General features: G+C 48.6%; 1 protein-coding gene across 1 annotated transcript; it reads left to right on the top strand.

The window, feature by feature from the left end:
• Positions 1-55,272: 55,272 nt before the first annotated feature.
• Positions 55,273-64,127, top strand: LOC144093776 (uncharacterized). Its single transcript, XM_077627477.1, has 4 exons — positions 55,273-55,386; positions 56,122-56,162; positions 61,338-61,615; positions 63,755-64,127. Exons 2-4 carry the CDS (start codon positions 56,126-56,128, stop codon positions 64,061-64,063), a joined length of 624 nt encoding a protein of 207 aa, XP_077483603.1. The 5' UTR covers positions 55,273-55,386; positions 56,122-56,125; the 3' UTR covers positions 64,064-64,127.
• Positions 64,128-72,089: the final 7,962 nt, after the last annotated feature.

Raw genomic sequence — 72,089 nt, 5'->3', positions numbered from 1 at the left:
AAATTTATTACATTTGCTTACATTACAATGTTATTTTGGATTGGGTTTTCAGAACATGTCACAACAAAATCAAGGTGCAGGTGATGCTCAATACGACAAGGAGCTCTTCACTACAAAGGTCGGTTTAACAGCGTCCCTTCCTGTGATATCATAACCTGAGGTTTTGCTGCAGTTTTTTTTTGTGTGTGTGTGGCGATGCCAATCGCTAATTTGCCCCATGGAAATACTGAGGCTTTCCGCACATGGGAAAAAAAGTGTTCGCGTCGGTGCGTAAATGCAACGGAGCTGTAACTTCGTTCCCACCGTAGTTCCTATAAGCAACGCAGTTGCTGCCAACTTTCCTTCGTTGCTGCGCTAAGCGCAGCTCCAGCTCACACTGGCCGAGCCTGGGATCATAGTAATGTGCAACCGCAGTAGCGCGACAGAGGCAGTCGCGCAATAGATAACCCCGGCAGTCTTTCTGCTTTGCATTTAATATCTTTAAAAACCAGGGTACAGGCTGGTGTTACGCGTGTGGCAACTCACACTACGCGCTGGTCGGGAGAGTCACGCCGCAAATCTTCCAGAAACGTGCCCTCCGCGTGCTTTCCGGTGCAGCCCGTATATTGGCCACGAATTGCATAAACTCTACTTACTGCAGTAGTTCGAGGCCACGCTACTAGACAGGCGCAAGCTCACACTCTCTCTCACACACAGATACACACACGCATGATATGTTAAAAGAAAGAAATAAAATGAAAGAACTCGCAACAGCGAACCGTACAGGAAGGATGGAAGGAAAAAGCGGAAAAACAACGAAAAGCGAAAAAGTTCTAATTTTTTTTTCTTCTCGCAGCTTCCTTTTCTGTTTCGCTTTTCCCGAAGTTGTTTTCTTCATCTTCGGCCGGGCACTCATGACAGGGCGCCTCTTCCCGTACATTCTCGCGCGAGCGGGCGCGCACTGCGTGACCGACGAGTTTCAGCAAAGCGTGTCCGGCTTTGAGCACACCTTGGGCTTCACTCGCGCGGCAGGGAAAACGAAACAGCAGCAGCGGCAGCGGCATCGACCACACGGAACCCGCAAGCCAGCCAACACTACCGCATATACCGCAGCAGACGCGCATCCGCGCGCTGTTTCGCTTCAGTCAGGCGCGCGCCGCCTCGAATCGGCGGCGGCAGCACCCAAGCCAAAGCAAGCAGAGCGTGGCCTCCTGCGGCTGCCCCGCAGAGTCGCCGCAATAAAAAGACGAAACTGGCGTACACAGACAGACAAGCACACACGTACTGCGCGCACACGTATATGCAGACCGTTCCGTGGTTAGCCTTCCGCGGGTGTTTTTGCTTATGGCGCGCCGGAGCTAGAAGAGCAGGGGGCATTCTTTATTCATGCGGCGCGGCTGCGCTGTCAGGCTGCCACCGGCGTTGGCCGCAGTCGCTGCTGCTGCTGCGTGAGCGAGGCGTCGTCACGCACCGTGCAGTAACGTGATTACCCCCCGATTAATTTGACAACAGACGCGGCCGCTGCCGGCCGGCGATGTGCCGCCGGCGGCGTGGCAAGTCACGACGGCGCTCTGTGGCGCGCGCGAGTTGGAGGCTGAGGGCGCAGATAAGGGCCGCTAATAGGGAAACTGCCGGGGAGTGGTGCGCGCGCGCGCGCGCTTGTCCGGTGAGGTCGCGGCATCGGCGGCGATGTGATGATCTCCAGGCGTGGCCGTGTGGGGAACTACATTGGCAAGGGTCCGGTGGCCTTTGGCGAAGAGGTTCACCTAGAGGAAACAACAGATGGAAGCGCTTCCGGTTATCAGAGAGCTTCAGGATAGCGGAGACGCGCCATCGTATGAGCACAGCCTTTCTCAGAGCTATACGATTCATTCCATCTTATTCCATCTGATTTGTCCTGGGTGGCTTGTTTTGCGTTGTAAAAATCTCTCTAGTGTGGTAGGAACTTAGGACTTTTAACGGTCCTGGGGGCCGCCACTAAACGATTTATTGTTCTGTATATTTTTGACAAAGGCTGTACGCCGGAACAGTTGCGGCGCATGCACAGTACGCACTCGGCTTTTTAGTGTACTTCTGCGCTGGAACGTCACTGCTGGGTTAAAGGATCTACTAAATAGTAGATCCTTTAACCCAGCAGTGAAACACAGCCTCCATTGAAACACAGCCTTCGGGAAGGCCACCCGGGATCCAACTCGCGACCTTAGGCTGAGCAACCGAACTCATTACCCATCCACTGAGCCTCCGTAGTGGGCTGTCGCTGTCAATTTTGGCGTGGATATCATACGCAATGCAGTAGACGGTTGGTAGAGCCCTTATGACTCGTCCGCCTACCTCCTGTCACGAGTAGTCTTGTACGTGTCCTATGCTATACGCAATACGATTGGTCCAAGGTCATGTGACCCGCTTCAGCGCGGCGACGTGAATATTGGCGGCGTCCAAATTCGAGGGTGCAGATCCGTGCCACATGACGCAGATCCATGTGAGACAGATCCTCATGATGCAGATCCTCATGTTGCACAGCCACGCCATTCACTGCAAGATGATACAACACGGAGTGCTATTTCCTCATGATGCAGATCCTCATGTTGCACAGCCACGCCATTCACTGCAAGATGATACAACACGGAGTGCTATTTAGCACACCGTGTTGTATCATCTTGCAGTGTTTAGCACTCCGTGTTGTATCATCTTGCAGTGTTTAGCACTCCGTGTTGTATCATCTTGCAGTGAATGGCGTGGCTGTGCAACATGAGGATCTGCATCATGAGGATCTGTCTCACATGGATCTGCGTCATGTGGCACGGATCTGCACCCTCGAATTTGGACGCCGCCAATATTCACGTCGCCGCGCTGAAGCGGGTCACATGACCTTGGACCAATCGTATTGCGTATAGCATAGGACACGTACAAGACTACTCGTGACAGGAGGTAGGCGGACAAGTCATAAGGGCTCTACCAACCGTCTACTGCATTGCGTATGATATCCACGCCAAAACTGACAGCGACAGCCCACTACGGAGGCTCAGTGGATGGGTAATGAGTTCGGTTGCTCAGCCTAAGGTCGCGAGTTGGATCCCGGGTGGCCTTCCCGAAGGCTGTGTTTCAATGGAGGCGAAATACAAAATCTCGTGTGCACTGAAACATCTCGGCAAGGTAAAGAGCCCCAGCTGAGCGAAATTAATCCGACGCCCGCCACTTCGCCGTTCCTCATATCCCACAGTGTTGCTGTCGCTCGTAAAGATTCATTAATCATGAGTTACAACAAAAAGATAGGACGGCACGGATTCTTACATGAAAGGTTGCGCGGTGCGATCGTAATTTCGCTTTCCCATTCATTTCGTATTCAGTTCCCGAGGGTCTCCAGACGTTTAATCATTATCCGAACATGCATTCTTTTGCTCAATGCTCCGACAGTGTTAACGTAACCCACATACAATGACGTCAAACAGAAACGTCTTTCACGGGTTTGTCGAACCCTTCGGTAGATGCCTCGCGAGGTAGACCTCCCATGATGTTCATCACATTAGTTTTCCAGCTATCCGCTCAGTTTTCATGGCAACAAGCTGGAGTCGAGGTCACACGAAGTGACCTTGATTCTAGTATTGGCAATGTTTTGGCTTTCGCTTTCCTTAGTAGCCATTTGGCTACGCTTGGCTGCACGGATGCCAAAGAGTAATTACTCCATTATTAGAAAGTTATCTACCTTTTATAGTCAGTCTTTTCCAATAACTGTTTGTCGCATTCGGGTAAATTTGGGGGAAAAAATCTCCTTTACTATACACCGCCGCACTTGTAGCTGTGGAGTTGCCGGTGTCGATAAGTTCAAATCTCTCTCATGAGGCGAGGAGCAGTTGGTCCGGGTGTTGAACAATTAACGGTCGAACGAAGAACCATTTTCATACTCTGCAGCGTTTCAGGATCTGAAAACGCAACGACGACACCAAAAAGTCCAGGGCCAGCACCCTCAAATCTTCAGCGCCGAGTCAGTCCCGACGAGTATAACGCGGATTACAGAAACAAAAAGAAAGAGAAAGGCGATAGGCGTACCAAAATGCAACGCCATAATTCATCCGCTCCGGCACATTCATACGGTGTGCACGGTGGTCAGAAACCGATCTGCTGCTTTAACAGGCGCCTGCAAAGACAGGACTGTTTACGACCGTACGCCCCCCGAACACGCTTTGCAGACGCTGCGATGAGTGATGCGGGCATTTATTTCGAATCCCGGCAGCTGCTGTGCCGCAGTGGATGCCCACCACTAGGTCGGGGGAGCTTTTATTCAACCGATGCGGCAATGGCACACCAGCAGCACTCGGTGCTCTGGCGCCTTCTACCTTTGCTGCGCGGCCTGGCAAAAATAGAGAGAGAAAGGGGGGGGGGGGGGTGCCAGCGGAACCCGCGGTCCGTCGGGCGGCGTGCCGTATTTTGAATCAGGTGCGCGCGATGGTGATCTATGGTCGCCCGCGTACACTTCAGTCGCCGCTGCGGCCCATAAATCATGCGGTCCGTGTTGGATTCATTTCGCGCCCATGGGCCTTTTCCTCCTCGGTCGCTGCTTGCATGCGCCGGGACGGGACGGGTGGAGGGTGCTAGTGGTGGAAGTAAGGCAGGGGGGGGGGGGGGGGGCGCCAGCGCGACTGTGAAGGGAAAAGCTCGCCAAATAGCGTCGATGCAATATTCATGGAGCCAAAGTCCGCTTCGTCGAGTAAAGGCAAGAGGAAAGGAGTGAAGGACGAAAAAGAAAACGTCCGAACGAAGATGCACGCAGTCAACAACAAAAACAAAAAAAAAAAACGCCGGCGAGAAAACGACGGTGAAGAATACGCGAAGCAAGAGAGAAAGAAAATGGAGGGAGAAGAACGTGGAAGGGGCAGCGGGTGTAAGGAAGGGGGCTGTACGGTCGAACGGTTCGTTCGCCAGCGTCGCAGTGACCGCCAACAAGCATAATCAGGCTAATAGAAATTATGGCTGCGCCGTGATACGGTGATGCAACGGCGTATTATGGATGTGGCATGTGAGGCAGGAGGGGGGGGGGGGGGGCTATTCATGAGTCAGTCTCTGCTGGTCTGGATGGTTACCGCGTGAACCTCGCACAGTGTACTGATACTTATTTTTGAAGTCAGGCAGAAAGAGAAGATTTCTAACTGCGTGATGTGTTCATCAAGGCTGTTTGGGTTTGGTTGCGCTTGTCAGTGATAGCGGCCGCACGAGAAATTCACGTAATGGTCCAGTGATTACGCTAACGCTAGAAGTTGGCAGACACACCGACTGCAGCGGAAGGAAAGAGCAGGCTAGACTATCTCAACGAAGTCTAATTCAAGTGGGATTCAAACACGATCTTTATTTTCAAATATTGGTTTGACTATAGGCATGAATTTCGTAGCCACCCAGTCGCATTACAGAGCGTTGAGCACTGGTCGCAGTTGCCCCCTAGAAGTTCCTAGTATCAACGCAAGAGGTCGACCCCTTCGTCAACAACGTCCTCCCAGACGACCGCATTATCGATTCGTGATATCTTCATGACCCGCGCTCAGGTAGCCGTGACGAATCCATTATACGTCGCTGGAAGAGTGTATAATATGAAGCATTCAATATTGTGACGTCATTCGTACAATTCACAGCAGCTTAAAAATAACAAAAAAGAGAGAAAGGATACAACTGAAATTCGGAGCACGCATAACGGGGGCACGGTATATTTCAAGCGAATGGGGCGAGGCATACAAATCGAGTCTGTGGGGAAGACAGGGGAGAGTAGAAAATAAAGAGAGGATTACAGAAAGGATCGAATTCTCGGGCAAAACGAGAAAGAGAAGCCAGAAAGGGAACGCGTATGATCCCAGCGAAAGTCGTGACCTCCAGGGACGACCGGCGGCTTCGGCATCCCTGTCCAGTTTGGTCGCTATCGTATCGTCTCCTCACGGTCCACCGCGCAGGCGACGCTGCTGCAACACCAAGAAGAGAGAGAGAGAGGACTTGGGACGGGGGGCGGGGGTGGGGGGGGGGGGGTGGGGGAGGAGGGGCTTGTGCGCACACTGGCCTTGCCGCGTCGCTTACAGTGACAACAGGAATAAAACACCAAAAACGGACGCACGGCACACAGCCGCCGAACTAAAAAAGCTGCGCTCTCTCAAGTCGGAGCAAAATAACGCCACTATAGCACCGTGGGGGAGGGGGAGGAGGTGAGAGGGAAGAAAGAGTAGCAAAAAGGAACGCAAGGTGTCCAGAAAGGGGCCAACGAACGTGTCCGCCGCCGGGCCGGTTAGCGGAGCACGGGACGTCGGGTGCTCGCCGCAGCCGCTGCGATTGCGGCAAGCATCTTTCCGTTCCGAATGGGCGCCGATGCGTTGCCGGACAGCGGCGGCGGTGGCCGGACGGTCGGTCGTGCGTCCAGCAATGGGAAAGTTGCGGCAGGTCGCTGGAGGGGGCTAGGGTCGGGGGGGGGGGGAGGGGGGGTTGTTCTCTCGGATGGTCTGCGTGCCCCCGGGGCACGGACGACCACGTATTATAAAGGTGCGCGCCCGAACGTAGCGGAACGAGGGCAACGCGGCGACAAAAAAAAAAAACACCCCAGAGCATTATTTTGGCATTGGTGCTGCTGCTCAGCGCGCACGGGGTGCTTTATAAACCTTTGCCTCCAGCGCTTTGATGTGCGCCGCCCGTGGACTTGCAAGCCCCGTGGGCCGGTACATATAGGCGCGGGGCCCCCAATTTTCGAGCCGTTCTTCGCGGATCACGAAGATAGCGTTCAACGTACACGGCGAAATGGTTCTTCCCTGCGTCGAGAGCAGATCGTTGTGACAGCTTTAACGCGACCGCTCGCTCCGCTGAGCTTCACGCAAAGGGTGCGCTCAGAATCGGTTCAGCAGCGGGCCACGCGTTATGAGCGCGAGGTTGAAAAGTTGAGGGTGCCTGTTCGAGGCGAGACTAGCGATGAGTTCGACTACCGACACTTTGTTCGCCGTGTATCGACACATTGGATATATACATTTAAAGCCTACCATTAGCCGCCGCGGTGGCTCAGTGGCTATGGTGCTCGGCTGCGGACACGAAAGACTCGGGTCGTGTCCCGGCCGCGGCGGTCAATTTCAATGGAGGCGATATGCTAGAGGCCGATGTACTGCGCGATGTCAGTGCACGTTAAGGTGGTCGAAATTTCCGGAGCCCTTCACTACGGCGTCCCTCATAGACTGAGCCGCTTTGAAACGCTAAACCCCATAAACCAAACCAGTCTACCATTCGTAGCACAAATCTCTCCTAATGGTTCTATTTAACCTGTGTCATAATTGCCGAGGGCATGGGTTCCTGAATATCATACTTAACGTATGTAAATACTGGCGCGCAGTGCTTCCGAACGCTTAGCGCTCTCTCAGGAAGTGGAAGAAAGTGCTTCACACCTGCTAAAATCATATGCGTTCTCATCATCTGACTGTCAGCTTAAAATTGCGTCTATCGATGAGCTCTCATCCCTGGATAATTCATAGCAGGCGCAGCTTATGCGACGGCCTCCGTGACAGTGCAGGCGTTTTAAACTGGGAGCCCGAGGATGACTTTGTGTGAACTGCGGTGAGGTTCAGGCCTGATACTGCGCCCTATATCGTCGTGCAGGAAGTCGAACCTAAAGTGAAACTTTGGGCTTCTTATTTTGCCTTTGCCAAAGAATGACAAGCTGTTATCATCGTCCGCATTTCACTTTGAATCCAGCGTACGACCATCCTTCTTCAGCCTTAGTAACGCCGCCAGAAAACCCCTTTCTAGTGCTCAGTGGGTAGGGATGGCGTCATAATCATAATAATTATCAACTTCATCATAACCATGATTACTTTAGTAATGTTCACTGCTGGAGAGTGGCATCTACCCCTTATCTCTAAATAAGCTTTTCCGTGCAGATGCAGCCAGCTTATCCCCACAAACTCACTGATCTCATCTGCACACCTGACCCGCTGCAGCTCCAGCTGCGTTTACTTGGTTGGAATTATTTCCTTTCCCCATCGAGACCATCGGGAATCTGTTCTCTTATCCACGCCCTGCCAAAATCCATTTCATTTTCCATTTCTTTCTCCGCTTGGGGAAGAGCAGCATTTACTGACACGCTGTTTTTATAGGCATCCATGCAGGATGCCCAAAAACGCCTCTTTTTATTTCATAATCGTAATCTTGCAAAATTCACTCTGAAGTTTTGTCTGCGCTCCATGCTGAGAGAAAATGAAAATGGCATGTGCCCAGTGAAATTGAAACGAAAGCGCGAAAACCTGGCGCTGCGCATGAAATCGCCGAAAACGTCGAACCATGCGCTCAAGAGCGGCCTGACCGAGACCTGAGCTGAACAAAATTTTTCCAATGCGTGACAGACTGCAGCTATATAAGCAAGGCACGAATTCATATGTCAAGCAAAGAATCATCTACGAAAGTAGTACACAGGCAAGCTTAACTTACAAGTATCGCAAACATGTAGAAGTCAGGCTTACAGACGTCGAGCAGTTTGTGTTGGGTTTGAGACATGCATGTACTACATAAATATGTTGTGAACTTAGAACGGCTGTCCTTTTTCCAGCGTTAGTTGAGTGAGGCACTTTCTCTATAGTGAACGATACTGGGACCTCTGTTATCACGTGTTCTATACTTCATCTCGCAAGTAGTTTGCAGCACTTTATGACACCATGATGACATGAGCCAATCAGGACAGTGCGCTTTATAAATACACAAATATGTTCCTCCGCGTCCGTATTCGTCGGTGATGGCTCCATCTCTAGTGAAGAAGGAGTACCAGTAGGGAGCTGCTCTATATTAGCAGCAAGTGGCGCTTAATCTCTCTTAAGCTTGTTTTCATTTAATGCCCTAGCATTAGAACTCCAATTGTCTCAAATAGTGTCCGCGTGGACATGTGAAGCTGCGGCTGGCAGGAGGCAAAGTGGAAAGAGGGAAATCTCCATCTCCACTTTCAGGTGAGAGGAAGTGCGCGACACTGTAGTTGCCAGATAAAGTCCAAGGGGGGGGGGGGGGGGGGGGGACAAGAGTAGGGGAGGGGGGTACGGCGTGTCCACACTGCGACTGCTGGATTGGATCCCTCCACCTGCTCGCACGGTCAGAACCCGTCAGCGGCATGGGCTTTTCCGTCCGCGAGGAATACTAATTCTAATGGGTCGTGAATTGCATTGATCGTCTGTGAATTTTTTCGATGCGGAATGATCCGATGCGAAGCGATTCGAGGGCTTTCATGGCTAACTACTTCGCTTGCTTGGGAAAACAGTGCACTTCCGATGCACGGCCCGCAGGAGACACAGCCGACTCTTCTGTCAATCAATTCGCAGCAAGTGTCTGTTGAGCTGTGTCCGTGCTTACTTTGAATCTTAACTTAACCACTGACTGAAACTGTCACAGTATTGAAAAAAAAAATGCCACCCCTGACTACTTATTAAATTACTGTATTAGTTGTTCGAAAATAATTCTACACTGTTCAGATATCCAAGGGTCTATTTATTGCGTTCCTGCGACCTTGATTGGACCAGGGAGCTGTAGGTTCCGCACTGCTGCAAACTACTCGTGATATAGAATATAGGTGAGCCTGGACCTGTAAGTTAAGGCGCAGTAGGGGCGTGGAAGGGAATTATTTTTCATCTTGTCGCAAGTTACGAACATTGTGCGCGTAAGCTCCAGACGACGAAATATTTCGTCTCGTATACGTCTTGCGACTTTGTCCGCTTATTTAAAAAAAACATGTAACGTATACGATGTGTGTGTTTCGCGTTCACCGCCACATGTATTTCGGCGACCATCGATGCGTAAACTAGTGATTCGGCTATTTGGGAATTGCCGCATTTTTTTTAACAAGTCGGCAAGCTTCAGAATTTTTGTGCACATTATACAAACCGCTTGCTTACTTTGCCTCTTAGAGGCTGTGCTTTTCGGGGGCTCGACTGAATGCTGTCTTGTGCCTTGCTAACGAAAAGAAAGAAAAACAAAATAAGGTGACTCGCCTTAGTGCTGAACAAATGCAAGAGGTGTACACGAAAGTGGTATATATCTACGCGATTGCGAAACCTGACGCCATTCCGCCTGTGCCGCCACGCACGCTTTGAGATATGGCAATGCGTATGAGATGGAGAGAGAAAGTGAGTAGTGAGGGGTGAGCAGGCAGATAATGTACGCGAAGCCAACACAAATGCGGGCACGGGGAGGTCGCAGGAAGGGGGGGGGGGGGGGGGGGAGGGGAGTTGAGGAGAGAAAGAGCATTCGCAGGTCGGCATGTACGACGATGCATTTCGGATGCTGCCTGCAGCGGTTGGGTTTAAGCAACCGGCGTTGCCCAATAGTTCTCTTACCGCCACTTGCCGATTGCACTTTGTGTACGCGTTCCGGCCCCCGAGCATCTATATAGTCGTGCTGTTCGGACCAACTACCTTTTAGCAACAGGCTGCTACGATGAATACATGTCCTTGCTTCATATCATTTACTTTTATATGTCGTTGCTTCATATCATTTACTTTTATACGCGTGGTTTTACGATGCAGCTGTAGGCCTGCTGCGGTCGTGGTCAGTAAAGCAAAAAAAGTTGTTACGAAATGCCTGAACGCAGCGATAGACGAAGCCGAAACATTCGATGGAAAGATAAAATGCAGAGGTGCCTTCGAGAAGGTTGATTCGTTCGTGGTTTTCGATTGTGTGTGTGCGTGTGTGCTTTCTTTTTATCATCTACTGACCGGTACGGATGCTTTTAAACCTTAAGACGGCAGGAGTCACCGCGGGCAATGACTGCTCAGCGATTTCTTGGCGAAAAAAAAGTTTCTGTCGCCGCGGGGCAATGTCTGCTCAGCGATTTCTTAGCGAAAAAAAAAGTTTCTGAGAATACTGATTTACGAAAGCGATAGAAATTCAGCTGACTTTCAAACTTTCCTTTCTTTACTTAATTGAAGTTTTACCTATTGCAGTATGTTAGCTACGACCTCAGTTGCTGAAAATTTTAGTTCTTTACCCACGAAATCAGCTATCCGACTTCGACAACGCTTGTGTTCCAAGTTGGAAAAGCTTAAACTATGCATACCTGTAACAAGGACACTTGCTCGGCGTCCTGTGTTCCTCGGCGTGCGTCTTTCCGGGGTGAATCAAAACAAGTGCGCTTAGGCGCTCCAAATTTCAAGCATATGCCGAAAGTCCTCCAGCTTCCTTGAGCGCTACCGCTGCTGTTACCATGTAATCTCCAGAAAATGCGCCGACTTGTGACTGCTGAGAACGAAATTTAGAACAATAAATCAAAGCCATTAAAAGGCACCCAATGCCGCAAATTGTGTTAATTCGTGTCATTTTCTTGAATTACCAATGATGCGATGTGTTCTTGCTGTTTTTAACGCAAAAAATTGCAAAAATTTCGACCAACCGCGGACGCTTTTAATTTTGTTCCGAAGAGAAAGGCTGAGCTAGTGAATGAGCAGCTCTCTCAGAATAAATTTTGTGAACCTTGAAGAGGGTAGGGATGCTTTCAGACACGAAGGTCAACGTTACATGCGTGGTGAGCGTCTAGCATTCGTCACACAGAGCTTTTTTAAAGCGACAATTTCAAGGACCTTGGGTCGTAGAAATTTCGGTGTCGCTGTCGTTGACTGCGAGCCAAAAATCCACGAAAAATTCCCAGGTAAGCAACCTAGGAGGCAGGTGGGTCACCTAGGTCCCGTAACCTTGTGGTGTCATCAAAACCTGGCCGCATCGGATTGTGAGCAAACTGCGCACCTTGGCAGGCGGCAGTTAAATTAATGATTGGTCGCTCAAGAAGAGGAACCTGGGTCGCACAAGTCCCACCGGTGGCAGCGCCTGCCATCGCAAGGCAGTGGCGCATCGCTTAACCGCTGCACCACTGCGTCAGGAGGGGTACGAGGACTCCCAGGGATCTATGGATGTTAAGTAGGGAATGGCCAGTTGTGCATATATGGACATTAACCCATTAAGCTATCGCGTCATACGCTTAAGACTTTTTTTGCTTGCTGAGTGAGGGCCGGCAGAAGTAGATATGCCTAGTGTGGTTGTTAAATGGTGAAAATTGACAATTATGGAGCATGAAATTGATGCGGGAAATAATCTGACAGCAGCAGTTGTGAAAAGTCACTCATAAGGGCAGCTCCAGAGGCAATGTACAGAGATTAGCATGCATTAAGTTGAGGCCATTTTTTTGTCAGATAGACTTTGGATGTTATGTAGTAAGGGTACCAATCATTGATCAGGTTTGGAGATGATGCGGTATACTGTCGTTCTCACGGTTAAGAGAGTGATCATGGTTTAAGCAATCGCTTTGCGTTTTCTCCAATGCCATCGAGGAGCGCATAGATAGCGTGGCGCATGCCATCAGCACGGCAGACTTAAAAAAAAAAAGCTTGAGCGGCTAACTTCGTCAACTCTTCCATGCCCTTAGTGTGGTCAGGAATCTATTGATTTTTGAGTTCATTTCAATTATTGGAATCGCCTTGGTTTTATAGAATATTGCAAAAAGGACGAAGTGTCTCACCTTCGCGGAACTGTCTTAAAGGCTCTAGAAATTTCTTAGACTTAAAAAGTATTTCTTAGAAAGTATTTCTTAGACTTTCTTAGACGTCGTAGAAAACACTGGCATTTGTGCTCAGCCTCTTTTCAACTTCCCCCCTTAACCTCTCCGCCACCCTACCCCGAACAACGAACGGCCCACTCCCCACGGCTTTGTCATTGTTCGAGATTGTGGTGCGGAATGGTTAAAGAGAGAAGTTGAAAAGAGGCTGAAGACCAATGGCCGTGTTTTCTACGACGCCATTGGCTGGAGGGCCCCCTTTGAGGGGTATCTGCCGCTGTATTCTTGATTTGCAACTCACTATAATTGTATTAAAAAACTGATGATGTGGGGGTGTTACGGTACCCAGGATTTCCACAGGTCGCTCTATCCATGGCGAAGAGTTCGTTTTGGTATTTCTTGGTGATTCCTGTTAGTAGACCTTTGACGGCAGCGAGGCACGTACCGTTGGCGAAACTGGTGTCAGTACAATAGATTCTCTTCGTTCATTCGTTCCACAGTTCGGCAGAGTACTCTTCATAAATTGTTCACTGGGCTCTTTGCGTTTATCTGTGACCATGCACTTTTAATTCCTAAAAATTCCTAACTGAAATGCATTTCTGTTCCATGGAGGTGTGTTTAACGACAAACGATGTGGAGGCGAGAGCGTCGCTAGGGGAAGGGCTATTCCACACCCAGCCATCTGGAGAATCATCCTGTTCCGTGCAAAAAAATTGCAGACGTTTCATTTGAGCTCCGGTGCTCGAATCGTAGTTTTGTTTTTATTGTTAACAATCCTGTTCCATACAAAAGGGCGGTTTTGGTACTATAAACGATGCAAGAGGCTATGGCCTTGAGAAATTCCCGGTATCGTCCGCTAGTGTCAAGTCTTACCTCCTTGAGTTCACCAATGATACACCGCATGTCATAATGAAAGGATAAAAAATAAGTGCACTTGAACAGTACTACGCCTTAAAATATCGCCTAGAACCTAATCAGCCTGCAATGGTATCGACACTTTGGGTGCAGGCAACAAGGTAGTTATATACGGCAATTGTCACAACCAGTCAGGGTCTGCCAGAGCGCAGCAACCCGGCGAAGAACTCGAATGCCCGCGGCTAAAACGTCAAGGAAATGTTTCCTGTACCGTAGATCCCCACCAGCAAGAAAATGACTTTACGCGCAGACGAATGCCTACCAGGAACGCCTTGTGGCAAGCTTTGGAGGCAGAGGAAGAGGCAAATAAAAATAGGTTACGGTGCAGAAGCCGTCTGCTCGGTCCGCTCTGCCTATGCTCTTAGTGCTTCGTGCTCCTTTGGGGACGAAGCCACTTGACGCCGTGCGCGGAAAGAAACGAAGATCGGGAAGCTGTGGCGGGGGAAAACGAGCTTCCTTGGCGATGGAGCAGGACTGAAAAAAGCGGAGATCTCTGGGGAAAAGTCGGCGGCAACTTCTCCGGACGTTTTAATTTCACTCGCTCCCGCAGAGAAAAGAAAACGCGCACGGGAGCCGACGTCGTTCTCGCCGCCATTTGCGTTTACCGTGGTTCCCGTCTGGCAGACGGCAACGAGCTCCTCCCGTCTGGCCGCTTAACGGTGGCGCCACTGGCGGCGGCGGCGGCGAAGGAGAGGCGGCGCTGCAGTCGCAAGCCGGTCATAATTAGTAGCGAGCGCATGCGCGACCGCGTTCCCCCGAGACGCTTTGCAGGCACGAGGACTCGTTAATTTCAATCAGCGAGGCGCCGGTAGGCAAAGTGCGAAAAACTCTCTACAATGCCGCGCTCGAGGTGCTAAGATGGTACACGTACCTCTCTCTCTCTGACGCTCGTCACAACCTGAAGTGTGAAAAAAGAAATAAAAAGGAAAACTAAACAGCAAACGGCACCAGAATGGGCCCCTGCATCGGTGTCGGAGTTGCTGACGGTGAGGTGCAGGTAACAGCGTCAGGCTCCAAGAATACGTCTGCTTGCGCTCGCAGAAGTGTTAGCCGACCTGGCTAAGTTGGCGCTGATGTTGGGGAAGCGTTCTGGCACTCTCTAATGCTGCTTTCAGAGCTGCACTTTCGTCTTTGTTAGTCGGAGGAAAGGGCGAAGCAAGTTGGTGGTAACTACACGTACCAGCATGCGCCGCCGTGCTTACACCTTCTTAGCGGTACTATACTTCCAAAGTTTGCAGGGTTGAGAAATATTACGCTGTAAAGCGGCACAATTTCGCCTCGTAACAGATGCTAGGGGACACCAGCTTACATTCTTGCATTAGACGAAAGTTGCAATCACATGTTTGCCCTCTCTGTCGAGGCACAGATGGCGACATCTTGCAGACCTTAAAAAGCTTGGAGAGCCTGCCTACAAAAACAATGTTAGCGGTTTAGTTTTTCAGGCTATGCACCTGTTCATTGTCGCAACTTGCCAGGAACTGCCATACAACTCCTGCAGTTTGCACATAGAAACACTGTGAAGAAAAAGGTCGCAGAGTTCACCAACTACTAACCAGATACTTGCCACACAGATTACTACCTTCTTAGTAACTAGAGGAAGTAAAAGTAGAATTAGTCAAACTTACTTCCTCAAGAAGCCAGTGAAGAGCACTACAGACAGAACGAAAAATGTGTTTACTAAGAAAATAGGTATAACCTGTTTTAGCACATGTTGCTAGGTTCCCAGTACGGTGAGATGGCGTCACTTCTTAAATGTGTGCACACTGGAGAAATGAAAAAGCCGTATGTTTAATTTGACCAGTTACCGAAACCAGCGAGAGCTACCAGAGTGTGCTGGCTGTGAACCACACACCTAGGCTTAAGCGTATTGCCTATGACAGCAGACAACCTTGCCGGGTGCACTAAAGGTTCAGGATGCAAGAAAACAAGGGTCACACAAGCACGATACGCGCACTGCGCGTGCACGAATAAATCATTCTTCATCTGATATACTTTGCAATTGTGATTTTCAGTTACGGGCGGCTTGCGGCTCTTACCTGTTGAGCTAAAATATCAGCATTAATTACGAAGTTGCGATGGTAGAAACAGGTCTGGCCACCTAACCGCACGACGCTCAAGAAATGTTTTATTACAAGATAGTTTCACTCACACAACCGTTTGTATCAATTGTCCTTTCTGACTTTATTTAGAATTAAAGAAACTGTTACTAACCAGGTACCAACTAGTGACCATAGGTTTGGTGCAAGACCTTTTTCCCAAGCATCTCGCCCCAAAAGAGCCGAGCATCTGGCCGGGGGAAATCTTCTACCCATTAGAAAACCGGTGGGTACCCGGCGGCAGTGGGGTTCCAACCCATCACCTACCAAATGTGAAGCGGATGCTCTACCATATGGCCACCACTTCGGCAAAGAAAGGGAGCCGAAGGAAGCTTCCTTTGGTATTGAGTGCATCAGAGAAGCTAATGTTATAACCTTTGTCCGTAAAGTTACGAGACTGAGTCCATTCAAAAAATGCGTTTAACATTGACATCATTTGTGCAGCACCCGTTCGAGATAGTCTCCCTTAGAGTCTATACATAGCTTCCAACGCTTCTTAAGGTCTTGGAACGAATTGGAAAACGTTTCTTTTGGCAGGGCTGTCAGCTCCTTTGTCGTGGCATCTTGAAGGGCCTCCGCACTCCCCATCCAGCACCGACCTTTTAGGGCTCTCATCACACGAGTAAAAAAGAAAAAAAAACGCATGGGGAGAGGTCAGGTGAGTATGGCGGATGGGGAAGTACAGTAATGTTGTGCTTCGCGAGAAATTTTGTCACGCTGAGAGCAGTGTGCAGCCTTGCGTTATCGTGAAGGCTCCATTGTCCAGATGCCTATAAGTCAGGGCGACGGCGTCGCAGTGCATCACGCATGTGTTGGAGCACGCGGATATAAAACACATGACTCACTGTCTGCCCTTGTGGAACGAACTCGTGGTGTATGACACCTCTGGCATTGAAGAAAACTATCAGCATCTTCTTTGTTTTGGTCTTCTGTCGCCGCACCTTTCTCGACGCCGGAGAGCTCGTGGAACGCCATTCGGCACTCTGCCTCTCTTTTTGAGGATCGTATTGAAAACGCCATGTTTCGTGTTCAGCAATGATGCTGTCAACGAATGCAGCATCCTTCTCTGCTTCGGAGAGCAAAATAGCGCCCATTGATGCCCTCGTGTCCTTCTGGTCCTGTGTGAGATAGTGCGGCACAAGTCTGGTATTCAGCTTTCGTTTCTTCAAGTTCTCACGCAAAATTTGGTGGCATATTGTCTCACTAATGTCGAGACCATCTGATAGCATGCGGACTGTAACGGTGCGGTCTCGCTGGCTCCTTCGAGCCACGTTGTTTTCATTCCGTGAGGTTGAAGGGTGCCCCTGCAGCCTTGTGTCGTCTTCCACCAACGTTGTCCCCGAAACGAACCTCTTGTGCCACCCGAAAACTCGCACCAGCGATAATGTCTCGTTGCCGCAAGCGTCACGAAGAAGTCATACATCTGTGTGGCTGTCTTGCCAAGCTTCACACAGAATGTTGTTTACACATTGTTCAAGGTGGACGTCCATCTCTCCGCATTCACTCACAGTAGAATGCGCAGACGACTAGTGACAACGTATTTTTCTACATTTAGTCCCATCTAGCGTCTGCCACAGCAATTAAGATAAATAACTAAGGTTAACCAGAAAATATGACGCTACACATACGCACCATTTGTTTTGGGGAATCATTTCTAGAGAAGAAAATAAATCAGTCTCGAAACTTTACGGACAAAGGTTCACGTATATGCACATGGGCGCACATCCCCCTTCTTCCCCACGCGTGAAATGCGTGAAGAGGACGGTGCGTGAAATATGGTGTGAATGTAATCATCCCAGTAAGCGAAATCAAAAGCTTAAAAGTTCACTTGACATGATCCACAGCCTGGATACCGCCGCAGCTCATGCTCGATCACATCCTCTAGTTGCCAGGAAGCAGTTTGCAACGCAACGCTGCCGCTCTTCGAGCACCGTAGAACGAGGATTTTTCAGGCGAAGTACAACATAAACTTAACAAGGCAAGCTAAAAAGATTAAGCCCTTCTACTCCATGAATACTCTGTCAAGTGGAATTTGGAAAAATCTCTTTCGAATGTTCAAGAATATACGTCGACTGTACCTCGTCATCACGGTGACGCGCCCCATGAAGACGAAGAGGATCGCCTGCCATTGCCCTTTCTCTCTCTTTCCCTCCATTTCCACCTCCTACTGCTTTTAAAGCAAAGCAAACATTTTCGGGTGATTCTATCTCAAAGCCCGCGACCTTTTGCGGGACGAAGAAGAATTTCGCTTCCCCGGCCGTTCATAATTCATTCTGACTTGTCTCGCCGGAGCGCGCTTTATATACGCCTTTGGACCTCCTCCGCTCTCCTTCGAGCTTTTCTTTTTTCGCTTTTGACACGCCTGATTGACCACAGCGAACGACGTGACTAGCGCTTGCTGCCTCGGCACGAGCGCGCGCGCCGGCGGGAGGATCGTCACGTCGGATCGGGAAAGCGCGAGAGTTTCGACGCGCGGGGCCGCCACCGTTTCATCAGGGACTTTCTCTCCTGCCTTGTGTGCGCACCTCTTTTTCGTATCCTCACCCTTTTTCCTCCCTAGGCCCTGTGCAGGCGTCGGCCCGCAGCCGTCGGCTTATGAGAAATGCATGCCTCAGCGCGATAGGTTTGTGTCGGTACTGAAGGGACGGATCCATCTGTCCACGCCGTGCGATGTGCCACAGACGCTGACAATTACAAAGTGATCACCTCTATTATTCAAGCTAAGCAGCGGCCAAGAAAAGCAAAGCGAAGAACAAACTGATTCTCTGTGGAACAGAAATAATCTCCTAATGCGAGGTGTAGATAACAGGGCCGCCTCGGAGTTGGATCCGCGAATTAACTTAGGAAGGAAGGAAAGAAAAAAGATACATGAACACAAAATGCGTGTTTGAAGCATGCGTCAATTCAGTAATGGCTGTCGGTCCTGCCGGCAGCTCGTTATTGATTCTCTTTCTCGAACTAGGACAAACACGCACCGTTGTGTTCCGTTCGTTTCACAATCGAGTGAGCGATGACCACTGTCGTTCCTCACAGTATGGTGGGAGGGGGGGTTGGGTGAACAGGCTATAGGGAGCAAGCTGTCTGTTGCAACATGTACGTGGTGCCTACCAGTACTTGCCATAAAGTACACATTAAGACTCTTTACTGTTTGAAGATCGGACTTCGTCCGTTAAATGTTCGCTGTTGCACTGGCGGTGAGCACAAAGTGAGGGGAACTTCTCTTTGCATAGCGCAAACTTTTTCACCAAAATTCGACGAGGTCATGCACAGTTCGAGGCGTGCGCGAAGGTTGCGGCTGCTGACGTCGCCAGTGCTGCGTTTCCCTGGAGACCTTTGAGAGCGGTGCCCGTGTTTGAGTTCGTGTTCTGCATTTCCTCCCTTCAAAGGGCACATGCCCAGCCGCATCCCTGTTATGCAGGCGAATAGTTTAGTTCGAATGCACGTGGTTACCCAGCGCACTCTGCCGATTTGTTTGAAAGGATTTAATTTCCGAGATAAGAGTCCGGTGCGCTTCTGCCGGGTAAACAATGGGCTCTGTTCGAAGATATTCTCGGCGTCGGACGCTGTTCACGGGCCGTTGGGTGCTATCAGTTTTGAAATAAGTTTCCGACAGACGAGGAGGCGAGCCGGACGTCCCGGCAAGTTCAGTGCAGCATTTCAAAAGACTGTCCCGGAAAGGGAGTCGTGTCGCTTCGCAGACCGTTCAGAGCACAGGTCTTTCAGGAAGCGGCGCATATCTTCAGCACTGCCGGCTTTGGTTTGAATGACACTGATATGGGAAAGGCTGTCTCGCTGATTCGACGATGGCGTAGTCATGCACTGAACAACCGATTTCGGGCGCTCAGGAAGCTGGGCACTCGAATATCAGTGACGGTTGGCGACGTTGTTTAAAGCGAACTAGTGAACGGAAAGCCCGCATTATGACAAGAAAAAGTTCTGGGGACGTTTAAATAGCCGATAGCGTTGTTAACTATGCGGTGTGAGGTAGTCGCATAAAGGCCGTTAACTGTCGCACTGAACAACGTTCATAGTGGCAAATAACGTTCATAGCGGCCGAGGGGTAGCCCGCCCGGCTCACGACCGAAGGGGGCAGCGGTTCGACTCCCACGGCTTGACTATTTCTGTTTTCAGCGGAAACGCTATTCTCTCTTCAGAGGCACTACGTCCTGGTGGTGGAATGACTTCATACGTCTGTATACCTATGAGGAAATACGCAGTGACGTCATCACTACTGTACCTTGTGATCGTTGTGGTGTGCTGGAATTACCCGCGTTAAGTCACCTGACTATGACATCTCATCGTCGCCGAAGAATGGGAATTTAGTTCCAATGGCACCGAGATTTTCGGCGAACATGCAGTGTAACTCTGTTGCGTTAAATGTCCAACTTCCCCTCGCACAAGGACTCGTGCCATATGAACAATGATATGCCCCAGATGAACCTTGCCGATTTGTCTTGTTGAGCAATACCTGGAAGAGATAACACTGCTGAATACAACGCTGTCATGCTTCGAAGCGAGGACATTTCTCGTTCGATTGATGAAGTGCTTAATGAACCAGGAGATTCAGCATCCTTGCCCTCAACTTTAATACTCACCAAAAACATTCAGACGATATGGTCGGCGCTTCGCGCTATGTACAAATGGACGAAAGGAAAAGCGTGATGCTATGGCGGCGAGTGCATACTTCACCATAGCTGGTTACAACTCAAGAATGCAACGATTTTCCAGCAAGGTCTAGATGAAATCATCGAATGGTGCGTAAAATGGCATATAAGCCTAAATTTAAACAAAGCACTTTCTATGGCACCTGCCAGAAACAAGAATCCACACCCGAGTCACTGTAATCTGAATAATAAATTTAAAACACACTTCACAGTAAAAATACTTACGTGCTTATTTTACATCTCAGGTTAGATGGCAGAGGCATGTTGATGACGTTGCAGCGAGAGCTGGGAAAGCTTTGGGCAATTTGTTTTGAAATGCCAAGACGTTTCGTTAACCGACTAAAGAATTTTTTGTTTAAGAGTAATGTTAGATGCATTCTTGAATATCATGCGCAGTTTGGGGACCTCCAGCGATGCAAGACAAAGAGAAAAGGGAAACGGTTTAGAATGTAGCTATCCGGTTTGTGTCAGGGATTTACAGCACACATATTGATGCGGAGAGCTTGAAAGTAGGACTGCAATGGGGAGTACTTGGGACACCACCTTCGTAAATTGAGATTGAAGTACCTTGAGGCGGCCGATAATTGTGATATCGCTATTGAAGAGGCAAAATATTTACTTACACCACAATATGCCTCAGACCACGTAGACCTCACGTTCAAGGGACGGGAGATCGCATGCAAAACTGATGTAGTTAGATTGTTGTTTTTCTTCTAAAGGAATCGGCGACTGAAACTAATTGCCCTCAAGCACTGCCAGTGCTATGTATAATGATGTTTTCTTTCCTATGTTACGATCAGCATTTTCATGTTTTTCGATGTAATGTGTACTTGCGTGACTGCGGTGTTCGTTCTTTTTTTCTTTTTTATCATTGATTCTTGCTGTTGTATTGATTAGCTGTATGGCTGGCACTGCATCGTCTCTCTTATCTTTCTTTATACGCTCCCCCATCGTGATGCCTCTTGGTGCTGTGGGAAATAAATAAATAAATTCCCAAAGAAGACCCTTCGGCCAGTTCCATCGACCGGTTCTCATGACGTCTCCGTTAGTTAGACCCCAGAGTGAAATTGCAGGTATAAATTTCTCGGAGGCAGATCGGATGCCTCCGATAAATGGGATTAAACGCGACGTCATGATAGTCGGTCGACGCCATTTGCTGGAGGACCTCCTTTGAGGGGTATTTACCACTGCGTTCTTGAGTTGTATCCGTCTATTATGTGATATTGCTTTTCGACAGCAAGGTCTGCGATGCACGGACAAAAGGTAGATGCATTCTGCTTGGCGTGTTTCAAAGGCCGGATGCACTGATTGACCATATAGCGTGAGAAAGAAAGCAAAAATATCATTACAATCCCTTACACAATTGGTACAATTTGTACAATACCAAAAGAGCATAAATGCGTACACGTGCAGTGATAATAGGGAAGAAGCTTAACTGAAAGGTAAACTGAAAACTGAAAAGACAGGGCAAACGGGACAAAAATTGGCAATGGCTTAGCTCATCTATGCCAGGATATACGTAGCGAGAGCTGCAGTTCCCCCCTGGTCTAATCGCGTGGTTAGTTATACGACGAGGCTTTATATCCTCCTCTTTAGTTCCTTTCCTTCGGTTGTATCCATCATCCCCTCGCTCCAGTCTTCCAGTAGGACCAGGGCACGCCGCTGTTTGCGCTCCGCGTCCTGCGGTCTGCGCCTGGAAATGCGCTCTTCTCTCTGCTCCGGCGTCTCCGCATTTCTCTTGGCCTTGCGCTGCTCGTTATTCCTTGCCTGGACGGCTAGCTGTCAGGCTAAAACCTCAAGATCCGAAGACATGCGCAGTCTCCTTGGCCGCAGGCGAGCGGCGTCTGCTCCGCGGTCGGCGCGCGGCGCACCAGCTGCGCGGCTCTGACGTCACTCGGCTCCTCGCGCATGCGCAGAACTGCCGACCAACAGCCACAGCTAGACGGCGAGACTGCGGGTAATGTAGCTGTCGCTACAATGACAGTACACGGTTAACGTAACGTAGATACTCTAGCATGTTACTGTTTAATACAGGCTACAGGAAGGAGTTAAGGCTAAAGCACTGTTTTTAAAAATAGTTTTTACTTACACATATCCTTAGTATTTCGGTATTTGTTTTAGAAGACAGGTGATGAAAAATAAGTGTTGTTTCGTATTCTGTTTACAGAAATGCAATTTCACAATTATCACGTCTGAGATTATAAGCTGCATTACTAGTAATGTCGCATAGTTAACTGCACACACACAAACAAGCAGGAAGCCGCCGCGGTGGCCCACTGGTTGTGGTGCTCGGCTGCTGACCCGAAAGACACAGGTTCGATCCCGGCCACGGCAGTCGCATTTCGTTGGAGGCGTAACGCTAGAGGCCTGTATATTGTGCGATGTCAGTGGACATTAAATAACCTCCGGTGTTCGAAATTACCCGGAGTGCTCCACTGCAGCGTCCCTCATAGCCTGAGTCACTTTGGGACGTTAAAGTGACTATGCAATAAAATAATCGAGGTTACGTAAAGCAGACGACAGATAGGCATTCCATGAGTCGTCACCGCAGCGCAAGAATTTTTGAGCTAGCATCAATAACAACAACCAAGATATAGACGATTAAGAATTACGCTCCACCTCTCACCCCTCATCTCGTACACGCGGGACACCCGAAAAAATTAAGAAAATAGCTCTGGGACTTGGACCCGCCCATGAATACGTCATCAACTGACGTACGGTTTGAGACTTCCGGTTGTCGCACCCCAGCAGCAGCGTCGGTCCGGTCTCTCTCGCCCACGACTGGTCCCGAGGGGGGCGCGCGCGCTTTACTCGAGACCTGCCGTGCTCTCGCCATCCTGGATTGCGGTGCGCGTCGGATTCTTTTGCTTGCCTTCTGTTGTGGTTTTAAGGGCCTGTCACACTAGGCCAACAGTCGGCCGATTCGGTCTGCCAAAACCGTGTCGTCGTGATGTCTGGTTCTATGTTATACTGCGCCGGCGAAAACAGTCGGCCGAGTGTCAGCGTCGGCGCAGCAGGTCTCCCACAAAACGGCAGTTGGCCGATGGTCCGCCAACTCCTATGTCGCACTAGCGAGACGACGTGCGAGACCTCCCGCCGACTGGGCCCTTTCTCGTTCTCACTCTTTTTGTCATAACTCTTTTAAATAAATCTCCATATGGTAAAGCAAACTCCTTAACAATCGTGATTATGAACCTATAGAATGAGTGCCTCCCAGCACTAAACGGCACTGATTGTTGGGTCAGAAAGGCATGGCACGAAAAATAAATCCAATCGGTCGCATGTAAACAAGGGAGAGTTTATTTAAGGGTAAAAATAGAAAAAAAAACAAAAAATATGCGCAAACACGCGGACTCGAGCTTGGCACCTCCAGGCTGCGAATCTACGACCACACCCACGACGCCACGGAGGACCGATATATTTGCTTCCTTCAGAAGTGCACATATGAAGTGTGACACTCGCGGCGAGAGTAAAGCAGGCGACACATGTGCGAAAACTTGCCCGGCGCGCTGCACCAGTCGCCGCTTGCGAACTTGCAGCCCGCAACCGGCCGAAGCTCAAAGCGTACGGTTTGCCACAGCGCAGCAGTGACCGACCGCTGCTTGGCTTGGTGTTGAAGTTCGCACCAGAAAAAACATAATAGCCATATTATCAGAAATACCGCCTGATATATACACGAGCAGCGACAAAGCATGCCTGCCCAAGTAGCGAGCTTTCAGCAACGGCGCCGCCCGCGGTCGCACCGGCCGACGAATTGCGCTGCTGCCTGGCTGCCCTGGTCGTCGCTAGGCTTCTTTCGCATCGAAGGCGCAGCGGACGCCGCTTCGGAAGACGCCTGCGCTATATTAAAAGGTGCACTCTTAATATCGCTTTGCTGTCAAGAGCATAATCTCGCAATACACTATGGTCAATTTCCGCGAAGCCTTCGGCAGCGGAGTTAGCGGACAGCTCCGGGCGTCACGCGAGCCGGACAGCAACGGCGGGCCAGCGGCAGCTGCGAGGCGATTCTGGCAAGAAATTTGCTCCTATCCCAGTTGTTACTTCTAACAGCCACTTGGTATTGATCAATGATCCTCAAAAATGAAATATTTTGCACATTTCTCTATACCACCGTTTATGATTTACGCCATAAACCATCTTAAGCTCGTTTTTATGACCGCGGCCGACGGGATCCAGGCTAGTCGGCCCGCCAACCGGCTCGCTACTTCACGTTCGCACCAGAAAAGACAAAACAGTCATGCTATCAGAAAGGCTGCCTGCTGATATATTCGAGCGATGATAGCATGCCTGCGCAAGAGGCGAGCTTTCCGCAATGAGCGTGTGGTGGCCTGCCGACGTCACGGAACTAGTGACGTCTATTTTCACGATTTTGCTTTCAAAACCGGTCACTACGAAAACATCAATCGGCCCGCGAATTTAAAAAAAAAATCAATGTTTTTAAAAATTCATAATAAATTGCTTGCTCACTTTCGAACACTCATACTTAGTGTGGATGCTTCTTAGCATCATTTCTAAGCATTGAAATCATTTGCAAGCGGCATTTAATTCATTGCATAGTCCCTTTAAACCATATGAAACCAAACAACCAAGAACGTGAAGGGAACATAACAGGCGCACAGCAGAGTTAAGACAGGGATAAAACAGTTGTTTGTTTAGCTGTGTGACCAAAACGAAGAAGGCGAACAGGAAAAAGATAACAGGGGCCGCAGTTTGCAGTATCTTATCAAGATCGGTTTCGCATGTAATTCACATTTCTTGCTCACAATGACATTTGCATACAGAGAGCCTTCGATTACTCTGCAAAGGATTGCTTCTCTACAGTCGCTGCCTTCATCATCGGTATAAGCTTATTGTTGTGCGCTTACAACAGTAGGCTTTCCTTCCATTGAACTCTGCTTCTTTGCAGTCCATTGATCAACTTGTTATCCGCGAAGGAAGACGAACGAGTGGGGTCTTGGAAAGATCTGGGGTCACTCCACGGAAACCTTCAACGGCGTGTTCAATCAACTGAGCGAGGTGTAACGCTTTAGCGAGGACACAGATTTGGTGGAGCAGGTTCTCATGACTGGTGTGCGGGAGTCCATGTCTTTTAAGCTCATACAGTATTATTACAGACTGTATATTTGTTGACTCCGACTTCCCCGTCAGTCCCTTCTGCCTCATCCTTTCCAACTTCCTCCTTCCGAGCAAGTATCTCGGTTTACAGAACCTTCAATTCTGTCAGCACCTGATCGCAATAAATGGAAAGATGCTGGCCAGACTAGTTCATTTTTTTTTTCAACCGTTTTATTGATCGAAAAAAGCTTATGTATGCAGTGGTGAGCAGCCCTGTCTAGAGCGCGCCGACGGTGCTCTGCGGTTTACTCTGCGCTACTTCTCTACGGAGCAAGTCAGCGCCATCTAACTTAGGCTCTTGGTTTTAGTGCTGCGTCCTGTGCGCACGCGCAGCAAAAACAGAGGGATGCCTGCCCACCGCTCCCTTGTCCAGCTTCCGCCTTGCGAGTTCGTTTTGTGCCGCCAGGCCCGCGCAGCCTGCACTTGTGACGTTGTGCCAATAGCAGGGCATCGCCATATCGCCGTGTTTCACGAGTGCAACCAGACCGTCAGGTAAGCAAGCGCGAGTGATAAGGGATGATCGTGAGTTTCTGCATACGCACCACTCGCCGCGGTCATAATGTCTTTCAGCGTGTATTTGCGCTGCGTATTTAGCTACGAGGGAAAAGACACGCTATCAAACAATACGCCTGCAATGCAAAGTCCGTGGTGGTAACGAGCTAACCTTATACGGACAAGACGAAGACAGACACCAAACAACCAACTAGGCCCAGTTCTCGTACTTTTCGCCTGCTGCGTGTTTCAAACGCGCGAGCACCCGATATCACTCGCACTTGCTTGCCTAGCCGCCTCGTGATTCGCGCGAAACGCGTTGGTTTTCCGGCCGCTGTCATCATTTAGCGCAGCCCTGGCGGCGTGAAGCGCAAGCACTGAGCGGAAATTAGGGCGAGAACCCACGAGCAGGCACCGCTTTATTCTTGCTGCGCATGCGCACAGGACGCAGAACTCAAACGAAGAGCCTAACGTTAGATGACGCCGACTTGCTCCGCTGAGAACCGCCGGCGCGCTGTAGACAGGGATGCTCACCACTGTACCTTAGCTTTTATTTGCGGTAGGTAAGACAGTTTCCCGTTGATTTCTGTTAGTGTATTCTCAAACAAGAGTTACTCCTCCTCTTACTGCTTCGTAGATCTTACACATGTTACGAAGCACAGTACCACATGTACATCACAGTAGCACATGCAGTACCACATTTCCAGCTTCTCGTGGCTATGTCTGCCTCCGCCTTGCAGGCAGGCTTTGTGGCGCCATTATATAAACTATACGACAGGACAGATGTTTTATTCTGTGAAAACCAGATAGACCGAAGTTGGTAGAGCATATTATTCGAATTTGGCGAGAGATATTAGTTGCTGTAGCTGGAGACTGGTCATGTCATATTAGGCTGTACTGTACGTTTCATATACTCGTTGACGTTGTTGACTACTACTTTCCAGTTTATGAGAGCGCGGTTGACTGAGTGCACTTGGCATGACGAGTTATTATCTCGCGAATGTTGCTGTTAGTCCGATTTTTAAGCTGAGCTTGGACTATTAGCCTTCACACTAAAGTACAGACATTGCAAGCTTCTGCATCGCCACGTATGGTGACAAGGTGACCTAATGCACCAGTACAGCCATTGCTGCGGCTGCACAACTCTTGAAAGGGTAGGACGTCGGAAAGAATTCGCGCTGGTCTTCATTATACCGAAAACATCAGTTTTAAGTGGTTCACATTTTCTTTCCGTGGGGCCGAAGAAGCTTCTCGTAGCGTATTACACCATTTATGGGTTTGACGCATGAGAGTGATCGCGTTCACACTTGATCATTGGCCAGAAGTTTGGCCTTCGGTCAGGATTAGTATTTCACGTTGCAATATCTATGAAAGGGCCCACAAACATAGTGGTTGCAATATGGGGGCGTCGCTGTTAGGTAAGACAGCTCGACACGGAGGACCTTGTTGACAGCACTCGCTGTGTACATAACCAACACGCGGTGTCTGCGCCTTATCACGAGGCCCGATCTTTCTCCACTGTGGGCAATACAAGAGCAGGTTGTGTAACCATCGGGCCTGAGCACTTACTCAGATATGTGGGATTCATCCTTGCGTGCGCGCGGGCCTTCAGGAGATGAGGAACAGCTGGGGAAATTGCTGATCATGATTTCGTATCTGCCTGGAACGAGGTTGGCTCTTGTGCGATGAGAATTCAGGCACCAACATAAATGACGAAAGTGTAGATGCAAAATTGATCATTTACTTACGCAACACCTGGAAGGTCCCAAGTATTCTGACTCAGGGTCTCTCAAGCCGTGCACTCATCACTTAGCGATGGCATTCGGGACGTCATCGTATGCGGAATTTCCCATTACATTTTGTTTTTGTTCCATCAGGTATCGGGTTCGGGAAGTAGCGAAAAAAGCTATTGGGAGTGAATTGTACTGCTGGGATAGGGCCCCACACTTGTGGCCAAGGTCACAACGCCCTCCTTTTAAAGTAAACACTCGATGCATCTTTCGGATGACCAGTGGAATGGCTTGTAGGAGGAAATGACAAACCGAGCGGCAGTGCCGTGGCTATCGGGAAAACGTTCACAGAAGCGTTCGCGGGTCTATGAACAGGCTTTTAAAGCTTATCGAGCATGTCGCTGCGTCAGTCTGGAGCAAGGGCCTCCGAATAATAGCAAGCGGAGTGAGGTAACCGCTGACGGTATCAAATTTCCGTGCTCTGGATGTTAAAATTGATTTTTCGTTTTCGAGGAAAACGCGCCGCGGTGGCTCAGTGGTTAGAGCGCTCGGTTACTGATCCGGAGTTCCCGGGTTCGAACCCGACCGCGGCGACCACCTTTCTATGGAGTCAAAACGCAAAAGGCACCCGTGTGTTGTGCGATGTCAGTGAACATTAAAGATCGCCAGGTGGTCGAAATTATTCCAGAGTCCTCCACTACGGCACCTCTTTCTTATTTCACTCCCTCCTTTATCTCTTCCCTTACGGCGCGGTTCAAGTGTCCAACGATATATAAGACAGATACTGCGTCATTGCTTTTCTCTAAAAACCAATTATTATTATTATTTTGGGGAAAAGAAATGGTGCAGTATCTGCTCACATATCGGCGGACACCTGAACCGCGCCGTAAGGGAAGGGATAAAGGACGGAGTGAAAAAGTGGAATAATTTCGACCACCTGGGGATATTTAACGTGCACTGACATCGCAAAGCACACGGGCGCCTCTGCGTTTCGCCTCCATCGAAACACGGCCGCCGCGGTCGGGTTCGAACCCGGGAACTCCGGATCAGTAGCCGAGCCTCCTAACCACTGCGCCACTGCGCCACCGCGGCGGGACTCTCGGTGTTCATCTGCCTGTTCATCTGCCTTTTAGGTCTTTCGGGAAAGCTTTTATTTCTAGAAGCCTGTCAGGTGCTGAAAAGCTGCCTTTTCGCTTGGTGCGCTGCGCACAGCACAAACCTTTTGCAAGCGTGAAGAAACCCCTGCTCCATCCACGATGCATGCAGCTACCTACTCCTTAAAACCAATCCCGGTAGCGTATGTGCAGTGCGGCAACCCAAAAGACAGTCCATGTACAGGTTCGCGAATTCAAGCTGCAAGAAACAATACCCAGCAAGCAGTTAGAGTTGTTTCCACTTCTGCTAGGTCGCACAACGTTCAACTTCGGTGTTGCTAGGTGAAGTTCGTGATGATCAGGAAGAGCTTCCCGTGCGTACTCGTGTGTACTATGCGCCTCATCGAAGGGTAAATTTGTAGCAGCCATTAGAATCAAAAAGTGTTGAACGCTTAGCTGTCAACAGCCAGCTTGAGTGAACTGCTTCTTGACGGGAAGCTAACTTCAACGTTAGAGCCGGGAGTAAATTGATGAGTCGTGAGAACGATTTGTGTGGACGTGCTATATTCGCTACCACTCAAAGAAGTGAAGGAGTGCTGGGAACGTCTTTCGACGGAGTATACGCTTGTGTCATCCCACTCTTTTTTCCAGAATCACAGCACTCCGTCAAAGAGTGCGGCGTCTGCAGGAGTAGATATACTCCTTCATTACGATACTACTGTGAAAAACAAAAATATTGCGCCGGAGCGAGGACTCGAACCACGATACCTTACGACGCTAGCCGGGTGCGCTACCTATTCACTATCGCTGGGTTGAGTGTCAGTAGTTTCGAACACATATAAATGCTTTCATTGTGAGTTTCGCGACGGCTTCCTGAGTACGTTTCGCGAACTTCTGTAGTTAAACTTCACCGATCGCAGCTGCGTTAGTTGGCACAGCTCAGTAAACGATGAAACCGTCCACACAGCAGCTGCACTCCACGGATATTATTCGCTCGGAATCAATGTCATAGCGCACGGCATGTTGAAGACTCGCCCTTCGTGAACGAGATAACTGCTGTCCTGTTCCACAATTCTTCGCATTAAAAATGATGTGAAGCTTCACATGAGCGCTCGTCGAGCATTCGCACCGTAGCAGCGCTGCAATAGGAAATATTTAGAGAGATGCTTCGCGGCGAATCGAGAAGGTTTACGCGATCTGGGAGCAGTGTTTTCCTCGAACTGAAGCGTCGCTCTTTTCTGCGAAGCATTTTTCGTCGGAAGGTCGCTGTTTTAAAACAGATGTACCAAAATGTGAATGGCAGCTCCGGAGGACGTAAAATACTTAGCGATAGCACTATGTTTCGGATACCCTGTGACAGTTACAAGACAGTCGCTTCTTATATTCATGTACGTAAAAGCACGCTTTCGCTGAATGTTACTTATTCAGAACCTGTGCTCAGGCTTATCGCTTCTTTTCTGCATCTGCAGCTCAAAAGGAGAGCTCTTTATTTACGTTAAGCGGAATCAGGGGTTTACCTAGCTTGCGTGAGATGCGGTTCGTAGGTGACTATATAGCTGCGCTGCATTATAAAAGCAAAAAAAAAAATAAACGTTTCCCAACTCCTTCTGGCCGTAGAGAGCGTTAAATGGCAGTTGTACTCTTTGCCAAAGGAGGCGTTTCCCTCTTTAGGTAATTTGGGCGGAGTAAACTGAGAGTACAGTACCCAGTGTACTCTATCAGACAGAGTACCAGCTCGTAGAGTGTAGATATGCTATTGAAACGAACCCTTGTAATGCAGAACTAGAGGACGTCGCCGATAAAACTGCATATTTGTTAGTGCCCGTGGCCAAGCTTTATCTAAGGCGTTGATAACGGCTACTTTGAAGAGTATTCGTAACGATCACATTTTAAAATGCCTACCATTGGCTCTATATGACCTGAGACGAACCTGCAGCAACCATACTGTGTTCTATGTGCCGCATTAAAGTTCAATGCGCACGGATAGGTGCCGCTAAAAAAATTAGTAGTATTAAGCTTTCAACTTACACACAAATGGTAAATTGTCAGCGCACGGCGAATGATTACACTGCTACGTAAAGTGAGCTCCGAATTCATACTGTGCGCTGTAGGTTGTGCTCATTGCGATAATGCAGCAGAAAAGAGATGATAACGTAAAAAGCAAACTAAGTGACGAAAATCAGCCGAAGAGGAGCGTCGCTAGCGTGCCGCTTTCGTTATCTGCTTGAGCATAATTTCACTCGTCGCAAACAGCGGTTTACTCACGGTTACAACCTATAATGTAACTTCATTGTCTGGATTTTCTATGCGCACTCGGGACACAATAGTGCAGCAGATAGGCTGGAAAAACACGATACAGGTTGCCACGTTGAATCACCCAAAGATAGGTCGAGATGGCGTCGAGAGAGAGAAAGGTTGGCGCGCAATCGCAGAGCAATTCAGAAAGTGGCGGTTAATGATTATTGATTTCAGAGAAATCCAGTTCAAGTGCACAGCTACAAGACTTCAGTGTTGCGCGTTTGCCGCAAAGCGCCTTTGGAGTCCAAAGGAGGGGCCTTCGAGAATCTCGATCGTGGCGCGTTACCCGTATAAAAGTAAAAGCAAAGAAAAAACCCAAGCAGTTAAAATGCTGGAAAACATCTTATAAATATAGAAGTTTTGTTTGCTTTACTTCTTAGACGGGAGTAATTTTTTATGCTCAGACCTTACGGCAGTATAAAAAAATGATGGTCGATTTGTGTAGTTCGGTTCAATGCGAATTAGGTCAACTAGCACGTCGGTTTTCACTACGGTTCCGGTGTTCAGATCCAGTGTTTACGGAAGGAGTTGTTCGGATGGTGATAATGGGTTAACGCCCGTACATGCGGAATTGGTCATTCTTTACATTCGTAGATCCCTGGGACCTGATGCCGCTCATGGCGAGTTGCTGCAGCGGTTAAGAGATGCGTCATTGCCCTTCTGTGGCAGGTGATACTATCGGTGGGACTTCAGTTGCCTGGGTTGGATTGAGCCCAGGTTGCTCCTCCCTAGCAACCTCTAGTGATTAACTGAACTGCCATCTGCCACAGTGGGTAGGTTTCTAGGTGTATAAATATGCAGACACACACCTGGACGGGCTGTCCACTACCCGGTGGACAGGTGAGCAGCATGCCACAAAGCAGGGTACAGACAAACAAACAATCAGACAGACAGACATGCAACGGCTAAATGCGGGGAATGATCACTGTATAGGTGCTAACTCACTAAAATGTGGCAGCAACACCGAGTGGCCGTGGTGCCCAAGGCAATAAACAAAGCCTGCTTCTGCTCATGACAGAAGCTGTTATTATTTTGTTTTACAGGAATTCAGGTAAAATTTCTAAGCTCAACCAATACATTAAATGCGCCACTTTTTATAAAACTCTCATTTCAGCCTCCCTGTGCCACAGCAACAGGCCCTAAAGCTAAACGACTGTTTCTCCTTTGGGCTGAACCGTGCAGCTGCGTCGCTGTAACATTGAGATTTTTCTCCCTTCGTTGAAAGAGCCGTCTTTTCTGCAAAGGTCCTCGAAGAGTGTCGTGTGACTTAGGTATTAGTCGATAGTAATGCGGAGTCTCTCCGCTACAGTGTCTCTCATAGCATGTGTGCAACCCCACAGGCCATACCACACCACACCATACCATACCATACCATACCATACCATACCATACCATACCATACCATACCATACCATACCATACCATACCATACCATACCATACCATACTGAACCGTACTGTACCACACCAGCAGTTTCTGGTCTTTGTTATTTATAGCAGCATGTGCTGCTAAAGGCGTGAAGTTCTAGTTCAAGGTCAAGGAAAACCAGATACGTGAGTGCGAAGCGTTCGCGTCGGTCTGCTTCAGGTAACGTACAAAGCAAAATGTGAGAATACGTGTTATTACACAGGAGCATTGATCACAAACTAAAGTCAGCCTGAATAAATGGATGACAGCGGTCTGATCATAAAGAGCAGACTTTCAACGAAAACAGAGCTTTTACAGTGTCAGAAAGACCGGATAACGAAATGCGGGTGTCTGCACACCACAGGCGGCTTCGCGAGTTCACTGCGTTGCGTCGGCACACGCCATGAACCCCAGGGGCTCGGCTACATCGCCGTTCACTTGAAAACGGTGATCGAGAAGTTTTCTAGGTTTAGACGTAACTAGTTTAAATCGAGTGGTAGGAAAATTTTAAACGTAATTTTCTCAGCACTAAATGCGCATTTTGATGTAAAAACGAACATTTGCCTTCTATCAACATACTGAGAGCAAGAACTGAATGCAGTCGCCCTCATGGTCCCTTTCAGAGCGAAACACATTAATCTGCTTCCAGCTAAATTGTCCTTGCACTTCGGTTATCTTGACATTTATGTTGTTTTTACACAGAGCCGATTTCACACCGAAATACATGGGTATATGTAATATGTTTAGGGGAAGCCCCCAAAGTGGAGTAAATTTGTAATAAGCGAGTAATTACTCACTGGAATACACCCAAGCGCAGCCACATGGCTACGAAGGAAAGCTAAACAGCTTTCTCAGAAACTTCGCAGTTAAAGAAAAATTCTTGCTGGTTCGGGGTTCGAACCCCGGACCGCCGCTTCGTCGGATCAGTGGCTTTACCTTTTTAGCTGTATAGCTGGGCTTGGGTGGATGCCAATGAATAATTACTCCCTTATTGCAAATTTACTCCACCTTGGGGGCTTCCCCTAAACATTTGACCAACACTGTTCCCACTTCGAATTACTGATCAATTCTCTCTCGCCCTACCCCATAAGCTAGCTGTCCCGATTAGCTCAGTTGGTAGAGCGACTGCTAAGGTGAAGCGGTGGTTCCGCGTTCGAACCCCGGACCAGGACGAATTTTTCTTGAACTGCGAAGTTTCTGAGAAAGCTGTACAGCTTTTCGCTGTAGCCGTATGGCTTCGCTTGGGTGGATGCCAGTGAGTAATTACTCCCTTAAGACATGGGTATAGAATGAAGGAATAACTAAAGAATAAAGGTTTATTTAGCGTCGATTCACATTATCAGTGAAAATGTAGGTCTGTACTGCTAGGTCCGCTGCTTACGTGTATTCGGTCATTAACGGATGTGATGTGTCTCCAGCTCCATGAATAGCGCTGGGAATCCCTCACATAAAATTTACAGGCAGCACTTTTCGGCGAACGGACCGGAAGACGACGTTTATGCAGCAAATTGTTGGTGGGGAACAGTGACGTCTCATGGTGGATTTTCGTAATAAGTTCAAAATTGGCTGAAGGCACCCCTCTCAGCTAATACATATTTTCCAGCTCTGTGCATGACTTTCGTCGGCTTCTGCAAGCTCCCACAATCGCACAACGCCTCTTCCTAAGCCATCGAAAGGATGTTACACATTGATTGATGCGTTCATCTGGTATTTATTCGCAGTCTGTATTAGGAACATCGTGTCTCAATAGAAAATAATGACTCGGGGAAGCAGATGAGATTGCGCTTATTCTAAACAAGCATGGGATGGGCTTTCATGTTGTAGGGGTACGCAATAGGCAAAAGAAATAAATAAAAAAACACTGTGCTTCCACGATGCCGAAGAGAGCTAGCTGCCCGACGGTGCATTAATAACGGACAGGAAAATAAAAAGAAAGGTGGTCTGCGTGGACATGGGTGGCAGGTCGGCTCGGAGCTGCCAAGAAGCTCATGGGAGGAAGGCGCATAGGGAGTCGATGCGTGATGGAGCCGCGCGACGGCTGACGTCGGTGGCTCGCTGAAGATGGAGTGAATAATGGGCGTGCTTGGGGGGGTCGCCGGATGCCATGCAAGGATTATCGGCTCCGTGAAGCCTATCGCTCATAACCCAGGGATTCTGGCCATACCCTTAGGCCTCGCGCATTCGCAACGGATCTGGCGACTGCTGATTCGGAGGCGACGACGTCTCTGCCGGATGCCTCGGGGGAGAACAGAATTTTTGGCCTCGCTGATTTTTTTATGATGCTTACATTCTTTCCCTGTATGCTGTTTTGGGGCAGAGCTTAGGGCCAAAGCGCCTGCGGGCGCTTCTTGCAGTTTTGGGTTGCGACATCGAAGCTTGTACATAAGTCGTCGAGGGGCGAGCGAGACTGCAACGTCTAGGCTTATGCTCTAAAATTCAGAACGGCCTGCTACAGGACCACATACGTAGGTGGGGGTCGTGCGCGTGGTTTGTGTGGGCACTCTGAGAAGCATTGGATCTGTGAAGCCATAAGCTATTTGTATTATATAAAGTGCAGTAGGTGTCGTGTTGTAGCAGACGATAGTAGGAGACGGTAGTATACTTTTTAACGGTTATCCTGTAAAAATTCCATATGGCTGGAAGCGGTTTTACACAGCACGACACAAAAGATGTGAAAGAACTCGTGGTGTCAGTTCTTTCTTGTCTTGTGTGCTGCGATGTGTAAAACCGCTTCTAAGTATGTACCAACTTGCCCAGATCTCCGCCTTAACACATTTAATTTCTATATGGCAATCATACCTTGCCGGCAGAGAAGTATCCAAGGGGGAGGTTGAGGGGCCCGGGACCGCGCCCCGCATGTGTTCTTGGCAGTGTTAATCCCCCCTCCCCCCCCCCCCCCCCCCCCCCCCAGCCCGCCTGTTTTCCGGTCGGAGTTTGTCTATCATGATTTGATAAGCCGCTCAGGCCTGCACCCTGCTAAACTATGTCACCGCGGATTCCACGAATCATTTGGCTAACCGTCATAGCCAGTATAGGTGTTTGGTGAAAAAATACGCCAGCCTGTGTCTCGTCTTCGTTATTTCGGGAGGTGTGCATGGTTTGGCGCAATTTTTTCACCAATCAAGTATGCACCAACTAGCCCAAAAAGAGGTGTTGATCACATAGGTGTTATGAGTTCTGTGCTGTCAAAAAAGACCCTTACGATAAGACTTATATTGATTCGGTGGGCTCTAATGAAACCAGACTTATGTGTGACACCTATTCACTTAACTAAGAATTATGAAAAATTCTGCGAAGGCATTCCCTTTGGGGGCTCGGCTGCAGCTGGATTCGTTGGTACACAAGCCAATTAGTGCCTTTTGTGATATGCTTTAAGTGCAGAGAAATAAATGACCACCGCGCTAAGGCGCGTTACGTATTCACAGTTTATCTTCAAGTGCAGAGGCTGAGATTGCAGCCTGCCATTGTGTTTGGACTATGTCATGCGATTTTCTTCAAAAAGGACTCGCAGCGACGGCTCTGGTTTATGAAGCACGTGCGAAAGAAGCCTCTATCCAAAACGCAGCGCTGCTCATGTTTCCTTCCGCGGCCACATTAAAATCATTTGAACCGCTTCACCGTTTGCCTTCATGTCCATTCTAATACTTATTACTTACGTTCAGTGGTCTGGAGAACACGGTGAGCGGGCAGAGTGTGTTCGGAGTATTAAGCATAGGCACTCATTTGCAAGCCATGAGTGCAGCAATTGTTTTCAGCCGTTTCTTGAACCACATACTCGAGCGTGATTTCCTTCGGCCGTAATTCGTATAATCCTCTCGTCATTCTGCAAGACGTCTTCGACCTATATAAATGATGACCATCAGTCGTGAGTATTGCGTTGAGAGTAGCGCTGCATCTCACAGCCCAGAACGCAAAATGAGGCGCCCTTTTCCTTCGCAGCTGCTGTCTTGGATACTCTCGACTAAGATGAGTCGTATTAACTATCGGTCTGAAGCTCTGGATATCTTCAATGCTTGGCCAGAAGCAGCAGCGGTCCATGTTTTAATTAGCTATTGATGGATGATCAGTGGGCATGTAGGAGGCTACGGTGGTTGGCGTTGCAGTTGGGCCGATTCGCACATATTTCTGGACGGAGCGCGGTAGGAAGCGAATGGCACAGTGCGCACTGTATTTTCTGCTTTGCGAACTAGTGAAGTTAAAAAGGAGAAGCTAGAATCTTCAATAATGAGGTGGAAGGAGGAGAGGAGACGAAACGAGCCGCGGTAGGCACTACTGGGCCACCAGCAGCGGCTGCGTCGCAGTCACGCTCGGAAGCGCATATCACAATCATCTGAAGCCATCAGCTCCATAAGCTAGTGCCTCCCTTCCATGAGCTAAGCCACTCGCTTGGGTGCAGATGCATTTCGCTCAGGAATTTAGTGTTTGCCTTCTAATTTTGCTGGACCTTCACAGTATGTGGATGTCCTGAAAGGATGCGCATCAAGGAAACGTTGATGTGCTCTCTCCGCGACTGCATTCACAAGTGAATTGAAAGGACGGCGTGGACTTTATGCGGTGACGGTGCTAGCTGGAGACTTCTCGAGGTGCTTTTGTGAGTGGTAACGGTAGATTGCTCGGTCGCAGAGCTAGAACCACGTCACAAACGTTCGCCATTGTTATTATCTATGTGTAGCCACGATGGTGCCATTGCCTGGCAGGTTTACGCAAGGGTCGACCCACCTGTTTATTACGACAACCTCAACTTCAAAATGCATGTACATGGTTACAGACAACGGAAACACGCGATCCCCTGTGAAATCGTTGTAAATGTAATGCTGTGGTCGAAAACTTGCAAACCTTACTTTTTGTAAAATGCTTTCTCCCGTCAGTTGCAGGATGGCCGACCAGTCAGCTTGGAAGGCCGGACGTTGGCAGCAGTCTGTGGCTCAATCCGTTGAAGCAATCGATACCCGAAGCAGGGAAGTAAACCGGGTACCTTGGCCCCGATTAAGTTCTAATTACTCCGCCCGCTAAATGGCTATGCCACATCCCTCGCCATTGTAAGCGCAACATCAGACCAGCCGAGAAGTGTTAAGCACTTCGATACATTCGCTGCCTGAGCAACGTATAATAAACAGTCGTTTAGACTGAACTGTGGTGCAGCCGTTCTACATCTATTGTTCACCCTGCACGACCCAGGTGATGCTTAGATCATGCACGTACTCTGATATATTCGGTGTTGTAAGTTCTGTTTAAAAGTTCGATTATTCGAATGAAGAATATAGCAGTGGCACAGAACAGACATTACCGAGTTCCCCACACTGGGCGTACGGATCGAGTGCGTCTTGCGGTAAGGTTGAGGCATAGATACGTGCGCCAGTCATTAACTCCCGGTGTTCTCTTTCGTGCCGCATGAAGTTCTTCAAAAGCTGTTTCTACACTGTCGTTCTGAATTCGCATTCGGGGCGTGTAGCGGCTGGTGTGTGCGGCAGCCGTCTATAGTATTCACAAAGCTCGCGCTGGGTTCGGTGTTGCTGCGGTTACCTACGCTTATGGTTGAGCTGGCGACAGTGGTATTTGTGGCTCTGGTATTTGTCGTTGTCACGAATGCGTGGCTGTTAGCTAGGTTCGCATTCGAGGGAATATTTCTGCTCCGGTTTCCTGTTCTCACTTCTCGTGGTTATCCGTATAATTACGCTTTTCGGAAGCTCCTGACTCCCATGCTGATCACGTGGCCAACGAAGCTGATCGTGCGACTCGCGTTTCCCGGTTTCGCAGCGTTGAGTTGGACGCAAGCAATGGAGTCCGGAGTGAAGTGGGAGTACACTTCGTGCATGAGTGATTTGCGACACGCAGGTGACGACTGAACAAGGGCCCGTGTTTCGCAGTTGAGACATGCTTCACCGCATTACGTACGGGTGTGTGCATATTTTGAGATTTGACCGGCACACGTATCTATCCCTTAATCCTCCCACAAGATGCATTCGCTCCGTGCGCCCAGTGTAGGGACCTCGGTAATGTCTGTTCTGTGCCACTACTATATTCTCCAATCGAATAATCGAACTTTGAAACAGAACGTACGTCATCGAATATACCAGAGCACGTGCATGATCTAAGCATCACCTGGGTCGTGAGGTCTGAATGGTAGCAGATGTGGAACGGCTGCACCACAGTTCACTCTCAATGACTGTTCATTACACCTTGCTCAAGCACCGAATGCATCGAAAGGAATGAATTAATGAAACCTTCACTGATGTGCTTTATCCCGTGAATGCTGTTCCAAGTCTAGGACCCTCGATGTCTCCCAAGCCTCCCTCCCAAGTTCCAAGCCTGCCCGGCCCTTCGGGCCAGCTTTCTCTAGCGCTCTGGGTCTGATCTAGTCAACACTTCCCCTTACTGCTGAAGTGTTCCGTTTCATACTGTAAAATTAATTTCTTCGACACACAATTTACCGTGTGGCATAGGTTCGAGGTTCATCACAGAAGGCGAATTCATTCTGGTATTCACCGGGGCGTATCATTTACAAGAAGCTTAACTCTGTAGTCTTCCTAAGGTAGCCTGAGCTTTACTTGCGGTTTTCTGCGTTTATAGGTGTATTATTCCACTTTGTCTGCAGTCTTGCAGCATTTTGCGGTACGTTATTCACCCTTCTCGCCTTCCCTACACCGCCCACTGCGAGGACCCGGCCTGCAAGTCCTCTAGCAGCTGCGTGCGCGGGCGGTAACATTATGGCGAAGGGTCCGATGAGCTCGCGGGTCTGTTTCAAGATTTGGATCTGCGACTTCCGATATTCTTCCTTTAATGTAGCTTCTGCAGAGGGCTTTTGAGTCCTTAACAATGATTTTACCGCTTGTATTTAGTGCGAGCGCGAATGCTATTTCTTCAGCTTCTTCCGAGCGTCTCGTTCGTACTGAGGAACATGCCATTGCGCCGAGTTTACACTCCACGACTCTGCCGCTGTCGCTGCATGCGTCCGTGCGTTTTTATCCCGCTGCGTCAGGGCATGTTACGTTGTCCATTTCTCTGCAATTAGGTTCAAGGTATCTGACCATTTCCCCCCGTCTTGCTTCATGATACTCAGGACGAATATTTCTGGGTATGGGTGTTAGTCTAATTTTCGCGATTTCTTTAGGTATGTCGGCTGTCCTTCCGCTGTGTTCGACAGCTTTGACTCCCAGCTCTCCCAGGACCCCTCACCATCACATGTTAGGGATAATGTTCCCTGTTCAAGAATGCTTTATTCAGTGACAGCAAAGAAAATTCTTACATTGAAATTTGGGCCTATCGCCAATGAGGCAAGAAAGCGATCCAATACAAACGATTATATCGAGTTCAGCTGGAACGTACACACTGAACACAGATTAATGTTGCAACCTTGGTTGGATTCCACGAAACTGTTGCTTGCACGTAAGTTTTCCTAGCTTTAAAATTCCTGGCTCTAAGTTTAAAATTCCGGCTGGGCCGTGCATAAAGCGTTTCAGGCCCAGCAGTTGCGGGAATGTAGTCGGCTGAGGCTAGGTGGTCCCGGTTGTGCCCACAAGCAGTCCTTGTTTATGTGGGTTGCTGAGAGTCCGCAACATCTACACAGGTAGACTGGGTCATCACAGTGATCAGCGCGGTTGGGTTCGGACGTCATATTTTCTTCGACAGTACTGACAATTTATTAGCGCCGACTAACGAATGTCATTCCCTTGCTACCAGGAGCCGAGTATGATGAGAGGAGGTCCGGCTGCTGGAGGTGTCACAGTGCAGGGGATGTAGTGCAGTCTTGCACAAGCAGGATGTAAAGACTATTGCGCACAGAAGTGGCCGCCGGAGGGCGGGACTGGAGCAGGACGAATGAGGGGCAGCAGTTCAGCGGCTCAGCTCCTGAAATTAGTGTCAAGAGGGAAAATTCGTAAGGGACTCCGTGTGGCAGCGAATCAGTTACGAGAACAAGGCGAAAATATCATTGGAGTGCGGGAGGTATACGTTAAACACGCACTGAGATACATGGAAGCGCGTTTGAGTGGTGAGGCTTTACTTCAATGCAATGCTAACCCCTCTGCTGTGTGACTAATGTACGTGTGCGGGCACATATCAGAATTTTGAGGGACCGTTCACTGCGACGACTTCAAAGTATACACTTCCTCTGAAGCTGATACACTTCCTCTGAAGCTGATGCTTCAGAGGAAGTGTATACTTTGAAGTCGTCGCTGATGGTTGAGCAGATCTACCGGGGAAATGTCAAAGGACGTTCTGAAAAAAATCCACCTAGATGCAAGGGGCTTGTCATGAAGGTGGTCGTTGCATCGCTGCAATGACTCGAAACTCACCGTTCCGTCGGTTCTGTGGTCCAGCCGCCTTAGTTTGAGCACATTACTCATCGCGGCTACGGCACATGTGCGCACGCCGCTGTGGACGTGTCAGTAGAGTTGAGGTTTCGGAAATCCGGCCCTCATCTTCACGACGACAGCGATAGGTCACGCCAGGCGCACAGGCTCCTGCGTAAGAAGAAATGCATGGGATGCTGACGACGCGAGTATAGTTCGTATGAGCCAAAGCCTCCGCCTCCTGTTTACATACTGACAGTGCAGCAGACGACGGTCGTATGCTAACGGAAACACTGATACAGCGTATTTCACCGTTGCTGTGACGTCACGCGTGCTTTGTGCTGCCTGTGCTATTCGCCGCGGACGTAGTCCAGCCCTAAATTCCCCGTTGTTCCGCTCCAGCTGTCTGAAGCACTTCATGCGACAAGCGCTGGTGTATACATTACTGTTTCGGACGTTCTTTCGCGACTTTGCACATTTTACTTTCGACAACACTGACTGTACAAGATACCAGCTGGACGGAGCACTGCATTGTTTACGCAGGGGATTTACGGATCTTTGCACAATAGATGCTTAAGCGGCGAACAGAATGTGGAGAAAAAGAACATGTAATACATGCGCATTACTGAGCAATGAAGTATTCTGCGGTCGGTATTCTGCAGACTTTGTGTGGTACTACGTTAATGCTGTAGCGTTCGAGAGAGGGCGATGAAATATGCATGGTTTCTTTTCCACGTTCGACCGCCAATGAATAATTACATAGCAGGCATGGACAGGAACGCGTGCACGTTCTGTTTGTTTATTGTAGTTATTCATTCCTCACCCGCCGCGGTGGCTCAGTGGTTAGGGCGCTCGACTACTGATCCGGAGTTCCCGGGTTCGAACCCGACCGCGGCGGCTGCGTTTTTATGGAGGAAAAACGCTAAGGCGCCCGTGTGCTGTGCGATGTCAGTGCACGTTAAAGATCCCCAGGTGGTCGAAATTATTCCGGAGCCCTCCACTACGGCACCTATTTCTTCCTTTCTTCTTTCACTTCCTCCCTTATCCCTTCCCATACGGCGCGGTTCAGGTGTCCTACGATATATGAGACAGATACTGCGCCATTTCCTTTCCTAAAAAAAAAAAACCAAACCAACCAACCAATTCCTCAAAGGTACACAAGGAAGATTGCTTGAGGGGTGGGCAAACAAGCAGCGCTTACCATGCATTGTGCATGCGATGGTGGTTTTAAAGTGACCGAAGTTCGTGATGGTAGTCACTTCGAATGGAAGGTCATTCCAGTCTCGGGCTGATTTAATGAACAATACTGGTGATAAGTTTCGGTACGGGTTTTAACGGGGTACACGGCATTCGGGTGACTGTTACGGGAAATCCGATTAGTGCGTGTGATAGGCGTAGCTTGGAGATTTAATGTACGATAGAATTGATGATATAAGGAAATCCTAGTGATTTTTCGGCTAGAGGCAAATGTAAGAAGGTGGGGATGAATCTATAATGCAGAAACGCTAGTACGATACGAATAGTCGGAACAAATGTACCTGACAGCGCGGTTCTGGACAGATTCGAGCGTGCTAATAAGGTTAGCAAAGTGAGGAGCACACTACGCGGCGCATGCAAACTGCAGTTTCGGCCGTACAAATGTTTTGTATGCAAGTAGTTTTATGGAACGGGGTGCTAAGGTATGTTTACGGCTCAAGTGCCCTAAAACTTTATTATTTTGATTAGTGACACCGTAGACGTGGTGCGACAATGCTACATTGTTACTTCGGTGGATGGGGAGATATCCGTAGGTGTGTACTCATTTCATGGAGATATTGTTCATTGCACAAATACGCGCACCATTCTCGCGGTTGCGCCGGCGGTGGAAAGAAAGAATGCAGGTGTTATCAAAATTTAATGACGTCAGCTAGATGTTATACCACTCTCCGACACCAAAAAGATCTTCTTTAAGGCTGGTGACGTCGGCCTGGTTGGCTATTCGGTGATAGACGACTCAGTTGTCGGCAGATAGTCGAACGTTAGAACAGATGTTCAAGGGTAAATCATTTATATATATACAAGGAATAGAAGCAGGCCTACAACAGTACTTTCGGGAACGCCATGACGAATGATGATTAGTGAGAACGAGTTGATAGCGATCCATTGAGGAGACAGCACGAATCCAATCGAGAACGAAAGGATGAAAACTTGAGTGAGAGTTACGAATGAGGCGTGCATGACGGACTTCCCCGAATGGTGTTTCTCAATCTATGAAGACGGCATTTGTAGAAATGTTTCGGTCCAGGCAAACATGAGTGTAATTGTGATGCCAAAAATTTCGCATTATGATATTACATGTTCAATGTTTTTACAGCAAACGCTTGTTGACGAGAGTGGTCTGCAATTCATCGGTGATGATCGGTGACCGTTTTCATAGACAAGAATAATCTTCCCGATCCGCCAGTCACGTGGCAGTGAGGATGAAGAAAGGGATAGGTAGAAAGCGACGCACAATATCGCACTACAGATCCCTTTCGTACTGTTCAAGATTTCAGGGTTGATGCTATCAACACCAGCAGATGATGAATTAGGCAATGTTTCTATGGTCGTTGCTATTGCTGTCCGCTCCAAGATGATCATTTTCATCGGAGAGTTCATAAAACAAGAGACTTCAGGCAGCTTATCAGGTGGTTCAAGTGTGAATATCGAGCAAAACTGCTCAGCTAAGTTATTGGGAATGTCTGGCTCCGAATGCGGAATTCTAAAATTTTCAGTTCTAGCAATTACGCTAGACGGAGAGGGTGTAATATTTTTATCTCTTCCAAGCGTGGCCCGTATAAGTACATCTAGCCGCGAGAAATAATCATTTTTTAATCTTTTCAGCATTTCATGATAACATAGAGAACTAGGTTGGTCTGGTATTGTGATAGTAGTAATGTGTACACCTTTAAGGCGTTGCATTTCGGATTTACAAACTAACAATTTTGATCCAAGAGAGCGAACTGCAAAAACAGGGTAAATTTCTCGGGGAAAGCGGTGAGGTCTTGGTTGAAACTGTTATGATCACCTTTATCATGACCGAGTAGCGGAAGTGGATTGAGATACGCGGACACCCAGAATGAGGGCATTAGCAGCTCGTGTGAACAGAAACGGCTGCGACGGAACACGATTGTAGCACCGCATACCGCTGCCACAAGCCGCCAGTGCGCATGCGCAGATATCTGCCGGCATGTGTTTGTACTCTCTGTTCGCATACACTGATGCGATACGTTGCGGAGTTCATCAAAGGTGTTTCCGGCAGTTGGGAGCGTTTCAGAGCTACATTCTCTGCAGGGACATCCACTGTCGAAAAATACAAGAGACAATTCTCAGTCGGCGGAACAGATTCCTCTGTAGTATTACTGGCCATGAAATTCTGTTCGCAGCGCATTTCGAAAGGACCACACCGGCACCCGCTTCGGGCACCGTGACAATGGTGGGGCCATACACCCGCAAAGCTCCTTCGCGTAGACCACACATGCAAGACATCGCATAGAAAACGCATTTCAATCGATCAATGAATCAATAAAAACACTGTGTACTACTTATAATTCATGTCACCCGTAGTATCGGGGACAATGGCAAATGAACCCCATCCCTCGAAGTTTCGAACCATGCCACACTGCATGCTGGCTCCCACCTGACAATGCACTCCTGGCTTCGCGACCGGCATTTCTGTCCCCGATAGTACATATGGGAACAACTCTGCAATGCATGGCACACACCCCTGAAGAAATCGCAGGAACACCTGCTGGAGTGGCTAACGTTAAGGCATCGATTCTGTGCTCTTACGGGGTGGGCGCTGTTATTCGCTTCCACTACCGTCTGCTCTGACTACGTGGAGAGCCGCATTATTATGGTGTGTTCACTGCCTCATTACGATTGGTCGGCGAATTTATTCACACCAAGTTGCCGTCCAACGACGTGAGCCTCGTACATACTGGCCAGTCAGTTTACAGTCCATTCGTTCGTTAAGATGACCGGTATCGGGGTCATTGACAGTCCATTAACAGCAGCGACAGGCTTCCTCCGACTGAATGCAGGGCTGCATGCAGTGCTCAGGTGTTCAGCAACCGGAACTTACGCGGTCGGGGGGCGCAGCTGCGTTTATGAATAATATGTGCTGCTTTTGACGGCGATACTCGCAGTTACAGCATACCGCGATCCGCTAATGTGGCCCGCTTCCGCGCCCTGCCTGTGGGCACGCGCTGATTGGTCGTGACGCGGCAAGCATGCGCGCAGCTGGCCGCGCACGTGGCGCCATCTGGCTCCCTCAAGACGATCTCCGCATGCGCAGTGGCGCCCCGCTTGTCGCGCAATTCAGCAACGTTCTATTAACGCCCACCTCAATGCAATTCCCGAAGCGCTCGAGACGTGTCTTCACGAGGTGCAGAGTACAGCGCATATTCACAATTCACCGGGTGGAAGAACCTGTCGCGCGGCCTGCATCGTCCCTTGTTGCTACCCTTTGCTCACAGCGGAACACATGCTGCGCCTGTATTCCCTTCATGGCACTCTCTACCTCTTATCGAGTTCCTATGTGTTTTGCGTACGCACGTGCTGAAAACACCCACCGAGAGATTTCGGGACAAGTAGGGGGCGTTTTTCGTAGCTGTCTTCTCCCACAGTTCTTTCACCGTTGAGAGTGTGCGAAAACAGTGCGAGTCGTAACATGTGGTACAAAAACCGCGAATGCGGAAGTTTACTAGCTTCCAGTATAATTCCACCGCCTCTGTAATTATGGCTGAATGGGATTTGCAGTGGAGCTGTATCGAAAAAAAAATCTCGCAGTCCTGCTCTTACTTTTGTTTACTGCCACTCTTGTGGCTACCTCTTCGCGCGTTCGAAATATTTTCACGCATTCCACAGGATCCACATCGACAACTTACGCGGATACGAAGCCCATACTAACATGCTCATAATGCATCCATCGGAAGCCTACAAAATGCTACAGACGTGGAGGGGTAGGACATGCACACTATAGTTCGCCTCCTACAAGACTCATAAATAAAAGGAACTATGCCAGCGAAGGCGAAGATTTATATGTATTCAGATGTTCACTTCCTGAAGGAACTTCCGAGAACCTCTCCTCGCGAATGGCATGCACATGACTACGGTTTTTATGCCATGTCCAAAATGCGAACGCGATTACTGGAGGCATACCACTGTCGGCAGGCTTTTGTGTACCGGCTTAATTCGAGGAATATATTCAGAGCTCCTCGTCTTCGGGTTTAATTCTTTTTCGGAATTCTGGAGGTAAACATCGGGTTATTGCGTAAAACGTTCCACAATTCGGGTTTCATCAGGTAACACTTCATCACACAAGACAATTCCGAATAAGCGTTAGATTTTGTGCGGGGCACTGCTCTATTTTTTTCACACTATTCTCTACACAGTACAAAAATTGCAGGTTTCATTGCAAAATTTCTACGAAATCACATATTCGTTTACTTTTTATCACTTATTGCAATTATTCTCCGCGTTCCTTACCTGCTGCGCACCATTTCATCGCCCGTTCAAAACCTTCTTGCCTTTATTCGTATATTGCGACAATACTAATTCAACGTCCAATCAATCATTTTAAAGGCAGAAGATCTTTGCAGCAGGACATCGTTAGTGAGGCAGTGCATGATATACTGACTCTACAAAGAAGTTCTGGTCTTCGATTCTCGCTTCCAAGACGAACTTCTCGTCAAGTTATGCACCGCAAGGAATAAAGAGAACATTGGATAAATTTTCAAATCATCACTCGACTGGAAACGCCGCTCCAATGTATGCACAACGTCCCCCCTGGTTTCTGTTCGGTGCATTCAGCCTTGTAAACAGGGAAACGCAGTTCTCTGGAGAGTTGGCTCTCGTGTAGAAATTGGGTTTTACCCGAAGCCGAGGGAAAGGTTCCTGTGCCCAGTGCATTTTGACTTCGTATATCAGGTGCTTGGAAGTTCCCATGATTGCCGATGCACCACCTATACGCACCGCAATAGAAACGCGCTTCATGGTTCGTTACTGGAAACCATCACGCGAATGCGACTGGTAACAGCTTCGTGCTGTGAGGTACAGGAAATTCGCTGTGTCAAAAACCTGCCACGAAATCAGCTTCGTGCCAGAAAAATCACGGCTAAAGCATTCATTTTTGTCACATCGGACCGACTGTTCCCGTTTCAGTTAATGCCTACTGTACATGGGGCACACACTTCTGTCCCAAGTGGTCGGAAACATATCCCACTGTATCTTCTCATCGAGAATAGGTGGAAGTATGCGGTGTACTGCACCAAAGGCGTAGCGCATTCATAGATAGCTATACAATACAGGGCTTGCAGTAGTCTTCCAAGGTGTCTCGACCACATTTCTTCGCTGTTCTACCTCCTGCCGCCTTCACCTGTTTCTATTTTTCTCGCGCTGGGGAGTCCGATCAGTCTCCTAGCTTTCGTGGCCGCCGATCTTGCACAAGGCGCGCCCGGCGTCGCTCAGCGCTGCACTGTTCCGTCCTCGGCAGCGTGCTCAGCATCCATCGCTCGCTGCCCTCTGTGCTTGCCGTGACGTAGCGCTCACCCACTATACTTCGGCCATACCGGCACATCCATCGCGAGAAGTTATTACTGAGAAGCTTCTTTTCACAGCTAGTTTAGATTGACGACTGCCGACTGCACAAGACTTACTGCGCAGGAAAAAAGTGAACTATACCGCTAAATGACTGTATTTCCTCAGTTCGTTGGGGGAGTCTGATAAACTTCGTTGGCAGTCGAGAACGCAAGCAAAGCAGTTACTGATCGAATCCTGTTTCGCCACGAACGCAGGATGGAATTGCAATCAGATTTATACATTCGCATAAAAAAACGTGAAGACCGCCACGCAGCGGAGATCTCCATGCTTGGAGAACGATAGAAAGCAACCGGAAAGTTCGGAGGAAATTTTCAACAGGAGACCGGACCTACAGATGGGTGAGACATGATTAATTTATTTTCCAAAAACGGCCATATGCGCCTCGCAAGGACGAATCATACAGCACTGGTATGAAAGCTCGTGTAGTATCGAAGTTTTTTTTTTTTTGCAGAGGTATAAGATGGAATATTTAATAGAGAGCTTTCGCGTAACGGGGACGTACCATCGGGAGCAAAAGTAACAGACCCCCCCTCTAAATTACGGCCCATGCCCCTCTGCGTGGGGGCGCCACCTGACAAAACACTTCTGGTGTTAAGACCGGCGGAGTGGGCCCGTTTCGACACCAGAAATCCTTTGTCAAATGGCGCAGTGGCAGGTGTGCGCCGAACTCTCGCCGCACACCTGCTCTAGGCATCCAGCAAATACTGTTTTCACATGCCAACACTCTCGAAGGACGGCAAGAAACACGAATGCGTTGCAGATTCACCGCTTCTGTTTCATCACGCGGAAGTTTGCGATTCCACCTGTCCGCTTTTCCTAGGAAAGCGAAGAATGGACAGCACCTGCCCGTTGATATGAGCCAAAATAGGGCCTAGACCACCCGCTTAGGCCTTCCCGCTGTTCCATTACTGTGTACGAAAACAAATGCACCTTCACGTTCTCTACTTGCACCCAACATTCACATTTATGTTCAGTGATTTAGCATCACGAAATTCCCTTTCGCATAGGACACTAAACGCGCCATTTTCATAACGGTGTCTCTCCTGAAGTTCTGAACTTGCGCATAACTGACCCATTCTTCGCTTTTCATATGGCGTCTTCCTTTCGTATGATCACCCATCATGCGCGTGCAGAGTTGAGCAGAACACTGCAACAGGTGCACTCTTAACACTAATACACTTATATGCAAGTAAAAACGGGAGTAAGCTGTCCTATAGCGCATTCCCTTATATGCAGGGGGTAAGGGGACTCTCTTTTTTACTCCTTCCTGTTCAGGAAGTGTTGTGCGCGGAGACAGTAAAGAATTTTGTGGGGATAGGGTGGCTACACCTGACACAGGACACTGTTAATTCGAAATATATGACAGATGACTTTGTCCGGGCATAGTTGGCTGATGATGGTGATACTAGCTACAATTTCTTTATGCTTTTACGGCGTTCAACGTCCCAAAATTGACTCCGGCTATGAGGGATGCTGTAGTGGAGGGCTCCGGATGATTTTGGACCACCTAGGGCATTTCGCTTCTATCGAAATGCGACCGCCGCAGCCCGGATCGAACCCGCGTGTTTCGGGCCGGCAGCCGAGCACCATGGCCCCTACGCCTCCGCAACGGCTCCCAGCCATGATTGTCAGCATTATAATCTCAGACATAGTTCGACGAAGGGCACTATTTCGATTACTGGATACAATGAACGGTCAGGGTCGGCCCAACCGCAGTTCAGTTCCAGCGCAGCACGGTGTAGCTTACCACTGGTCCCCGGGCCGACCGCGAGGGGGGGCAACAAGACAAGATGGCGCCGTTTGAGGCGAGCCTCGATCGTGAGCAACCTGCGTCTCGACCGCGCATTGTTTGGTCGCAGTTAGGCACACCGCGACTTTCAGAACCGGCTGGGAGAAGACCTCATAGATATAGGTTAGTGTCATCAAAAACGAAAATCCGGATTACCTCGTATTCAGTGGTTAAAACCACGGCGCTGTATTGGCACAGAGCCCGAACCGGCCACCAGGGAAATTTGCATCGCCACCTTACCAAAAAGTATTTCTGCACAGCTGACCTCTCTCCGCTTTCGGGCATTAACAGCACCTCGTATGAGACCCTTTTCACAGTGCAAACTTCGAAGTACGTTTGGCGGCGTCTAAAACAGGCATCGTGAGCTTCCCACTGTTCCAGCTAGACTGCTATCCACACTACCGAAGGCCGGTCACCGACAGAGAGTACTGCGCACGCGAACGATGTAAAACACTTGCGTTTCAAACCGTCAACTTAAGGGCATAATCTTATTTATAGCAGCGGAAATTCCGCTAGGTGTTGCCCAGGACACGCCATCGTCGATAGAGGAAAGCAAGCAAAGCAAGACGAACAAAACGTGTTCCGCTGCGAGAACTCCGCTCCCATCTATACGGAGGAAGTCTCTCCGTCCGGCGCAGTACCAGTACCCTACCAGTCAGGTTCTAGCGTTGTGCGCCAGGTGGCGGCAAAATAACTTTTTATGAAAAAGGTGGATGGACGGAGCGGCGCTGACGACAACACCACCGCCGCGTGGAAGGATCTCGGGCGGCGGATAGTGGTGGTGCGTGAGCAATTCCCTGCATTGCTATTCTCATTAGCATCGCCTGTCTCTATAATTTTGCAGATGCTGCCTAGATTGTAAGTTTGCTTCTCTTCATCGCGACACCACAGGTGCGGGTAATCGTCGGTAGCCTGGGCAACGCTGGCTTATGCTCTTCCATTGCTTCTGTTTTCAGCAGAAACTTGAACAACTAGAGTTGTCCACATAAGTTCGCCCGAGATAGCGCATTACACTTGACCGACACCAGCGTATAGTGTTTAAGCAACGTTACTGCTTTTTAAGCTTATGAAGGCTATTTATTTCAGCATTATTTTGCTATGGGTATTGTTCTTAGTCAGCAAAGTCAAGTGCACTGTTTCGTGCTGCGAAAGTTGTGTCTGAAGCTTGTATTTTGTCGCATTTTCATGCGTGCGTTTTGTTATGTTGCGATTATGGTAGTACACGCTTTTTGAGGACTTCTGGCCTGCACGATAGGCCGTGACTTTACTGAACGCTGTGACTTTGCATAGTGACTAATTTCCTGCAACTGTCTTTTCTCCTTCGTCTTTTTCTCCCATCACCCCCTTCCCCCCGTGCAGGGTAGCAAACTAGCTATTCGTGTTGTTAACCTTCATGCCTTTCCTCCTCCTCCTCCTCCTCCTCCTCCTCCTCCTCCTCCTCCTCCTCCTCCTCCTCCTCCTCCTGTCTCCGATATTGTGTCTTGCTCTTCGACCTCGCGCCACGCCGCGGTAATTTTACACAAAACCAATGGCTGTGGGCAGGCGTGCTCTTCATTGCGAATGAATATCAACTGATGTTACTTGCAGGAGATACGACGACGAATACAAAGAATCTTACAGTTCCGATTATAGACGAGTCATGGGTTCTGAGAAGAGAAACAATAGACCAGAGATTTATGGGGGATGGAATTGACGAGCTCCTCTCCTATCTGTGACGTTTAGCTAGCGGATACGACGTGCTAACCGAAGAGGGGGTGTCAGTGCAGTGCGCCTCTGATGGTTCGCGCTATGCAGTACGCCTATGTAGTACATGCGTTGCTTCAGTACATAAGCGTTGGAGCTTACGATTCATGGAGGCAGAGGAGATGGAATTACGTTCACTTCCATGGTCAGTCGAAAACGGTCAATACAAGCGATATGCGACTTTTCAGGAGACTTAGAACGAATTATATTTGATGAAATATCGTATGCGCAAGAAAATTTTCTTGCTCATACGATAAGAAAATTTTCTTGCATACCAAAATGAACGTGAATTTCCACATCGAATATGACATGTGCACATGAATTCCTATGTTGCTTAAGCTTCGTGCAGTTTCACAACGAAGAAGACAGTTAACGCTAAGATGGGGGGAAAAAATACGCCTCAACGCTCAACGCGCGGCAAGCCAGCGTCATGCAATTCGCCTTGCACTTACACTCTGCATGAACTGAAACACTGTAAACAGCTCTTTGTGCGACTCTGCCAACAAGGAAACGGACGGCAGGTAATTTCTCTTCTTGCCAGGTTCCCAAGCGGACGGAACACCTCTGCGTGGGATCTGTAGTATCAATAACCACTAATGAACGGAGTAACTCGAAAACACCACTGAAAATATTTTCCTCCTACGCCATTAAATGTATATACAAAGACTTCCAAAGCATCGTCATACGCGATCATGATACAAGGACACGGCGATATACATATTATCAACCAAACAAAAAAAGTGGCGACCCCCACTTCCCTTACAAACCGCATTTGCGCTACAAACAGCACACCTGTTATTGTTATCTGCTGCCGGCAGTCTTCGTCAAGCATCAAACGAAGCATTGGACCACAAAGCACGTATAGAAATATGTCATCTAGACAGCTATTACAATACGAAATGTATGGATGGAAAGGAGTGGCTTTCTTTACCTCACGGGTTACGTTACAAAGCAGTAAGTGCGGAAGATGGTTTTGTTCGGGTACCGAAAATATACAGTTGCTCAAAGCAGTCACAAACAGCTGTCAAATCTCGTTGTGCTCGCTTTCGTGAGGTGAGAGATCGATACTGTTGCACGGCCGCAAAGATCCGACTGACGAAATGCAGCGTGAAGTCTATTCGTCAATAGGAATTACTCACTGCGAACAAGCCCTCACTGTTCCCTACACTACAGACCTGAAAACACCAGCTGCTGCTTACCCGAAGTGTGTCCTCCCCCATTTCAAGCCCGAATAATTACAGCGATTCGAAACAAATATTTCTTCGCTTAAATAATTTATCCATGCCTCAAGAAGGCCAAATCGTTAGTTTTCCGACGACACATCCTACTGGATATTTATTGACACACTATTAATGTTCTGTAGAATTGACACCGCACGGACCGCGTAATAATTTTCAATTTCGAAGGTGCACATGACTTCAAATTTACGAGTACAAAAAAATTAAATTCGCATTGGCGGCAAAATTCCTTTTTGAGAAACTGACAGAGCAAGTGCTGCCGCGTTCACAGTTTCGATAAGCATTATCTGCCACGTTACGTAGGTACCAATCAAAACGCACCCTATTCGAAACGCGAAGGAATCTGAGAGAATGCGGCGAGCTCGCAATGTACAAAACTGTGCGCAAAGAGCCTGGCAGGGTTAACTCGTATTACGGAATAATCGTTTCAGTTTCGACGTATACTGCACAACAATTCGCACGCATAGCGGCGGGTGGCAGGTGAGAGCACGACATCATTATTTGTTATTTATTTACACAGTACTGCGGACCTTCCGCATTCGGTCTTCGGCAGGGTACAGAGACAAATTACACATGTACCACCCCCGTAAACTCAAACCATTCCGCGTACGATGCAGCAGCACTTTAACATAATGAGGACCAATCGTCGTGTACATCGTCACCAGCTCGCACATTACCATTTACAACAGCGAAAACAACAACCTGTGCCACTATGCGGCCCCCAGGACTGCTCCGCTGACGTTGTTAGTCTCCGCCGCGTGTCTACGCGGAGACCATAGTTCGGAGTGGAGAGCTTCTTAGAACGATTAGATAGCGCCGCGTAGAGTGCCTGCCAACGTGAACAAACACGAATGCTTGTACGCTGTACGCCCGTACACCGCTTTTCAACCAGGGTCAGCGCAGGCGGCTACGCTCGTGCATGTTGAGTCAAATATGTGATTTTGTTCTAAGAGGTTTGTAAGAAACTCCTCGCCAGTGATACAGTAGAACGGGCACACTCCTTTAAGGGGGAACGCGGTTTTACGAGGTGGAATTTTTGCATTTTTCGATTAGAGAAATGAAATTCGGCATGTTTATTGTAAAGTTCACGGAATGCTTGAATACCAATTTTCACTCCGCTATTATCAGTAGTTACGACATTAAACATTGTTACATGCTTCATCGCTATACTTTACTTCCAGAAAGCCTGTCGTGACAACACCGTAGGAGCCTGCAGTCACTCATCAATTGTACCCAAAGGAATGGTTGATGCAGTGACAATGTGCAAATAGCTTTAGCAGCCGGATCTTTTTCTACACGTAATGTTATAGATAATGCAGCTATTATCGTCATGGCAGGTTAGTAAAGAATAAAAAAAATGAGTACGAATTGAAAAAGACAGAAATTTCACTGCATACAAAATTTTTGAAGAATCACAATGCAACAGACAGCATGACAATCCCTCAAGTCAGTGTCTTACTACATTTTCTACAACGAGGTCAGTAGAGAAAAAGAAAAAAAACACTTCGGAGAAAACTATCATTCTTATTTGAGCCAGTTTTTTGTCTGCCTGTGGTCGCAAAACATTTATTTTTTTGCATAACTTCTGCGCTGTATTCGCAGAAAAGTTTTCTAGATATAATTCGAAAGACCTTCTAGATATGAAATCTGATGGTCTCTAAATTGCGATTTTTTTTCGAGATTTACGTGATCTAAACGCCGAGTCCTCCCTTCGGTGAATCCTCATGCACTCGAGCTATAGCTTAGTTCAGAACAGCGAATGCTGCAGTTTGCATATCGTCATTTTCTTCGCAGCGGCAATTTTTCTTTGTGTCTCTTCAGACAACATATAGATTTCACAAAGCCAACTGCGCACTGGTCATATACGACGGATGATATTAAAGCTTCGACGCCTTCTGCAGCTGCTTGAAGGGCTGCCTTGCGGAACAGTGCCTCAGTATCTGGTGTTCGAAGTGGTATAGCACAGCAGGAGAAGAACGGAGGTCTTTCGGCCGGCGACTACCACGTGCTACGTGTGTACTTTGTATCTATTCCGTTGTCCTAGACTTCCACCTCGATTACAAAGTCTTTATTTGCACACTTAGAAAATAACACAATGGATAGTGCTGTTGTTTCACCGAACGATTCCAATCTCAAGAGGTAAACCCTAGGATCTCCCATGTGACTTATGCAACCGCTTGTCGCCCCCTTCCTGCAGCCATTGTTGCTGTCGTCCAAAGCTCACAACGAAGAGCGTCTGTCCCTATCTCAAAGTCGATCGACGTTTCCGAACCCAGTGAATGACGTTTCGCACAACATCGTAACCTCATGAGCACCACGTGACACATATATCACCGTCAGTGCTCCCAGCCTTCATTATGAATACAATGTAAACATTGCAGCAGTACATGCCAGACGAATCACTGATGACCTACTGCTTTGTATACACTTCACATTGTCTTTGAACAGCCTTCGCAAGAGAAATGCGAATATTCGGTCTTACTATGGCAATGCAGTGCAAGTTTCGCTTCCTTTACTGCGTTATTGCGTCAGCCGTTTGCCCTAAAAACGAAGTATATCTCTAAAGTTCTTTGGTTTGCATTTCATCCCCGGAGGTCCCTTTCATTCGACCTGCTTGCTCATTGATATTGATTATGATTTTTGCTTTCTTGCATGTTTGTACGGAAGAGGTGAATTCGCATCAACGGCATACAAATACTTTTGTATTCATTTCGTGCGCCACATTCGTTGTCACGTGATTTTGTTCCTCTTTCTTTCTTTTCTAGGCGTGCATTGATAACTCGATCTATGTAAGAAGTCCTACTCCTATTGTACTATACACCTATTTCAGGCTTTCTGAGACGCCATAATCTCAGCCGCCACTCATAAAGCGGGAATCCGAATAATATCACTTCAATAACGCAAGAGCAGCGGTTGTAGCGGAGGCATGTCTACTGCCGTTTATTTTTGCTTTGAATAAATATTTCGTGAAGTGCCAATTTTCCACTGGCAAGACCGTGCCTACAGTGCCTACAGTTACAAATGAAAGAGCAAGCTTTTACAAATAGATTAGCTGAGTCAGGTGCGGCGAAACATCGCTATCGGCTCAACACAATGTACAATTACGGGCACCTTGTCTAGTCCGCGATTTATCACGCGTAGAGGCACATTTTCCTTTGGTGGAGTCACCTGTCGCGTCGTGCTTATCTATTGAAAGCTGATAAACGATTGGCTAGTCGCAAACAGGAGACGTTCTAAATGTGGACTCAGAGGGCGGTGTTATTTTTTCTTCGGTGCGCCGATAACTCACCACGTGATGGCTTCTCTCCAGCTACCGGTTCAGTTATAAGGGCCCAGCTTGCTCAGATAGCGGAGTACGCCACTTTCATCAGGACGAACATACCACTGGGTACGTCTATACCGAACTATCCGCCCTTTTCTTTCAAACAGCGCTGCTCGCTACCTTTGGCATTTTCAGGGCTGGAAAGATACCGAATATTTTAGCTAGTTCATAGGTCTCATCGCGACTGCAGTGTCCTCGCTTTTTTTCCAGGAATGCTGCTTGTCGGTAGATAGGGTAATACAATCGTAGTGGAGTGACATATTCCCTCTTACAGTCCAGCATTGTGAGTGTAATTATTGAAATGTAAATATTTCTTGTATTCTTTGCATCTGCGCTTTCCGCCAAGGGTTGGCGTGAGTAAGGGCAGAAAATCCCTGGTGTGGTTACTGCCACTGTGCATGCCTCGGGCAGTTCAGTTTGCAGTTACTTTCACCGTAGCCGAAGTCCGCGTAACTTGTCGACATGCGTACCTACTCTCCAGCCAGAGGTACCATCAAGCAGAATCAGTTTACTGAGGTCGCGTACGAAGTCACAAGGAGATACTGAAGCTCCTTCACACGTGAAGACTACGAAATATTGGACTTCCGTTACCGTGGGTGATATAGGAATTTTTATTTCCTGATCACTTGGCACAGAAGTATCTCTAAGCTTACGAAATCGAAGCTTCAATATTTAAACGAAGAAGTTCGGTCACTGCTGGAGCGAACTATGCTATGTCAGTGCTTATTTGAACTTCGAAATTATCGTTGAAGCGTCATTCAGTGTTTGCTATACGCTTTCTTAATCTTCTTTATTTTTCAGGAGGATGCTTCTGTTCACAACCACGTTCTTGCTGCTGGCAGGTAAGTTTATATTCTACGTAAGGAATTCCGGTTATCCTGAGTAGCGCAGAAACACAACGACGCCTTTTGCATAACTTACGGGTGGAGGCAGTTCGAGGCCGTAACGTCTACTTCGCCGCGGCAGACAGCCTTCCAACGTAATGTATATAACGGGTAACTCGCCGGAAAGGGCTGACCGGAAGAAGGCGTCGTAAACGCGCCCATAGGTAATTATTTGGCTGGTGTGCCACGAGCCGATGCGACGAACACCGAAGGATGTGAGACGGGCTTGGCACGTTAACGGCTTGATATGCATATATTACCCTGAAGGCTGGAGAACTTTGTCCTTTTAAACGCCTTCTATGAATAGCACAGAAGTCCGGCGTGCTCTCTGTCTTCAATTCAGCATGAAATCCGATACCCGCATCCGAAAACAACATGTAGCACACTTATCTCTGTCTCCTCTGGCATTCGATAAAACTGCTCCTTCCTCTGAGCAGTAGTCTCGTGAAGAACTAGGTGGCGACACTTCTGAAATTCTGAATGGTGCGGTTTAACGTTCCGAAGCTGCACGCTCCATATCAGGGACACACTTGTGGTGCGCTCTGTATTAATTTCGTCCATCTTGCTTTGCACAACGTGCGCTGCCATCAAACAACACATTGGCGTTAGTTTAGTTCGCCTCCAGTACGATACGGCCGTCATGGCTGAGACCAAACTCGTGACCTTCGATTGAACAACAAAACTCTAAAGGCACTCAGCCACTGCGGCAGGTAATTGTATCACATAAACACCGGTGATTTCCTACATATGTCAGCTCCATCACGCGAACCGATATTCCGTCTATAACGGTTCTGTTCCGACATGCACGTACGCTGTACTTTGCGCTAAAATGTAATCACGTTTTCGCGCCCTCTGGAACGGTTCATAGTGCACATTTCCAGTATGAGTTCCAGCTCATTCCGTCCCGACAGTTTTCTGTTCCGATCTCTGCGCTCACTCTCGCGCTCGCAGTTACTAGCCTAGCTAATACTACGAGCGTCAGTACCCCGGGATCTCCAAGAAAACCTCAAGCTGCAGCCCCCGCCGTTTCGTCTGTGGATTGTCTGCAATAGTGTCCGCATCGCGTGATGTCCGAAAATTTTCGCACTGCAGTGTAGCTGCAGCAGAGTAGTATGTGCTAATGTTGTTCGTCACCTTCGTATACTCCTGTGCCTGCTTTCCATTCCATGCAGTGCATGAGAATTCAAAGTGCATCACAGCACCAAGCGTCATTGATTTATCATGAAATGGTAGAAAGTGCGTGATTCGGGAGCTGTTCGGAGCAATACATGGAGTGCTCTGTCGTTGGTCGTTGCCGCATGCAGTCTCATATTCGTTGCCTCAATGAATTTGGTGCATGACGCATTCTTCTCTTCACTTTCGGCACATTTATCATACACTCCTTTGAACTGCCGTATTACCGCAGCAGCCGGGAGCAGACTAACCTTCTGCTGCAGCGACGCCATTCCGTCATTCAATAGCCCCTCCTGCAACACCGTCACAGCCGTTCTACCGTTTCTCGAGGCATATTGACAGTCCTCTGGGACCACTGACTGCACTTCCGTCATGCGCTGCCTGAACATCCTTGCCTTTTTTCGAAGGGCGGAAGTTCGATTCAGGTATTCCCGTGAACAGGTAGAACGGTGAATGGAGTACTTTCGCGAGCAGCCACATCTGTTCGCAGTAATATGTCATGGCTGCTACGCCTGAAACAGGCAGCAACAGGCAGCCACCCACAGGATGCCCGGGAGACATGGGAGAGGAGAGGATGTGCCTAAAAGGCACATGCACCTTGCCTTGTCCTCCACACTTCGAGAACCGAATGCACAGCCGGGTCCCTATCAACCCGGACCGACCAGGGTCCAAGCCCCAGCACCCGCATCGCTCAGAATATTACTAACTGCAATGAGGATGACGGGGTTCGAACCGGGGTTTTCGCGTGTGCGAGTTCGGCACGTTGCCCACTCTACTAACGAAGCGGCTCGGCCAGTGCGCCAAACAACTCGGAGGATATAGTGGAAGTCGTACGGCGGTTATCGCGGCTGGCATATCGCTCGTTATCGCTTGGAAAGACGACGCAGCAAGAAGCACAACATGTTTGTCCAGTGTGAACGGGGCGTTTACCGTCGAATCGAGCTGGACACTCCTGCGCATTCGCTGTGAGCATCCGACTTGCGCAATTCGGCGTACGAGGATGGTCCTGCGCTTAGCTGCTTATTGCAAGAACTTTTTCCACATCCCTTTTTGTGCACGAGTTCACGAGTGTTCGCCGTATACTTATTTGACCTTGTCGCGGCTAAGTACACTCGCATTTCACTCCTGGAGTTTCTTTCTGAGCAATGTATTGCACTTATGACATGTTCGCATTCTGAACGACGGCGCTTCAGTGTAAGCCGCCTGATGCGACACGCAAGGGCTTCCTTTGTGATGTTCTGCAGGGGTTGGTAGTCATGTATGACTGTGGTGTGTCTGCAAAAGAGTGTATTGGTGAAACTTGTGCAGGGAAAAGCAGATAGCCAGCATCTCTTTCTCGCTCTTGGCATATCTTGTCCCTGTTGCCGTCAGAGTTCGGCTGGCATAGGAGATAGCAGAGCTACCTTGCAACATCACAGCACCTAGGCCTTTCTCACCGGCGTCACACTGCACTGTCAGTTTCACTCGGATCGTAGAACTTCAGGACAAGCGGTGAGGCTATCAGTTCTTTCACTCTGTTGAAAGCACTCTGCTGTTCGGTAGTCCAGGCTCATTTTATGATCCAAGCAGTGAGGCTTCTGATAAGTTCCATAATGTCATATGTATATACCTGGTAGAAATCTTGCAAGGTGGTTCTGCTCACGTCTGTAGGTGCTTCCATGTTACCTATAGCCGTGACCTTGTCGGGGTCAACTTCCAATCTATGTAACGTGATGCTGTGGCCCATGACGGTTATCTGCTCTGCATTCAATTCAGCTTGCCTTTGTTGATGCAAATGCCCTATATGGCTCTGACATCTCTCTATAAGTGCGTACATATCGTTGTGATCAACCTTCTGTGCAATTTCCTTGGTACCGCCCTTTCCATGCGTCGCTCTGGGACCTTAAAAACCCTCAAAACAAACCAAACCTTTCCATGCACTATGATATCGTCCGAGACATACGTGACTCCGTGCAAGCCATCCAGTGCAGTGTGCAGCCGCTTTTATAAGATTTAACTGCTGACTGATAGGCACAAAACGGTTGGCCAAGCCACCTGTGTTGTCCAAAAGCTGCTTGGAAGGTTGTGAGCATGCTAGATTTATGCTAAAGCTTGCATTCCCAGTATTCATTCCCCATATCGAGCTTAGAAAACACTTCTGCCTCTGCTAACACATTTCCAGAATTTTTTGAGTGTTTGCAGACAAATACATACGCCCAACTCACCGTCTTCATGCTGACGATCATACGACTGGCTCATTGCGTAGGCTCGTACAACCTTTGCGATGATCTGCTTGGCTGGCAGGTCCATGTGCAGATTTTCAAACTTCTGCTTGATGCTCACGGGCACTTTGCATGCTGCCGACATCTGAGGTTCTACTGTCTGGTCAACTTTCTGCTCTTTCCTTAACTGTCGACACAAGGTCGCAGTTTACACTGATCAGCTGCATCCGCTCTAAAGTTTCTCTGCGCAGGAGTGGCATGAGGTTGCATGCAACAACAACAAATTCAATGTAGTATTTCTTATTCGTAGCACGGACGGCCAGGTTAAGTCTGCATTTTTCTTTTGGCTCGAGAACTATACCGCTGTACATACGAGGCTTTGTGGATACATCTTGCAAGAGCTCGCTCCGAGCGCAGCGCTTTGGGATTAAACTCACTGATGCACCACTGACAACTTCAAATTTGATAATATCGTCGTCGCTTCTGTTCTGCAGGGTGACGAAGATTCCTTTCTTCTTCTGTTCACGCACAGTCAAAACCTTTTCCAAACAGGAGCCATCTGACCATGCGAACCACATTCTACGACTTGCACTGTTTTGCAAAGTGGTTGGCTCAGCCACGCTTCGAACATGCTTTGCCCCAGGCAGGACAAGGTGTCTTCATGAGCATGTGCAGTGTTCCTCATTACCTGCAGCTTCTGTTTGCCTTTGGTGCGTGCTTTTTGCTCTGTTAGGTGCAGACACTGATAGAGTCGCTGTCATCCTGTACTGTGCCTTCCCGTTGGAAAGACTTAATCTGCTCTGCCGAGGTTTCATGTATGTTATATACCTTCGCAACCATATGAACAATTGGATCTTCTGAGCTTTGTAATTTCATGCACAATTCCTTGCTAGCGACGCAGAAAACTACCTGGTCGCGGGTCATCAATGAGTAATTATTCCCTTAATACGGGTCATCATATCACGTTGGTTCGCAAACTTCCATTCTTTCGCTTTTCGCTTGAAATCGATCAGAAAATCGTGAAACGGTTCGCCTGTTTGCTGTTCTGTACAGCGAAAAACATTGCGCGCGTGCAACTCGTTGCGCTTCGGCGCGAAAAATTCGTCGAGGTTATGCAGCACTATGGCGTGGTCTTTGTATGGTGCTGGTATGGCTTCGGTTTGGTGGCCGAAGTTTAACGTTTTGCATATCTCGATAACGGCTGTCCCGGCAATCGTTGGCAGTAGTGCAATGTTTTGTTCTGAGGACTTCAGGTCTTCGCCGGTTGAGATGAGGTGGAGTCCACAAAGCTGCTTGAAAAGCTGCCAATTCGCACACAAGTCGCCTGTCAGGCGCATCCCTTCTGACGCGTCAATAGGAGCTGCCGATGCCATGTCGGCAGCTTCATGGTGTCTTCATTTTCCGACTTTCGTGAAGCATCTTCGAAGCTCTTCTTCCTGTTCACCTTCTTCAGTAATTGCTTGTCTTCATGTAAATACTGCGCTTTAAGCTTCGGTTTCAGGCGTACTGTGCCTTTCTCCTTTCTTTGACAAAATCGATACGCCCTTCTCATTTCACAGTAACGTGCAAATAATGCGCATATGACGCCAGCTCCCGTTTCCAGCAAACTTTTTTGCAGACAGCAGTGAGGAACCGTACTGCGTCGTCCCATTACAAAGCGAGCAGATAAGTGGAGGGAATAAACATATTCAACTTTGGCGAAATCAGTTCGCCTAGTCACGTTAAGGAGCGATCGAACGTTGTTCTACCCCCATAACAGGACTTAGCCAGCAGCAGGCCACCGAGGACCTCAACGCCTACGTGGACAAGATACTGAAGGATGAGCTGCCGTCTGTAGCGAAGAAGATCGACCCCCTGACAATCCCCGCCTTCAGCTTCCACATCAGGGACCGCCCCCACTACGGACAGGTCAAGTTCCAGCCGTCGACCCTCACTGGTCTGAGCACCATCCAGCGGTCGGGAGACTGCGCCTCCTTCACGCGCTGGTTCCCCAAACGGGTCTTCGTCGGCTGCAACATCACCTTCGGCGAGATCAAGGTAGGCGCACGAGGCATGACGAATTTAAGAGCCTCACCTCCACGATGGTTTTGTAGAATCACAACATAGCCATAATGTGTAGTACGTTCAGCGCAGGGGGGCTCACCGGTTTTGTCAAGGGTAAACAGATGCAAAGTAGTTGTCACCCGCTATGACATGCCTCAGTATATGTATCAGCAGCGCGAGCACAAACAGGATGCAGATAGGACAGAGCGCTGAACATCGAACTTTATCTATCTTCAAATAATCATAAGACATTGTCTGTCTGATCATAGGACTTTATCTGTCTGCGTATAGGTAGGACATCTGCATGAATGCGTCTTTTTCCTGTTTGTGCTCGCGCTCCTGATACATATGGACCGCAACCAACCAGCCCGGCAGATCGTGTTGTCTTAGTAACTGCCATGTATCCACAAGCTGCGCTAAGGTTACAGTGGCTCAGAAGCATTACGTCGAATGCGCAATTGAATTTCAAGGTTCTTCGAAGTGCGTCATGAGAGTGGCGGTGCCAATGTGGTTCTAAATGAAAACATTGCAGTGCTTGCTAAAAGCTGGTGCGGAAGGCTGGGGTAACTCCTTTCGTTTCGTGAAGGGATCATAATATGCCGTGCTCTAACTTCATATGTTGCGATGAAAGCCCTACACATCAATGCGAATGGCCGTGAAGGCTTCTCGAACCAAACGGAAGTTAGGTGAATTCCCTGCTTTCCCTTTGTCGGTTCTGTCCTTCTTTCATATGTGACGCTGTGTGCACGTGTTCTGAAATGTTTAACACTACCGTCGAAAATATTCAGATTTTATTTATGCGCAGTTTCACTTCTAACATCATCAATTTCAATATACGCAGTACTATTTACGACAAATATAAGATGCGATAACTAGCAGTCGCCAGCTGGGTCCCCGTTCCTTCACATATCTTCGAACTGCGTTGCAATGACTGCGAGAACGCGCTGTGCAACACTTTGATGAGCTTAACTTGAACCCGGGCGAGGCTGGCGTTTTGATGTCAAGATAGCTGTTCTGTCGGCTGCTGCGGACACGATGCGGATCGTGCCACCATCTGCACAAGATTGAGGCGCTAAATTACGGCTTCATATCTTTGAATCACTTCTTTGCATGCTTTTGCTGGGACAACTGATCTGTCCTGCTGAACCACTCACGACGTTGCTTCGCAGTTCATATTTCAGACAGTGCCTCTGATATGTTTGAGATTAAATTACTCGTGCTAATTTTCTGTACATCGGATATTTGTAGACTGCTTTCACAGTCCTCTGTTTCAGTTCAGTTATTGGGGGTAAAGAACAACCGCTGCTATCAACGATTGATTGTGTTAAGACGAAAGAAACTAAGTACTGCATCCTACACATAACACTGCATTGTTCTGCATATCTTTCACACTGGAAATATATGGAATAGTGCCGACACGTAATTCTCTTTCGACCGTGTTGTTGTAACATACACACTCATATTTGCTACGTTTAATATATAAAGAGATAAGGAGGTGGAATATAGGAAGGTAAGCGCAGCCTTAATTCGCATGGTTGTTTTGAAGCTTTTGCCCATCTTGTGCCTGGAACATCGTGTCTGTACTTTATTTCCGGACACAGTTCTGACGCGTGCCGTCTGGATATACACGCTTCATTGCACTACCATGAAAAACACTATCGTCGCTACTTGCTCACGTCATCTCGACCAATGCTGTGCTTCGCGCCTTAAATACGGCAGTCCTCAACGTTTTACGTCTACGGTCGCTGAAAGCACGTGTAGAGTCGAAAGGATCAATATAAGCGGTAAACGTTCACAACTCGATTGCAACATGCAGACATACATGGTATCAAAGCTTCAAGACAGCAAAGAACGGCAAAACGCTGCAACAATAAATAGGAGATCTTAATGACTAATGTCTTCATTCTATCAGAGCACTAGATGGTGTGGAGCTAACACAGATCAGGCGCGGAAGAACAGGCATGATTTTTCCCGATGCCAATTTTATGAATGCGTCACGGAGGTCATGAAATAAAGGAGTTTGCGAAGCGAGGGAAACGAGGGCGATCAAAGGAGATCGCATATGACATCCGCTGCCCACTCACCGGTGCGCTGTATCCTTCCGTACAACTGGGCGTTGGTGCACTTTCGCAGGTGAGCTCCAAGAGCCAGCTGAAGTACGACCACAACAGCACGACCGTCCAGGCTGACACGTCGTTCCCGGAGGTTCACGGTCGCATGTACGTGTCTGTGGGCGCCTGGAAGGGACCCAGAGGCCGAGCCTACCCCAAGCTGGGAAACTTCACCACGACCTTCACCGGCCTGGACGAGAACCCGGACACGCAGAAGCTGCGCTGGGGTTACTACGAGGTCTTCCGCGACGTGGTGGCTGTCGCCATCGAGAGGGCCGTGGCCTGGGCCATCGGGGAGAGCGCCGGCAAGGTTCTCTGGCCCTGCTGCTAGGTCTTACGGAAGATGTGCGTGCGATTCCTGGAAAGAGGCGAAACAATAAAGCTCATTGATGTAACGTCTGTATCTCGATCTGTGGCAGCTATGCGGCTATGTCCTGACAACCGCCACTGGCTAGAAATACGGAACACTAGCGTATTACTTGCAGATACCTCCTCCTGTCGATCGTCCTGCCTACCTCCTTTTTTTTTTTTCTGCAAGCCCCTAGCTCCAAAGCAAATGCTGCCAAATAAGATATCTAGCGATATTCGGCTATCGAACACAAGTTGTGCTTCGTGGTTGCGCTTCTTCGCCGAACAGAAATAAGGCAGCGGACCCGTAATACTGGCATCATTTGAAGTTCGTGTTCGCACTACATTGTTCGTTACTGCTCGAGTCAAATATAAATCGGGGTCTTCACAGTCAGCCCGGTGCACTCCTACCACCCTTCTTATGATTGTATTCACGAATTCTCCCCCCACTGCTCTAAATTCTTTCTGTCTGGTGGTAGTTACGTGGCCACTTTATTTCCAGAAATTTCGCAATCTGATCTTCCTGCGCAACTCTTTGCCGTCCGCTGCTACGTTTGCCTTCTCCCCGATACACACCGCTAACCTAACGGACTATCGATCATGCGCGCTTTGCATTACGTGCCCCGCCTGTGGTTACTTTCTGTTTTTCTGCCGAACTCTGGCATGCCTATAGCTACGTGATTTAGTTCCCTGCCCCACAGTGCTCTCCTCCCGTTCCTGTGCGCTAACACTCGCGGTTCGCTACGCACAGCTGGCTAAGAGGTCGTAGATTATATTTCAAGCATTCTGGTCGACCAGTACGTTTCAGCCTTGTATTGCTGAAAAGCGGCAAGAGCCAACTATTCAGTACCTAATGTCCTGGGATATTTGTACATTGCTGTTCGTGACATCACAGTGCTTTCAAAATGCACTCCACCCAATTCCTATTTTGCTCGTTACTTCGCTTTCACCGACCGGATCTGCGGCCACTACTCGGCTGAGATACATACACCTCTGACCATTTCCAATGCCTCACCTGAATGTTGTTCTAGGCAGTGCTACTTGCGTTTCGTTCGTATTATTTCTGAGTCGTACCACTGTGTTTTGCATGTTCACTTTCTCACTTCGGAACGGCACCTTCCTAGCGTCGACAGGCCGGTATGTCAGCGCCCTATCACGTACGGTATGGAACGGCAGAAACCGCAGACAGCAAGCACGCTCGCTGAGATTTCATGCCAGAACGAGAGTCATTTGCTATAGAGTCTTCATGCGTGTACTCACAACACCTGCCGACATCTGAAAGCTAAGAAAAGCGACAACACGTGGCAAGGACGCCCAACTCAAGTAAACTTTCTCTCTAAAAAAAAAAAAAGGTACGAATCACGTGACCGCGATTTCGCTACCGTGGCGAAAGAAGCGCAAGGCGAAGCGGTCGCACTGAACGGTAGAGCTGGCACGATCGAGGTGCCTGCGCACGCGCCTATTTCATTGCTTTTGCCGCACAGCACAGTGATAAGACGCCGACAGGCCGGTAGGCCGACGCTCGCGCGATGCTTTTCGAAACCACCTGGTTGCACAGGCACTCCTAACGTGAGCTACAGCTCGTGGCTGAGATATTAGTACACAGTTCAGTAGGGCCACAGGGGTGGGGGTGACGACGGAGGGGCGCAGAAACACAACTGAGGGTTTTAAATTCGAAGTATGGGCTAGCCAGTAACCGCGCACGGAAATAACTGCACAACTGCGATAGCAGCAAAACGTGTTCGGCAATAGTTGAAGAAAAAGAATCCCCGCCGCTCTCGCCAGCGCTGAATTTAAACAGAAAGAAGGAATTCGCACGTGGGGCACGGAGGGCACCCACGACAGACTTCAACACTGCAGAGGCGACTGCACGCGGTCACAGGCCTTCTAGATGAATCTGTCGCCTCTGGCCTCACAAACAAGGCGGTAGGGCCGCGTGCCAGTCGCTTCGAGTGTAACCAAGCAAACCTCACTAAGCTCCGCACCAATAGGAACAGGTGACAAAGGAATACGACACCGCAAGAGTTTGTTCGACGTCATCGGTTTTCAATTTCATGCTTTGTTAACAATGCGCGGTGCTACGGCGCAGCACAGCAACCACTTAGTAAGCATCACAGTTAACAGACCAGTACCGAAACTGTTCTTCGCAATTTGGACAGCGAACAGGACATACAAGCACTTTCAAAACGTTCATCACAATACTTACGAGGCGTTCCCACATTTCCCATGTGAAACCGCTCATTACCTTCCGCCATTTTATGATGAAGCTTAAACAGCAGCTTGTGTTTCGTCGTCAGCCTTGCTAGTTGCCAACGCGGTCTCCGTTTCTAGTCTCAAGCCGCGCAACTTAGTTTTGGACAGTCGTTCGGTACTGACTCGATTACTTCGTCCGGTACTTCGCACTATCTTTTTTTCTGGCACGAATCATTGGCTTCCGAAGCTAAGGTCGGCCTCTGACTTACAGGCTCTCATTCCTTCGTGATAACAGAGTTTGTGAAGGACGAAGTCCCGCGTAACTATGCCATGCGCGGTACTTCTACAGTGTGACGCAGTTTCAAGGGGATCACTTCAGGCTTATCCTACTTGGATTAAACCGCTGTGAGGCAATTAATTGTCTCAAGTACGCTGAACGAATTGCGCCAGCTCAACCAGCCGCTTGATTCATCTTCCTAGCGTCGCCATTTTAGTTCGGAAGAAAGGGACCACCACACTAGCGAAAAATTGGGGCCCTGTTCGGCGGAAGAGACCACGATAACCTTTAAATTGCGATCAACTGTGATGTTGTGCACCCTACATGTCCAACGTTACAACAACCGATGATCCAAGCATTATTCAGCGCAGTGCTTCTAATGTGTACAAACTTCTTACGAACAACGGCTAGAGAAGTTCATATTCGTGAAAGCTATTTCACCCATAGAGGGCACCGCAGCCTTCAACACCACCGGTTGTTCATTTTCAAGCTGTGGCAATCGACTGTGGTAATGTACGCTCGAAGTCCTTTCGGCTAGCTTGAACAGTTCCAGAAACCATTTCTCTGTTCCACACGTTGATCGTATTGATTAGAATAGCGACGCAACTGCATTGGTCACAGAACACTGCACCAGTCACACGCAGAAGAAACCGACTCCAGGAAGAAGCAATGTTTCAGAAATTCAGCGGACTTCCCAGCCGAACCTGAATTGCTCCCAACGCTTTCCATGTTGCAGGCAGCGGTTCCTTGACGGTATGATTTTACTGCTTCTACCGTACAGACTGCTTTAAATAGCGCGTAATAGGCGCTCCTGTACATCGGCAACGTGCACCGCTTTCCTAACCACGCGCCATTGCGTGGCGATACTTTTCCCAGGCGGCGTTCCCGGGGCGTGGACGTGCAGCCTCTAAATAGAGTCTTGCATTGCGATTTCACATATGCTACAGTGCCCAGATAAGCTTGCTGTGGGGAATGTTTTGCCTTCATCGAAAGAGCACGGATTACGAGGAATCCCGTTTGTTTTTTTTCTTTTTCAGCACGTGCCGCTGCCTTTTCGTTTTGCGCGTTGCCTTTTGAGGAAACAAATACCATATGAAACAGCCCCTGAGGCGCACATGGAAATTCAGAGTCCAGATGCAACACGCTCGGCAAAAGCAAACGCTGACAGCCTGTGCAAGAGTACTCTAGACTCCACATTCCAATGTCTTATCAAGACCTCATCGCGTGTCGTACCCCGGTTCACCTGCCGGTCAGAATGCAGAAAAATAATCTGTATATTCTTTATGGTCCTCGTGGTCTCGGACATTTGGAGACGAGAGCAAGGCCATGATTGGGTGAAATAAGTATGAAATGCAAGAACAAATTCGCATTATTCTTTGCGTATTCTCCCTACCGCTTAGTGACATGTTCTATTTTCGTATCCTCTCAAAATAGTAAGATATAGCGCAAAAAAAAAACTGTTGGCTATACGAAGCGGGAGCAAATAAAAAAATTTCCCGCGCAGTGTCCATGAAAAACTCCCACAAGCAGGCAAAATAATCAGCAAACGAAAGGGGAAGTCCACAAGAGGGGTCCACGTGTAGACGCCACAGTTTCTCCGAATTCGCGAATTTCCAATTTGCGATCTTTGGCTGCGATTACGCGACCATTTCTTGCGAAAAAGTATATCGCGGCGGTCGAATTCAGTGGCGCAGCCTGGTCTTAACGTCAACAGCTGTCCCTGCATTTTTCTTAGTGTTCTCTTCAGTCAGTGACCTGCCATGAACTCTGGTTGACAGTGCTGATGCAGACAAATCCCAACAGTCACGACAATAAATGGTCGCAACACTTAATGCACGCTCCAAACATTTTTAATCATGTGGAAATGAAGTGAGCTGCTGTTGTGTGAATAAACCAAGGTTGTAAAGTTGTGCACGCTGAATCCGCTGTAGTGCAAAACCAAAATGTCAAGGATTTTATAACAAATAATGACATTATACCAAGAGCATTTTAGCATGACATTCATTGATCCTTCTGTCGTTGCAGCATCGGCGCAATCGATGAGAGCATGAACATCTCGTACAGTGGCCTTTCTGTTACACAGGAATGTGTTGCTCCATTACCTCGGGGTCCTCAACATGAGGACACTCTCATCTGGTAGTCTCATTGAAACCAGAGGCCGTGCACACCACAGGTTGCGTTTCTTCTCATGCAAGACGAAAAGCTGCAACTTCGTATTATTTATTTTTCTAAATTGGTTTTTGGGGAAAGGAAATGGCGCAGTATCTGTCTCACATATCGGCGGGCACCTGAACCGCGCCGTAAGGGAACGGATTAAGGAGGGAGTGAAAGAAGAAAGGAAGGGAGAGGTGCCGTAGTGGAGGGCTCCGGAATAATTTCGATCACCTGGGGATCTTTAACTTGCACTGACATCGCACAGCACACGGGCGCCTTAGCATTTTGCCTCCATAAAAACGCAGTCGCCGCGGTCGGGTTCGAACCTGGGAACTCCGGATCAGTAGCCGAGCGCCCTAACCACTGAGCCACCGCGGCGGGTACTTCGTATTTCGATAACTCCACTTTCTTCTCCATCATCCCTCTCCCCCAGGCCAGAGTAGCCAACCGGAACTTTCTTCTGGTTAACCTCCCTGCCTTTCTTCTGCCACTTTTCTCTCTCTTTCCACTTTCTTCTTTGCTGCAGCTCGGAGAGTGGGCCACTCGTAAGGTTTTGCAGTTCGCATACGCTAGTTCTTGTCAGCTGTTTGAAGTTACGACGTTATAAATCCACCAGCGTTTTTACATTTTTACATCTGTGTAGAAACGACCATACTTGGCAGATCAGATAATGTCACGATACCATTTCTTCACATTTTTATAGCAAGGCGTTTCGCTCATACGAGGCACCATGTTATCGCTTACCTTAGAGTACCCTAATAACACTCCGGACATGTAAACAAAGCTACCAAAAATTGTACACAAATCAAGCAATATGAAGAGGGGGAGCGTGGTTTAGTGGACTGCGGCTGGCTGTTCATCGCAGGCGGAGAGAGAGATGAAGACAAAACGATAGGGCCGTTTTACCTGGAAAAGAACCTACTGTACCGTGACAAATGAGGAGAAATGCCAGACTATAAACAAACGTGGCGGGGAAACAAGGTAACCAGGACGTTATCACTACTTTCTTGTGGACGCCTGAATACCCCGCGCTTGAGATTCCCAACGGGTCACTTCATTGCAGCTAATGTCGCCTGTGTATCGGTTATGTTCCTTTAGATTTTCCCAAAAACACTAATTTTTACAGCGCAGGGTGCCGGTTCCTAGGCTGGGCGGAGCAGATGCCGATAGGGGGAGGATATGGCGATAGAAGTAGGAGAGGGGTGGCATGAGAGGTAGCGGCTCCAACTGGACAGCAAAAAACTCACAAGGCGGTTGAGACTATGTAACGCGAGATTCAGCGATAGCTGTTTAGGCGTTTAGTTTTGGGGATATTTTGAGATAAAAAAGATAGTGACCCCACATCGTACTGGTGTAGTGGTCAAGTGCTGCACACACTGCACTAGCAGGCGGCTGTTCCAAACAGAGCTATACCCGTAGGCTTATGCGACCCAGGTTGCCCGTGATATAACGTGAGTGCATTAATGACCAGTGGGTGCGTTAATGACATCCACTCGGTGGGTGGATGTCATTACCACACCCACCTGTTACGCCGACTGCGACGACGCCAGACGACTACGACGCGCAAGCCAGGGACGGGCGCCTAACAGCTATCGGTGTAAAACGTTTCGATTGCTGACCTAACACACACAACAGCCCGCTGCGGAAGCACCTACGGCGTGAACGCGCCAAACACCCAGAGTAAGCGCTGCGACAAATGTTGAGTCGGCATTTTGATGCGCGGTAGTTATTGCTCAGTGATGACAGGCCTTCCGCACAATAAACATGTGCAGCAACGTAAATAAATGAAGAACACGGCTGGAATGCGCCGGCACGAATCTCAAGAGGCACCACCAAGTGAAGTGCACAACCCCAAAAGCACGAGATCTATATACGGCGCTCGCCCAGACCCTAATAGAAGGAGGGAGAAGCCATCTACCCTTGCTGTGCCGTTGAGCATTACCCATCGACCCCTTTGGCACGCTATAGGATGTTCACAAATGCCAGTTGATTCAGACGTTAGTAGCGGGGGGCTTTAAATTCACTATATAGACACACAAGGACTTTCCGCGACTGGTGCGCGGTAACGTCCAGTTCCTGTCCTTGGTGATTCCTTCCAGTGCGATGACAACATCAGGGAACACGTGCATGGGCCTTGTCTTATGAAATCAGGCACTGGTGCAGGATTTACAACACATATCGAGTCACTTTACCAACCAGAAGGCTTTGTTCATGAGTGTCAAGGACTGGATAGGGTGACAGTAGTTGAGCTTTGGATATGTGTGACAAAACAGCGGTCAATAAACTGTGCGTATTAACATGCCTCTTTTAAATTTCTTGGTCTCTGTACATCACTCTGTACATCACTGTAAATCCCTAAATGTCTCAACATTTGTGCTGAAAAATTTCATTAACGAGTATCGTATTCGTTCACTAAGGTTTCCCCACGTGCAGTGGATATCTGTTTCCCCTCTTTTTTTCTATTGACAAATTTCTGCAGTTGTAACGCGGTACTTTTTAAGTAAGCGAAAATTTTGGTCTTCCCGTGGATGAACCAGCAGTAGTCATTAGCTATCGCCCTATTGCGCAGAATCCGCGCCCGCACCTTCTACTATGCCAGCAACGCCCAACACGAAGTTTTGCTATGCTTTTGCTATGCGATGGATTGAATTGAACAGTCGTAGTTCTCTAAGGCGTTGCCTTTTCAAGGGTTTGTCTCGTAGCCAAAGACCGCGTGATAAATCGCTCGGAAAAGGCAACGCCTTTCAGTAGCATGGGCCGCAAGACCGTCTATTCTTTCTTTTCCTCACTATTAAAGCGCTTTGCAACCAACTTCAATTTTTGTTTATTAATTTCCTATGCGAAGACAACGCGTGCCGCGCCGACTTCAAGAAGGCCTCACAAGCAGGCAGCGATTGCGAGAGTTTCTCAAAACATTGCATTTTCAGACACCACCAGTTTCCTGTTTGTTTTTGCTCTCGAAAGTGGTATTGATGCCGCTTCGCGTACGGAGTGGGTGACATCAACTATTGAAATTCTTGCACAGCATGATCAACTCTTCGATTATGAAAACATAAAACTACGCAGGGGACAGGACACAGAAGACAAGTGGACAGGACGAGCGCTCTTCTGTGACCTGTCCCCTGCGCAGTTTTATGTTTTCATAATCGTGTCATACCAACTAGTCTCTCATCGCTCACTCCTGGAATTCAGCTCTACGAAATATGAACGAGATGGGATCGCGACCTCAACTTCACACCTCACAGCACACGCACTGAGATGTTCAAGTTTTTTTTTTCGCACGTTGGGATACCGGTACTGATTACCTGGGGGCATTCGCTCATACCCCATCTCGAAGATTTTCATTCATCATCTAAGTCACATGCGTAATCGTGCCCTTCCATGT

This window comes from Amblyomma americanum, chromosome 6 (genome assembly GCF_052857255.1).
Source record: "Amblyomma americanum isolate KBUSLIRL-KWMA chromosome 6, ASM5285725v1, whole genome shotgun sequence".
Taxonomy (NCBI): Eukaryota; Metazoa; Arthropoda; class Arachnida; order Ixodida; family Ixodidae; genus Amblyomma; species Amblyomma americanum.
This window is presented reverse-complemented; position numbering and strand designations above follow the sequence as displayed.

Excerpts from the sequence above, each read along its gene's own strand:
- LOC144093776 (XM_077627477.1), top strand. The coding sequence starts at position 56,126 with ATGCTTCTGTTCACAACCACGTTCTTGCTGCTGGCAG. Across the intron at positions 56,163-61,337 it reads CACGTTCTTGCTGCTGGCAG|GACTTAGCCAGCAGCAGGCC; the intron begins GTAAGTTTATAT and ends CCCCCATAACAG. Across the intron at positions 61,616-63,754 it reads TCACCTTCGGCGAGATCAAG|GTGAGCTCCAAGAGCCAGCT; the intron begins GTAGGCGCACGA and ends GCACTTTCGCAG.